At 37.6% G+C, this 60,948-nt stretch overlaps 4 protein-coding genes across 4 annotated transcripts; 2 read left to right on the top strand and 2 right to left on the bottom strand.

The window, feature by feature from the left end:
- Positions 1 to 15,072: 15,072 nt before the first annotated feature.
- LOC110737837 (protein trichome birefringence-like 41) lies at positions 15,073 to 25,134 on the top strand. Its single transcript, XM_021918181.1, has 5 exons — positions 15,073 to 15,598; positions 23,297 to 23,468; positions 23,690 to 23,865; positions 24,022 to 24,180; positions 24,591 to 25,134. Exons 1-5 carry the CDS (start codon positions 15,255 to 15,257, stop codon positions 24,874 to 24,876), a joined length of 1,137 nt encoding a protein of 378 aa, XP_021773873.1. The 5' UTR covers positions 15,073 to 15,254; the 3' UTR covers positions 24,877 to 25,134.
- Positions 25,135 to 37,951: 12,817 nt separating this feature from the next.
- On the bottom strand, positions 37,952 to 39,135 carry LOC110737578. Its single transcript, XM_021917915.1, has 4 exons — positions 39,076 to 39,135; positions 38,842 to 38,985; positions 38,385 to 38,587; positions 37,952 to 38,276 (listed from the first exon to the last, which is right to left on the bottom strand). The coding sequence occupies exons 1-4, from the start codon at positions 39,133 to 39,135 to the stop codon at positions 37,952 to 37,954; spliced, it is 732 nt and encodes a 243-aa protein (XP_021773607.1).
- A 21-nt stretch (positions 39,136 to 39,156) lies between these two features.
- On the bottom strand, positions 39,157 to 39,960 carry LOC110737579. The gene has a single exon (XM_021917917.1). The coding sequence runs from the start codon at positions 39,958 to 39,960 to the stop codon at positions 39,157 to 39,159; it is 804 nt and encodes a 267-aa protein (XP_021773609.1).
- Positions 39,961 to 48,722: 8,762 nt separating this feature from the next.
- LOC110737515 (protein trichome birefringence-like 38) lies at positions 48,723 to 52,442 on the top strand. Its single transcript, XM_021917866.1, has 5 exons — positions 48,723 to 49,097; positions 49,654 to 49,825; positions 50,456 to 50,634; positions 51,638 to 51,796; positions 51,955 to 52,442. Exons 1-5 carry the CDS (start codon positions 48,820 to 48,822, stop codon positions 52,280 to 52,282), a joined length of 1,116 nt encoding a protein of 371 aa, XP_021773558.1. The 5' UTR covers positions 48,723 to 48,819; the 3' UTR covers positions 52,283 to 52,442.
- Positions 52,443 to 60,948: the final 8,506 nt, after the last annotated feature.

The following is a 60,948-nucleotide window of genomic DNA, read 5'->3' on the forward strand; positions in this document are numbered from 1 at the left end:
TGATAACCTGGTCGACTCAACAGCCGGCCATGCCTTGATGAGTTTCATGGACGCCTATTCTGGTTTCCATCAAATTCCCTTATGGAAGAAAGATCAGGAGAAGACGGCCTTCGTCACTGATCAGGGGTTATACTGTTACACGGTCATGCCGTTTGGTCTTAAGAATGCCCCGGCTACCTTCCAACGAATGATAAACACTGTGTTCTTTGATCAGATTTGGAGAAACGTCGAGGCATATATTGATGATATGATTGTCAAGACTAAACTTCAAAAAGATCATCTGACGGACCTCCGAGAAACTTTCGCCACACTCAGGCGGCACCATGTCATGCTCAATCCCAAGAAATGTGTATTTGGAGTTGAGTCTGGGAAATTTCTCGGATTCCTTATCAATCAGAGAGGAATAGAAGCGAACCCTGAGAAGGTGCAGGCGGTCATCGACATGCAGTCGCCTCGTACCATCCGAGAGGTTCAGAAGTTAACAGGTTGTCTGGCGGCCTTGGGATGATTTCTAAGCCGATCAGGCGACAAATGCCTATACTTTTTCCAGGCAATTAAGAAAAAGGCAAGGTTTGAATGGGGGCCGGATGCTGAGGCCGCCTTCCAGAAATTAAAAGTTCACTTGCATTCCTTGCCGAGGCTGGTCAGCCCTTTGCCCAAAGAGGTTCTCTACATGTACCTGGCCGTCTCTGATCATGCGTTAAGCGCTGTTCTCCTTGCTGAAAGGGACGGCTGTCAGCACCCGGTTTACTTTGTCAGCCACGTACTGAAAAATGCCGAGTTGAGGTATCCCCTAGTGGAGAAATTTGGTCTTGCACTCTTCATGGCTGTTAAAAAATTGAAGCCCTACTTTTTGGCACATGTAGTCGTCGTGTATACAGACCAACCTATCAAGCGGCCACTGACCATCATGGAGTCGTCAGGCCGAATGATCAAATGGGCCATAGAAATACAGAGCCTCGAAGTTACTTTCGAGCCTAGAAAAGCAGTGAAGGGGCAAGCCTTTGCTGACTTTATTGTAGAGATGACTCGTCCTCCTGACTCTCAAGTTCCAGACCAAGTATGGAACGTATATGTGGACGGAAGCTCTACTTCAAATGGTTGTGGAGCAGGCGTCGTATGTCAGTCTCCAGAGGGCGACAGGTTCGAGTATGCTCTACGCTTCAGTTTTCAGGCTTCAAACAATGAGGCAGAATATGAAGCTTTACTAGCCGGGATCCGCATGTGCAAGGCGGCAGGGGCAAGAAAAATAGACGCCTGTTCCGATTCACAATTGATAGTGAGTCAGTACAATGGCGAATACGAAGCAACCCATCCGGCCATGATCAAGTATTTACAGGCGGTCCGACAAACAGTCGGCTCCCTTGAGGATTTCCATCTGATCCAAGTGCCGAGATCAGAAAACCACCAGGCGGATGCACTGTCAAAATTAGCATCATCCGCCTCCTCTGATACTCCTCGAACTGTTTTTTGGGAAGTAATGGAGAAGAGAAGCATCGAGGAAAACCCTATTGGAATCCTAGACAGAAGCTCAACCTGGATGGATTCAATCAGGGCATATCTGACAAACGGTACACTACCGGATGATCCTCAACAGGCAGCAGCACTGAAAAAACGAGCCACTTGTTTTGAAATGATTAAGGGAGAACTTCACAAGAGGGGGTACCTTCAACCCTTCTTAAAGTGTGTTACTCCTGAAAAGGGACGAGAGATACTAGATGATCTTCACTCTGGTTACTGTGCTTCTCATATAGGTGGTAGGATGCTTGCTCAAAGGGCAAGGCGGCAGGGCTACTTTTGGCCTACTTTGGAAGCAGATGCAATGGAGATGGTGAAAAAATGTGACAAGTGCCAAAGGTTTGGCAAACTAATTCACCGTCCGGCTACTGACCTCACTACCATTCACAGCCCACTACCGTTTGCTAAGTGGGGCATGGACATTCTGGGTCCATATACGCCTGCTACAGGCGGAAGGAGGTACATACTTGTTGCAGTCGACTACTTCACTAAATGGGTAGAAGCGGAGGCTGTAAAGGGAATCAAGACGAAAGATGTAATTTCATTCATTTGGAAAAATGTCATCACTCGGTTCGGGGTTCCCATGTCTATGGTTTTTGATAATGATCCCCAATTTGAGATGCCTGTTCTCAAAAGCTGGTTGGGAGACCAAGGAATTGCAAACTGCTTTGCATCTGTCGGCCGTCCACAAGCAAACGGCCAGGTAGAAGCCTTTAATAAAATCATCTCAGACGGTCTCAAGAAAAAGATTGAACGAGCAGGCGGCCTATGGGCGGATGAACTACCACATGTTCTCTGGGCCATTAGGACGACTGAAAAAGGGGCGACTGGAGAAACTCCATTCCTCCTAACTTATGGTGCGGAAGCTGTTCTTCCAATAGAACACTACGAGCCGACTCTTCGAGTAATGCTATATGACGAAGAGGCAAACTGGGAAGCCATGCGCCTGACATTAGACTCACTTCCTGAAAAGAGGGGCAATGCTGTTTTGCGCCATGAGATCTATCGCCTGAGAATGACTAGATCATACAACAAAAAAGTACACAGGCGTCCACTCAAAGTAGGGGACTTTGTACTTAGAAAAATGGAAGCAGTTGGTAGGGCTAATGAGTCTGGCAAACTAACTCCCAACTGGGAAGGACCCTACCGAATCTATGAGGAAGTCAGGGACGGTACCTACCGTCTGGAAACACCAGACGGACAACCGTTGCCTCGAACTTGGAATGTAGATAATCTTAAAAAATATTTCTTCTGAATGATGTAAAGTAAAGAGCTACTTAATAAAGTTTGCACTTACTATTCAATTTTGTATTACGAGGGGTATGCCGTCTGTACCTTTACAGTCGGCTACTCTCCATTGAGTTTTTCACTCTATCTTCAGAGGGGCATGCCGTCTGTACCTTTACAGTCGGCTACTCTCCATTGAGTTTTTCACTCTATCTTCAGAGGGGCATGCCGTCTGTACCTTTACAGTCGGCTACTCTCCATTGAGTATTTTACTCACAATACTTAGCTAAAAAGATTAGGGTCTGGCCGACCCTGTGCCTAACAGGCGGCTACCCTTCTTTTACTTAGCACCTACGTTCACCAAGAACTTACCAAGGCTACCGGCCGAATGATCAGACCAGGCGCCAAGCCAACTGATCAAATCTACAAAACTAATACGACCTGTCCCAACATCATAGCAAGCGTCCGACGGCATCCCTCCGGATGAAATTCGTCGCAGAGAGCAGCTCCCTTTTGGGTGGAACATTGTTCTATAAACTAATTACACGGCACCTATACGACTGTCCCCAAGGGCAACCACGTAGCCGTTTTTGAGACAAGGATAACTCTACCACTAACCAAACCAGTGGTAGCAGTTGACATCTGAGTCAGATAACCGCCTGTATTACTTGGGATAAATGCAGGGGGTACCTATTGAGTTAATAGCCAACAAACATTGGCGAATCAAGGGGTCTAGCCGGCCTACGCCGCCTGGTACCTCTACTTCTCAAACAAAAGTGACGGCGACTGAGTAACTCCAACGTTAACTCATAGTCACTCCCTCAAATTTGGTATGGAACCTAAAAGGTTTGAGTCGTCCGCCTGTTTTTAACAAACAAGGGCACTCAAACCCCTATTCCTACTAGGTAACCTATTGAGTTAATAGCCAACAAACATTGGCAAATCAAGAGGATCAGCCGGCCTCCGCCGCCTGGTACCTCTACTACTCAATCTAGAGTGTGACGAAGACTAAGTAACTCCTATGTTAACTTAATAGTCACTCAAACTTAGTATGGAGCCTAAAAGGTATGAGTCGTCCGCCTATTTTTAACAAACAGGGGCTCTCAACCACTACTCTTGCTAGGTTAACAAATTATGAGTTAAAAGCCAACAACATTGGCAATATAGGGAAACAACCGGTACCCGCCGCTTGTTATCTCTACCACTCAATTCCTTGGCGACTAGGTAATATTCTATTTACTTGGTCAGACCACTTTCCTACTTGGTTAAAATTACAAAAAGACAGGCACGCCTGCCTAAAAAGGATCCAGACAAAATAGTTCGAATACCGATTGAATAAATGGCCGACTGATCGTCTATCCTGGAAACAGACAACCAGTCGTCCAGGGGCATAGGCGGCGTACTAACTATCCGTACCTGTCTGCAACGTTCGGCCATGTACAACAGTCGGTCTAGTAAACAATGGGATATTAGATATGGAATACTTGGACAAATTTGAAGAAAAACAAAAATTCATTAAAAATAAGCCGGTCATTAAAGACCAGCAAAATATTCAAAGCCCCGGCCCCCTGGCCGGGTAAATACAAAGCAAACGGCACGCAGGCCGTGGAAAAAATACATTAAGCTTAAGAAGGGGGCAGTTCAGTATTAGCAGCTGCCGCCTGGTCAGCACTCTTCTTGCTGGACTCGGCTTCAGCTGCATCCTCTTTTGATGCCTTACCCCCAAGTGGCACAAGCGCCACAACCGGCTCTTCCTCCTCCTCCAACGCATCTCCCAACGCCTCTTCTTCAGCAGCCGCCAGGATCTCTTGATTATATGTTTCCGAACACTGGCGGTACGTTCTTTCCCAAGAGGCAAAGTCGGCATTGGGGAACAGGCGGCCCCAGGTCATGCGCTGGATTTGAGCGGAGTCTTCCATCATCTCCCGGATGAGCTCTTTCTTCTCTTGCTCGGCCTTTTCCGAGAGCTCTTGGGTAAGACTCTTCTCTTGGCTCACCAGGCGTTCTTTTACGTTGGCCAAGGATTTCTCCATGGCTTCGTAAGAGTACATTTTTTGGCGAAGAGGTTTCAGCTCGGCCTTAAGATTTGTGATGGTCGCCTCCAGCTCGTCATTCTTCTTCTGGGCCGCCTCTAACTGAGCCCGAACAGCGGCGGTAGCCTGCGCCTGATAATAAAGAATATCAATGGTCAGTACTTCATTTTGGGCAATTTGAAACATTGCCTTATCACAGTTAGAGGCGGCCATAGCTTTTGCAGCCTTTACCTCTTTGTTTTTCCGATCAAGCGGCTTGCGAAGGCTGTTAACTCGGAGCAGGGCCTAAGTATAAAAAAAACAGGCGTCAGTTTCCAAACAAAAAAGATAACAGGCGTCCTGGAACTCAAATACTCAAAAAGTATACCTCAGCAAGGACCCCTGCAATCCCATCAAGGTCAAGGGTGCCGGCACCCCTGACCGCCTCCCTTTCAGATGGAGGAACTACTTTGATCATGGACTTGGCTACCTCAACCAAGTCAAGCCCCTGAGGGCCGGCTGCATCAAGCGTAACAAAGCAAGTTAGACCTAGTCAAGAAGGAAGCAAGTGTAAAAGTTTTTACAAGTAATTGTCCATACTTCTAGGCGGCCCCGCCGGGGTTTTAGAAGAAGTGGCCGCCTGCTTCTCAGCCGCCACTGTTTTCCTGGAAGACCCAGGAGAGCTTGCAACAGTCGTCCTCCGGGCCTTGGGGTCCGGCTGTTGCGAGGAAGAAGCTCTTGGAGTGCCCGACTGAAAAAATAAAGAGTCAGTATATGCATAAGACAACTTCTAAAAGAGGAAGAGTTTCGAAGCCTACCAAGGGTGCCCCCTTGTTGGGGGAGTCGTTACAAGACTGTTGCATGAGAGAGGCCCGCAACATGGCCGCCGCAGTCTTGGATGATGTTATTTTACTCATGGCGTCAGCTGCAAAAAATAAACAGCAAAGTTAGTAAAGATCCCAAGTAAACAAAGCGTGAAAAAACAGAGTATTTGACAGGCCGGCTACCTCTAGAGCACCGACTGCTGAGGCCACAGGCGGCCAAAAAGTACTCGTCATAGAGCCACTTGAAGCTCGGGACGCAGTTTAGGGGTACTTGCTCTCGTACCCCTGAAGTAGAGTTCACCCTAGTCTCTACTTTGAAGAGTCCTTTGTCTAGGATCTCTTTTTTAGCCTTTGGGGGAACAGGCGGCATGCTGCGGCCGCCTGCGAGAAGAGGCGGATCCCTATTCCACTTGTTAAAGCGTTTGTTCAGCTCCGTGTCTGAACCCTCGATGATAAGGAAGGTGTTCCGCCAATCCTTCCATTTGTTCGCCTTACCTCTCGTCATGAGGTAGCCCCTATGGCTTGTTAATTGATACCAGCCGGTACCTCCCGACTTAGGGGTCCGGCTGAGATAGTTCATGTGGGCGAAAGCCTCAAAGCTTGGCTCCACCCCGTACATTTCGCACCCGGCCACATAGCCGAGTACGTTTACCCAAGAGTTGGGGGCTAACTGCCATAACCCCAAATCATACCCATCTAAAATCCGCTGAACAGCCGGATGTAATGGGAAGCGCAGTCCAGCTTTGATGGCCGCCACATAGCAGCCAAAGCAGCCGTCATCATAGCTGGTACCAGCCGGCCAGACGACAGTGTCTTCTGGATCCGGCACGAATAGTAAAAATTCGGGGCCCATTCTGTGGTTAGCTATAAAGCTCTCCACTTTGTCTTGCATGGTTGCGATCCGGCCCCGGGGTACCGTGCAGTAGTAGGGGGTGTTTTCCTCTCTGTAAGAGGCGGACGGCTCCGCCCAATTGTCCCCCTTCTCAACTGCATGAGAAAGCCTCGCCTCTTGTAGGCGGCTGTTTCTTTCTTCTGAGCCTGGAGAAGCGTGGCCAGAAGAGCTGGACTCGGACTCGTCCTCTGACGAGTCCGAAGAGGACGACTCCTCCCCTCTCCCAGAGGGGCCCGCCTCCTCTCCCTTAGAAGGAGCAGGAGGAAACTTAGACATGTCAATGGTGAAATGGGAAGGGACCACCTTGACCCCTCCCTCAGAACTGCCGGCTGTCAAGCCGCTTTGCTTCACTTCTACATCTGGCGCCTGGTCAGATGTTTCACTAATGAGCACCCTTTGGGAGGAGCCGTCCGAGTTTGAGATCATAGCAGTCTTTTTCGTTCTGGCCATCACGTTCTGCATAGACACAGATACAGTCGGACTTTGTATAAAGGGCAAAGATGGGTCCAGAAAAGGGCAGGCGGCACTCCTAGTCCTAGATTCAGCCGTCCCCGGTGACCGGCTGATCACTAACTTAGGTCGTGTCGTGTGCTTCCGTGGTGCCATTTCAAAAAATAAAAAGAAAATTAAGAGTAAGAGAACTGAGTTACCTGAACGAGTGACGGTTGATGAAGTTCTGGAAATCCGGTGCAGTCGGCTTGTCAGAACAGGCGGTAGGCAGAAAAGGTCCGAAATGTCAGAGCAAGTTCAGGGGTCCGAATGTTCTCGCAAAGTTCTCAAAAGTGAAAATGACCGAAGTCAGCACTTCCTTATATAGGCAAAGTGAGAAGGCGAAGGGTCGCTTCCAAATTCAAAATTTGGGCGGGAAAATCTCTCGGCCATTTGCAAGGTGACACCTGTAGCAGGCCGTCGCCTGTCACCGTGCGACACCTGTCACAGGTGACACGTGACCAGTCACGTGCCGCCTGTGAGGGGAAAATGATTAGGGGATTTTTATCCACCAATCACCGTCTGACAAGTGGACCAACCAGGTTCCGCCACGTGTCCTTCACGTAGGCCAATAGGAGCCTGGCACGTGTCAGTCACAGATACGTCCTCTACGGACCAATTGAGACACGCCACGTGTCCACCCATGCCAAATGGGAAAACCGGCCAACAAGGCCCAATCCTGTTTAGAGGCCCGGTCAGCCCTAGGTTTACCCAAAACCTAGAGAGTGGCACGCTTCTCAAGACTATAAATACTTAATTAATCCTCATTAAAGGATCAAGCAATTAATCTCACCTGAAGAACGGAACAGAACAGAAACGTTACGGAAGACACTAATAACCGGCTAATCTCGCTAACAAAGCAGATTACCAACATTAAACACTCTCACCTAGAGAGACCTTATTACTTTAATTTTCGTATTAATTACTCCTTAATCAGGTACTAACTTGACCGTTGGAGGCGGAGCTCTCAGGAGTCTCCGTTATTTTGCAGGTACAGGCGTCCGGTTCCAGTCTCGGAATTGTAACTCTCCCGCAGGACATCAGAAAACCCCGAAACAGATCTCAAATGTTGCGGCTCGCTTCTTCAATGCAGCCGCTTCTGAAGGTGTATCCGGTAGAGTGTCGTCTTCTAGATAAGCCTTGATAGCATCCATCTAAGTCAAGCTTCGATCAAGAACTCCAATGAGGTCATGTTCAATGCTTCTTTTTTCCATGACTTCCCAAAAGACTGACCTAGGCGTATCACAAGAGGCGAATGATGCTAACTTAGATAGTGCATCCGCCTGATTATTTTTTGACCTGGGCACCTGACTTAGATGAAATTCGTCAAGTGTCCCGACCTCATCTTTGACCGCCTGCAGATATTTGATCATAGCCGGATGGGTGGCCTCGTAGTCACCATGTTATTGGCTAACGATCAATTGCGAATCAGAGCAGGCACAACTTTTCTTGCCCCTGCCGCCTTATACATGCGGATACAGGCTAGCAAATTCGTACTTGTCCCCTTCCGGAGACTTGCAAATTACGCCTGCATCACAGCCGTTCATAGTAGAGCTCCTGTCTACATATACCTTCCAGACCTGATCAACATTGTCCGACTGAGTTGGACTTGTCATTTCTACAATGAAGTCGGCGAACGCCTAACCCTTCACTGCCTTTCTAGGTTCGAAGATTATTTTTAGACTTTGCGTTTCAATAGCCCATTTGAGCATTCTACCGGGCCGCTTGAAGGGGTTGGTCTGTGTAGACCACCACCGGATGTGCCAAGAAGTATGGTTTCAACTTGTTGATTGCCATGAAAAGAGCAAGGCCAAATTTTTCAACCAAGGGGTACTGCAGCTTAGCATTCCGAAGAACATGGCTAATGAAATGGAGCGGGAGCTGAATGTCGTCTCTATCAGCTAAGAGAACGGCACTGAGGGCATGATCTAAGACGACCAAATACATATAGAGGACCTTTCCTGCTAGAGGGCTTACCAGCCGTGGCAATGAGTGGAGGTGCTCTTTCAATTTCTGGAATGCCGTCTCAGCATTTTTCCCCCATTCAAATCTAGTCTTCTTTTTGATTGCTTAGAAGAAGTAGAGGCACTTGTCACCTGACCGGCTGAGGAATCTCCCCAATGCCGCCAGATAACTGGTAAGTTTTTGAACTTCCTTGACAGTGCGGGGTGACTTCATGTCAATTACCGCTTGTACCTTTTCTGGGTTGGCCTCTATCCCCCTTTAATCAATCAAAAATCCGAGAAACTTCCCAGACTCAACACCAAAGACACACTTCTTGGGATTAAGCATGACCTTGTGTCTCCTAAGGGTGGTGAATGTTTCTTTGAGGTTAGCAAGGTGATCCGTCTATAGCTTAGATTTGACTATCATGTCATCAATATACGCCTCTACATTCCTCTCAATTTCATTAATGAAGACTGTATTAATCATTCGTTGGAAGGTAGCAGGCGCATTCAGCCCAAACGGCATCACCGTATAACAGAATAACCCTTGATCAGTGATGAATGACGTCTTTTCTTGATCTTTTTTCCACAAGGGTATCTGATGGAAGCCTGAATAGGCGTCCATGAAGCTCATCAAGGCATGACCGGCTGTAGAGTCGACCAGACTGTCAATCTTTGGAAGTGGATAGCTATCCTTCGGACATGCCTTGTTCAGATCTGTGTAATCAACACACATCCACCAGGTACCATTCGGCTTTTTAACAAGGACCACATTTGCTACCCAATTCGGGTATTAGCATTGCCGAATGAACCTAGCATCCATCAGCTTCTTGACCTCGGCGGTTGCCGCCTGAGATCTTTCCTCGCCATTATTCCTTTTCTTTTGCTTTGGATCTACGGCGAGTTTGTGGACAACAAGATCTGGGCTGACGCCTGGCATCTCTTCCACTTCAAAGGCAAAAATGTCTTTGAGTTCTTTAAGCAGTTGGTGCAAATCTGCGCCCAGCTTGGCAAAAGCAACCGTCCCCACCAGTACGGTTCGTTCCGGACGGCTGTCATCTAGAACAATGTTAATATTTTCACCAGCCGGCAGGGGACGGAGATCATCTGACCGTTCCCCGATCAGTGATTGCTATTGCTTCTCATTTTTTACGGCCACCAGGTGGTTCGCCTTTCTTTTTTTGCCGGCTGCTTTAGGAGCAGGCGCGGCTTCCTTGAAGTCATCAAGGTCAATAGGCTCCTCGCCTTGGTCGGCTGCGGCCACAGTAATCTTGACGGTCTGAGAAATAGCACTCCGTTGCCGTCTTTTGATCCCCATTCAGGGAACCCACCAACCCATCATCCCTCTCAAATTTGATCAGCATGAGGGATGGGACGATGACTGCCTTGGACTCATTGAGGGTTGGACGGCCCAAAATCAGATTATAGACGGTCAATTCCTCGACCACCAAGAATTTGACGACCATGTTTCGTCCCTCCCCTTTTTCTCCTAGTCGGATGGGTAGGTCAATCCTCCCCACCGGATGCCCTATCCCTCCCACAAAGCCAACTAAGGGATGAGAGACTTTGTGCATGCTGCTAGGCTTGTACTTGAGCTTCGCCAAGCATCGATAGCTGATAAGGTCAGACGAGCTCCCGATATCGATAAGGATCCGACCCACTCGTTGGTTGGCAACCTTGCATTCGATGACTACGGGGTCATCATGAGGCTGCCTGACCTTACCCCGGTGTTTCTCAGAGATGATGACCTTAGGGAAGGTGTCTTTCAATGCCTGGCCCTTATCCATCGAGTTGACCTCTAGCTTTCTAATGTTGTCCTTGGTGCCCCGGATGGTAGGACCCCCACCCGTGAAACCGCCTACTATAGTAAAGATTTGCTCTTCATCAGTGTCAAAGCTTATAGCAAGGTTGTCAGGCTTCTTGGACGGCTGTCCACTGTTTACTTTGGGGTTACCCTTGGACTTTAGTATATAGGACTTCAAAGCCCCCTCACCACCCAGACGGTCCAGTAACCGCCTGAGGCTATAGCAGCCATTGGTGTCATGACCTATATCCTCATGGAAATGACAATACTTGCTCTTGTCCCGGCTTTTAATGGGACTTTTCATTGCAGCTGGTTTTTTAATTGTTAACCGATCTTTAATCTCCATGAGGATGGAGGAGCAGTCCTTGTTGAACTCGTACTTGAGGACGTACGACTTCAACTCTCTCTTTTTCTTCTGGGACGGGTGACTAGAATGGTCCACCACCCAGACTTCTTTTCTTTTCTTGCTCTCTTTTTTTTAGCCGGCTGAGCAGACCGGTTCTCTTTTTTGTCGGACTTTTTAGGGTCCGACGGCTACTTGATGGCACAGAGCTCCGTCGCTTGTATATAGGCTTCGGCTTCCACTAATGCTTCTGGGAGGGTAGCAACCCTCTTTTTGACCAGGTCGAACTTAAAGGTCGACCCATTGTTCAGACCCTTGAAGAAGTCTGTGTAGGCAACTTCTTTAGACAGCCCTTGAATCTGAATTCTCATCAAATTGAACTACCTAACGTAGGACCTCAGCCCTTCTCTATCTCCCTGCTGAATAGCTCCCAAGTCAAGACTTGTCTTTTAGGCGAGGATGTTCATAGAGAAGTTGGACGCGAACAGGTATGCCATCGTCTTGAAGTTATTGATGCAACAGGCTGGCAGATTGCCAAACCATCGTTGGGCTATACCCTTCAAAGTCGTTGGGAAGCATCAGCACCAGGCGGCGTCATCCAACCCTTGTAAGTACATGAGGTTAGTATAAGACATTAGGTGGTCTTATGGGTTAGTGGTACCGTCATAGGTACCAACCAACACGTTCTTAAACTTAGTTGGCTGAGTCGCCTCGGTTATCTCCCTGGAGAACGCCGACGGCTGTTCCCCAAGGTTTAGCAGCCGGACATGTTGTGCCGCCTGACCCCCAAAGAGGGTCGGATGGATGTATGGTGATCCATATGGCATGGGGCTGTTGGAGCACATACGGAGCCGGCTGGATAATCTAAAGGCCAGTACGTGCGGACAAGCCGCGTGACTAAATCTCTCGGTTTATTTCCGAATACTTCATTGAAGTATTCTGGAAACTATCTGGGTAAGTTGATGTTGAGGCCGACTTAGAAAATTGCTGACTTCTCTTTTGTTGGATTAACATCCAGGCATTTGAGTAAGTCCTTTTTGATCCATCCGGCTGAACTTACTGGATGGCCTTCCTTTTTCCTAATTCAGGGAAACGGAGCTTTGAAAGGTCGATCATGGGCCCATCCGCCCCCTTTGGTTTAGGGTGAGGAGTAGGCACATGATCCTTAACATGCTTCTTCCCTAAGGGAGAAGGTTTCTTGGCCGACTTACCCTTGTTGGTGCCAGTTGACTTGTTTATCAAGTCCTTGATCTCTCCTTTGAAACTCGTCATGAATTTCATGAGTTCGTCTCTAGTAACAGGAGCAGCACCCTCCGCCGCCTGGGGTAGCCCAGCCGGCTTGACGATTGGGTTGCTAGGACCAGCTTTGTCTTCGCCCTGTTCCCTGGTTTCCTTGGAACGGGTGCGTCTTGTTCTAAATGACCCGTCTGGGGCCACATAGGTGTCGACCTCAAGGTCGTCACCACTATCTTGGTCCGTGTGGACCTCAGCTTCAGTCGTAGGCCGTTTGCCTTCAGTAGGCGGTACAAACTCTCATGCCATCTCAGAAGTACTCTCCCCACAGACGGCGCAATATGTTTCGGGGTTTTTGGAGTCCCTCGGGAGAGTTAAAATTCCAAGAATGCGCGTCAATCGTCTGTATCTGCAAAACCACGGAAACTCCGGTTGGGTGGGGTTCCGCCTCCGACGACCAAGTTAGAACGTGTCCAGATGTATAAAAGTGCGGAATGTAAAGGTTTTTCTCTCGGATTTCGAGAGAATTCTGCAATTAATATTGCTCGGGTTTTGTGTGTATATTTATGAATATGTAATAAATAAGGATTTTCCTCTATTTATAGTGAGATGGGAACAATTCCCTTTTCATAGGTTAGAGTGCCACGTGTCACTAGAGGATTGGTTCTCTCAAAACCCCTCTGATGCTGACACGTGTCAGCACACGATTGGTCCACGTGGACAGGGGTATTTTTACCCTGAACAACCATCATAAAGAAATTTATCCTAGTTATGACATTAATGATTCTTATTTGGTTAAAAAATTAAACCATGGTTAGATTTATTTATTTATTTTTTAAATAAAGAAAAACCAAATAAAAAAATTTAAACCACCCAGCCACCTTCATCATCACCCTTTCCTAGTCGCCGCCACCACCTACGCCTCCACCTCACCTTCACCCAGTCGTCGCCACCGGCCCCTCACACCAACCCGACACCCCCACCAAACCCACGACCCTCCCTCTCTCTCTCTCTTTCTCTCATTCAACTCACGACCCACACTAGGGTCACTCGCCGTACCTCCCTCTTTCTCCTTTGACGAGCCACCCAAACTTAGAAATCGAAACCACCATCTGACCCCCGAAACCGAATCCCTCCTAATACGAAATCGAAGTCACCACCTACAATCGAAATCGGGCCGGAATTCGAAATGGTGTGGGGTGGTGGGTTTTGGTGTTACACAAGTTTGGAGTTACCATTTCAATATTACACAAGTTGGGGGTTACCATTTTAGTGTTACACAAGTTGGGGGTTACCATTGAGAATTTCCCTTAAATAAATTAAATATATATATATATATATATTTTAGTAACTTCTCTCTATTTTTTTTTAAGAATATTCCCTCTACTTTTTAATAATATTCTTTTTTTTTTAATGGAATAGGGAGGGGTGATTTCATTAAATAATAATAGTCATTCGACACTTACAGATATCCCTTAAGAGATCTAAATTCTCAATACAAGAATTAAACACCCCTAACCTAATGGCATCGCTTCTAAACTTGAATGTCTTTTCATCGTTCTTGACGGAGCTCTATTGATGTATAGTCGCAAAAGTGATAAAACTTGATTGGTCATCAAGATCTGCAAATTTGCAAGACGAATCTTCTAAAACTGCACCCCTATACCAATTTGTAAGACGAATCTTCCAAATTTGTATCTCTGCACACACTAAAAACAAACAAACAAACAATATTAAACCCTACATGGAGGGATTGACTATAATCACCATACTGTTGGTGATCTTTATTAGCTAAAAACATTAAATTAAAGAAGAATTTGGGGCTTACCATCGATAAAAATCGATGGCAGCCCCTAAATTTTCCTATGGTGGCTAGGTTAGAAAAGAGAGAACTGAGAGAATTTTATGTTTTTTTTTTCTTGACCACATATACTTTTTAATAATATTCTAATAACTAATGGTTTTCACAAAACTTCTTACTTTCGTCTCTCTCATCAAACTTATATCCAACTTTCTATTATTTTAATAAATTCAACTAATCTTCCTAATTCTCCGTAAAAGTCAAAAGATTTTATTTATTTAAACACGGAGGGAGTATAAAATATAATCTGAAAATTACTTGCATAAAATACCATTAAAATCCTTTTGACTTTAAATTTCCTTTGTAATTCAAATAATTGCCCCAAAGTTTATATATAAAAATAAAATGTTTCCAAAACCATATAAAAAAATAATTGATGGGCTTTTATTTAAATAAACCTTTAAAATATTAAAAAGTAAAATGAATAATTCATTTCAAATCAATAAAATAAGTTTATAAAATAATAATTTAATGTATAAATCGTATAAAAATATGGGGTATTATAATTTATTCGTTAGAGTAACGATTTATTTCTATTGAACTGAAATTAATTTTATTGAATATTATTTTTATAAGGTGATAAAAAATAGCGTCTAAGACTTAACTTACTGCCTCCATTTCAATTTATTTGTAACATTTATCATAAATGAACACCACAAATAACTTGCAACAAAGGTTGTTTTTACTTATAATTTATATCACTCACAAACAAATTTTATCTAGATTTTACTAATTGTCACATCGTTACAAATAAGTTGAAACGGAGAGTTAAAAAAAAAAAAAAAGTTAAAAAATTTCTTATCGATTAAACGACAAGACTAAACATATGTTGGCCACAATGTAAAAAGGCCACAGTCTACACCAACACAAAGAGAACACAAACACTGTCACACACACCTTATTTAATTTCTACAATAAAAAAAATGTAACAAAAACACTTAAACACACAATTTAAAACCAAACTTCCGAACCTAAGCACTATATATGGAAATACACCCACATCAAATTAAAGATAACAAACTCAAATATAATAGGAGCAAAAATAGAGAGAAATATAAAGGAAAAAAAAAACTCTTTCTCTCTCTAGTTGTTGAGAGAGAAAGAAATGGGATTGTGGGCAAAATGCATAATCTCTCTTCTCTTGATTGGTGGAATAATGATAGCAGAAGCAGGAGGAGGAGCAACAAGTAGCAGAAGAAGAAATAGTAGGAAACACAATACTAGTAAAAGAAATACTATTATTAGTAACAATAATAATAATAGCAACAATATTAATAGAAATAGATGTGATTATTTCAAAGGAAGATGGGTTGCTGATTTCTCTTTTCCTCTTTACAATTTCTCTGCTTGCCCTTTTATTCAGAAGGAATTCAATTGTCTCAAAAATGGTAGAAGAGATCAACTTTATCTTCATTATGGTTGGAAGCCTCTTTCTTGCAATTTAGCCAGGTAATTTTTCTTTCGTCTTTTGGTTTTATTGATGCAATTTCTTGTTAATACTTGCTTTTTTATAGTAAAAAATGGTTTCTGCGAAAAAAAAAAATCAGGTGAAAAGAACACGCGGGTAGCAGTAGTTTTAAGGAATGGTGATAAGATTTGGATATTATTCCAAATTAAATGTGAATGTTGTTGGAAAGCCAAAGTTAGGTTGAACTTTGTTTCATTGTTGAAAGGTTCATTTTGCTAGTTTTTGAAATTCTTTCTTGATCTAGCTAATGAACAAGAAAGTAGATTAAAAGAATTACTTTAATTTATTGGAATATAAAGTTGGTGGGTGTAAGTGTAATTATCAAACTTTATTAATCATGTGAACTTATGTCAATAATTTCATACCAAGATAAATCATTTTCTTTCAATTGGGTTACTAAAATGGGAATACATTAACAATTAGTATTGATTTTTGGCTTTTCAAAAAAAATTAGTACAATGTACTCCGGAATAATAGAAAGTACAAAGTATTTTTAAGCGAGAAATAATGTATGGAGTAGAATAAAAAAATTAGTTAAATGGTATAATATAAACTCGAAAAGAAGATAATTGTGCAAAGTGACAAAGTAATTAACGTGCGCTGTTAAAAACACGTGTGCCAATAAGATTGGCATTGGAGATTGAAATTTTTTATTGGGATAATGAAGGCAAATCTATGTCGTGGTTTTTAGGATTCAACATCTTATGATGAAGGGAAAATTACGCATCAAAATTAAGGAATATTTGTTATTTTATTAATTTAATTTTAACAATTGATCACTTTTGGTAAATTAGAGTGCCGCGATTGGGTGAATATAGCACGGGCTTTTTGTCGGTTGCACCTATTAAAAAAGAAGTAAAACTTTACAGCTAAAATTATTTAATTTTTAATATTAGTACAAAGTGACGTAGAATTTATTAAATGATGAATTATGTGCTAAGTTGATAATATCATAATATTATTTAATAAAATTATTTAATTTTTAATATTAGTAAAAACTGACATAGAATTTATTAAATGATGAATTATGGGCTAAGATGATATAATATGGTTTAATGAAATGAAAAAAGTGATTTTAATTTGACGAGAATTAAATAAAATTGAAGTGGGCACACCAATAGACAGTTAATACAAGCATTGTTGTGTTGTGTTGGTACCCCAATTGAGAAAAAGACTGGCAAATGACGTTATATTCATTCAGCCATTATGGCTTACCATTTACAACAAGCAAGACCCAACTAGAATTGACCCCAATGAATGATTTTAACTATCAATATCGTTTTCTACAAGTCTTTTTTTTAGCCCCTGACTTTCGAACGAGTTCTAACCATAATGCGTTATAACTAGAGATGTTAATGGATTGTTGTGATTGGGTGCGGTTTGAATAATATTGAGGTGATGAGTATGTCAATTGTTTGAGTCAATTGTTTGAGTCAATTTAGATTCGAGTCCATCAATTTAATCCTGTTTTGAAAGTGAAGTTGTACTAGACAAATAAATCAAACCAATTACGAAATAGCTTTGTTTGGCTTATCTGAAGTCATAATTATTAGAAAATATTAATTGAGAATGAAGAATTAGGGACGTGTTTACACTGCCCTTAAAACAATTTTAATCCCTATTATGATTGTTATAAGTTACCGGTTAATATGCTACCAGGATTTCCTTAATTTTCAAGATCAATTAAAGCAATGTAATTGAAACTCCCTAAAAACACTTTAAGAACAGATAAGGAAGAACAAGTTAAAAGTACGTTATAATTTGGAGCAATTAAATATATATAATGACCTTTTTAATCCAAGAGTCACTTTTTTCCAAAATATAATTAATTAAGATAATCTAACTTTTAATGAAAAGTCACAATTGTCATAATCAATTAACCGTAGGAAAGTAACCGCTTACACTCGCCCGATCGAGCAAATAAATGGACAAAACTTTTAACTTGGCTCGCGCCCGATCGGGCAAAGCCCACCTGATCGGGCCATCAACACTTTAGAAAATATGTTTGCTCTCGCGCCCGACCCGGCTAAGTTAGACCTATCGGGCGAGCAAATATTAATTTTCTAAGTTATGTTCGCGCCCGACCTGGCAAAGCCCGCCTAACCGAGCCTGTGGTCATTAACCTTGACTCGCGTTAAAACTTGTTATGCTCCAAATATTTAACTTATATAGTAGCTCCAAGCTAAACTTTTTCTATCAATAACTATATACTAAAAGACACACCAACAATGACACGTGTCATTTTCTAGTGTGTCTCTTAGTCTTTTTTTTTTTTTTTTTAATAAAAAAAAAATCTATTTAGGAAACAAATTTTAAACAAAAATAAAGTATAACAAACCTATGCATAAATAAAAGATTTGATGTATCCTTAACAACTATATAAACTTAAGTAAAAGAAAAAAAATAAAAATCAAACTTCAACATGATTTTTGCCAAACACGGTGTCATGTACTTCACTAATTACATATATTTTTTTGAATATATTTATAAAATAATATAGTGTATTAGAAGTTTTAAGAAAGTAATTAGAATATTAATTATTTAAAATAAAAGATTTGATATGTAACCTTCTATAAAAAAATATTAACAACTACGGAGTATAAATTTAAGAAAAAAAAAATCAGATTCTTAACATGTGACATACTGAGTGTAATGTACTACGTTTATTACAACACCAATTTACTTTCTAAAGAAATTAAAATAGAAATCTATTTACGAGTTGAATACTTAGTATATATAGTTTTAAGAAATTCATTTGGTTAATAAGGAAAAAAAATGATACCAATTTGTTGGTGAAATATACAAAAATATATAGATGTTGTCAAATGCAGATATTAAATTCCTATTTGGCTAACAGGCTCTTTCATAATAAAATCATTACAATATTTTAGACAATTTTTTTTTTACTAATTAAATTTAGTTTTAATTTAAGAATAACTATTTAAAATTACTGTGTATGGCACGGGACCTAACCTAATTTAATCAATGTGGGAGTTTCTTCCCAACATTAAGTTAAAATGTTAAATAGAATAGAGTAAGCTCTTATAGACTAGCTCCAAACTAAACTTTTCTATTTAACCAATGTGGGAGTTTCTTCCCAACATCAAGATAAATAGAATGGAGTAAGCTAATATAACTAATGTGAAATAAGTATTAGCGCATAGCACCTATGCGCTTAGAAAGTGTATAGGATGACACTGATTTTCTAGTGGTACAATTCAAAGTACAAAACGTACGTACCACATTGATTAAATGTACCAATGTGATTTCAGTGGTACATTTTCGGAGTATTAAATGTACCACTAGCACAGTTAAGTGGAATATTCAAGTTTTCTAATGCCTGGTAAATTACGCTTCTGCTCTCACACTTCGTTTGTCAATAGGTACTATATGCTGATATGCACTCACCAATGTAGGACTTTCTTCCCAACAAGTTAAATAGAATTGAACAAGCTAACTTCTTCTATTCTATCAATGTGGGACTTCCATCCCAACATTAGCTATATAGACTAACCTATATAACCAACTTCTATTCTATTAATATGAGACTAATTTCCCATCATTTACAATACCTATTACGAAGACTACTCTAACAATAACCGTAACAATAATATTGACGTAAATACATAAAAAGAATATTTATGTAGTAATCTCTACATCGTATAAATTAAGCACACTAAGGAGCTCCCTAACATGTACTAATGATTGTATTTTTTTGTTGGTTTATTTTTTTTTTTATTTTTTTTTTTGGTTTACCCTTGAATGAAGTGTTCCTGACAATATTCTTTTACGGTAAAAATGAAATAGAAAAGAGGAGCAGCTAGGATTATGACAAATAGCAACAATTTATACGTGACCGATCAATACTGATCACACCTGTGTACTTGCTATTTTTAATTCCTACTCTGCAACCCACTCTTTATTACAGTAAACTTTTTTTTGTAAAAAGAATTTTAATCATTTTTTGAACATGCAACCAAAATTTGTCATTTTAACACTTTTTATTACGGAGTATAAAAATGAAATTTATAATTTTAGTTTAAAGTGTTTTTTTTAGTACTAAATGGGACACATGAAGTCATGAAGTACTAATATCACAATATACGTAGTATTTATTGTCTTATTGATTACAAAATTAAGTCAATTGTTTTAATCGTTCAAAGAGTATTGTAGACTGACATTAAGAACTTATTCACTTCACATAAATAAGCTATTGAATTTGAATTTTAATAAGAATGAGCGATAAGTTAGAGGTGATTATGTAGCGGTGGAATGTTTATGTCCATAGCCTAAACAAAATCACATTGGATCAGGCCAAGTCAGGTCAATAGGCCAAGCCCATCTTGATCATCTCTAAGATAAGTGTATGATATAATTTATTTATTATTTTTTTTTTATAAAAATAATTTAAGGATATAAATGGTCAAATGTATACATTATAAATCATCGAAGTTTTGTATCATCTTTATGCAATTATGGGTGGACTCTTAAAGTCATTAATCTTTCATTCAAAAATGACTGGTTTAGCTTATTTCTTGACTAGTTCGATCTTACCAATGTTTGTTTAACATATACTCTATATTACATGCGTACATATAACATATGTCAAGTAAGGTTTGACTCACTTGGTAAAACTTTTACCTTAAATTATGACGTTTGAATTTTGCTCAGTAAAAGTGTAAGGGTGAGGGTGTTTGGGGTGGAGTACCTTATTTTTTCCTCCCCATACCAAGTACTCTGTAAAGGTTGAGGTATGGGTAGAACTCTCATTATTGTTAAAATATAATGTGCGTATAGAGAGTATGGAGAGTGAGGTGGTATATCATCACAGTGTCACACAACACGTAGAACAACTATCTTATACTTTTATGACTCTTATCGGATTAACATTTTGCACGGATCAATTCAGCCCGAGTTATTGGATTACACTTTAAGGGTAAAGAGTTGATTAAAAAGATTCGCATAGGCGTTAGTAGAACATTTAGGAGCATAAAAGATGAAGACATTTAGTAGAACATATGATATGCACCGACAGATAAAAACTTTACAAGGTTAGAAAATTACATGAATCACACGTTGTTGATGTTAACTGGCACATTGGGCAATGGACCATATCATATGATATTATAGAGTGGATAGGACAGAGATTCTGTAATGCTTTTATGTAATTTAGTCCACCGACGCCCAACATAGATGTGAGCTACATTTTCACGGACTACACGCTGGGAACCGTGTTACTATGTCTTATTTCGTGTCTCCCATTTCATTGGCCTCTTTTTTGTACTTTTATTATGTAACACTATAATCTACCAGTAATCTTTTATGTGTCATACATTAGATGCATACATAATTGTGTTAGGTCGATATAAAAACATAAGTTTTTGTTATCTTCGTCTTAATTAAGTAATAATGAGTTGATTTTATTAATTGATTAAAATTTAGTGTCATTGTATTGTCTTGATTTTTCAGATCTTGTTTAAACTTACTTTATCACGTGCAAGAAGAAGTGTGTATAAGATTTATGTATTACTCGTAGCACTGTCAAAAACCGAACCGAACCGGTGAAACCGAACTGTTTCAACCGATCCGAATGAGAACCGAACCGATTAAAAACCGATTTAATAAAACCGAAAACCGACACGAACCGCATGTTAGTAAAACCGAAATCGAACCGATCTGAGTAAACGTTAAACCGTTTAAGAACCGAACCAAATCTAAACCGAACTGAAAGGAAACCGAACAGAAAATAAACCGAACCGTTTCTAACCCGAAACCGTTTGAACTGACATAAAAACCGTTTACACCGAACCGTTTACAAACCGCAACCCGTTTGCACCGAATCGTTTATAAATCGAACCGTTTATGAACCGAACCACTTATAAATCGAACCGTTTACAAACCGCTTATAAATTAATTACATTTCTCGAATCCCGATAAAACGATATATACCTTCATAATATCAGCTTTTATATATTTTTTTAACACACACATTAACTTATTAAGTTATTTAAATTATAAAATATGAATCGGTTAGCGTGTATATGTCTAGCGTTGCGATTAATAAAAAATCGAATACCGTATAATAATATAATGACGTCATATATTAGAGAGTTAGAAGTACTACGGATTTGTTATAAGATTATATTTATATCAGTTTAGCTATGTCTGTAAGCAATACACTTGTAATCGTGTAAACTTATAAATGATAGAATTGACTGGTAGATTAGTACATAAATACAAATTACTTAATTAGATATGACTACATGAGTGATTGACTAATATGACTATATGAGCAATTGTCAATTTAGCATAGTTGCATAACAGATTAATTAACAGTGTACTAGACCATCCTACTCGGTAATATACTAATAGCATTTCAGTATTTGATCTATTAGACTCAAGTTAAAAGTTACTCTTTCTTATTAACTTGTTAGTCTAATTAAGTAATTAGTAATTACTAATTAATGACTTAAGCCTCAGGGGTAAACCAGTAAAGGATATACAAAAATATAATAATCTGATGATTCTCATCCCTTTATACTAATAAATATTTAACTATTAGAATATGAGATGGTTAGATGTTATGTATATGTATAATCGATTGAAAGAATCAATATTACCTTCTTATTCATTAATGTTTTCTTTCATTATACAAATCAAACTACTTTGTAATATCTTCATATATAACTTTATGCAAATATATAATGATAAACGAGTCTTTGATTAACAGTCTTGTTGACTAATTAAGAACCGAACCAGTAATAAACCGAATTAAAATAAAACTGAACCAAAAAAGAACCGAACCGTTTCTAACCCGAAACTGTTTGAACCGGGATAAAAACCGTTTACACCGAACCGTTAATAAACCGCAACCCGTCTGCACCGAACTGTTTACTACCCGGATCGTTTACAACCCGAACCATTTACAACCCGAACCGAATTTAAACCGGGATAAAAACCGTTTACACCGAACCGTTAACAAACCCGCAACCCGTCTGCACCGAACCGTTTACTACCCGAACCGTTTACAACCCGAACCGAATTTAAACCGTGGTTCGAATAAACCAAAACCGAATCGAACCGATAATTATTTAAACCAAACTGAAACCGACCCGTAAGACTTTTAAACCGATTTCAAACCGACCCGATTTCAAACCGGATCGATTTCAAACCGAACCGAAACCGAACTGTCAAACCGTTTTGACAGTACTAATTACTCGTATTATTAATTCTATGTATGTCAATATGGCGTTGCATCATTTGAGAAGGATGCCAATAGTCAAAAACTCAAAAGTAAGCATTCAATATGCCCACCCTAACCAAACTTGCCTTAGTCTAGCGGTTAAAGCTTATCCTCTAGCTATGATTTTTTTTTTTAGGTCATGGAATCGAGCTCTATTAGGGACACTTTGAGGAAGAGAGATTGTGTTAGGCGTCCTCCACCCTCAAGTGTTATAGTTTTAATTCGGCCAAGACCGCATTGGATTGTAAGAAACCTGTAAATCTTAATAAGATTATATGATGAAAGAAGCATATCAATTTATTATCTAGTTTTAGGATTTAAAGAGAAATGTTTGACTAATCAAATTTTTTAAGTAGTAGATGTTTGCATTAAACAAAGTAACAAAAAATCGAATTTCAAGCTAATCAAGTTTGTGTAAAAATATTTTATGTTGCAGATTCAATGCTCGAGATTTCTTAGAAAGATTAAGAGGGAAGAGCATAATGTTTGTGGGAGATTCACTAAGTCTAAATCAATGGCAATCTCTTGCTTGCCTATTAGTCTCGGGTGTACCTACAGCTAGATATAATCTCACGCGACAAGACATGATTTCTACATTCACTTTTACGGTAAGACACTTATGTCCAATTCAATGTGTTTGTAACACATTTACAACTAATGATTTTGTTATTGTTTTATGGCCATGGTAGTTTGATTTTAATATTAAAAAAAAAAAAAAAAAACAAAACAAAAAACACACTCTTGCCTTATAGGTGAAATCTCTTGCATTTCACACTAAGATGTTAATGTTTGTTTAGGTTATAGTCTATAATATCTAATATTGATACAGGATTATGGAGTTAGAGTGATGATAGACCGAAGTGTGTATTTGGTAGATGTTGTAAGGAGGAGATTTGGCAGAGTTCTAGACTTGGATTCCATTACTGGAGGAAGATTATGGAGAGGCATGGACATGCTCATCTTCAACACTTGGCATTGGTGGGGTCGTCGTGGACCCACACAACCGTTAGTCCCTCCACTCGATCCTAATTTGTTACGTTATTTTTTAAGTTCTAAAGATTTTTCCAAGGCAATATTCACTGCTTATCAGACAAATCAAGGTCACGGCATTTTTTAGTATGAACTTTCTTTCTTATATGTGGAAATGTTTGGGTTGTGTAGATGGGACTTTATCCGAATCGGAAACGTAACGCTTAAAGACATGAATCGCATGGTTGCCTTTGAAAGAGCACTTGGTACATGGGGTCATTGGTTAGATACCAACATCAACCCTTCAAAAACTAAAGTCTTCTTCCAAGGAATTTCTCCCTCTCATTACAAGTAAGCATTTATATTAACCCTCTCTAAATTATTAATTACTTTTTTTAGTTTATGCCCATTTAATTATAACCTAGCACTAGATTAACTAACAAATTTTTTTTATAATATGTTAATCAACTTTTAACCCGTAAAAGCAAACTTTTATTTTATAACAATAATTAGGTGAAGAAAACAATGATCTCTATGTATTTTCTTGTATGTGAAAAGTCTAGAACACGTATATAAGCTTAAATGATTGTCAGTGAATTGCGTATAGGCTGCACACAATTGAAATATACTACGTACTTTGTATACTCATGCCATAGTTTTGCTAATTAAGCATTGTTAATTTCTCATATTCCTTTGAAGAAACTAATGTAATAATATGAAACTGACCATGAATGTTGGAATATGAACTTCGTAAAAACCAGTGGGAGTGACTGGAATGAGCCAGGGGCTATAAACTGTTTAAGACAAACACAACCAGTGATAGGGTACAACTACCCCGGACCAATGCCTGAAGCCATGACAGTGGTGAAGCGAGCTTTAAGCAAGATCAAGACGCCGGTGACATTGCTTGATGTTACACAACTATCCTTGTTACGAAAAGATGCACACCCTTCTATTTATGGGCTCTTTTCAATGGATTGCAGTCATTGGTGTTTGCCTGGAGTTCCTGATGTTTGGAACCAAATTCTTTACAATTACATTCTTTGACAAAACCCCATTTATACCCAACACATTATTCTTGTTATTAGGTGAGGTGATTATCCATCATTTGATTCATACCACTATCATAGACTATATTTACACTCATATTATTACATTTGTATTTCGCATTTTTTGGTTTTGATATCCAGAATATATATACTTTGTAGACATTTTAGTAGTTAAAATCATTGTGATTGAGATATATTCTAGACAGTTCTATTGTCTGGATATCCAAGCAATAAATTGTAGCACATTCTTCTTTTATTTATTACACTATTTTTTATTGCACATGTGTTTGACTAATCAACTAGTATATAATATTGGGTAATACTTTGGGTCATTACATGGTATCAACAATTATACATTTAATTCATTATCCATCTTCTCTAAATTAATTATTAGTTCTATATGCATGCATTTTATACTTGCGTGTGTTAATATATATATTAAAATTTTACTATTTTAAAATCGATAGTGCAACAATGAACTCAGATTTTGTAAATTGACATAATAATTGTAAATAGAAAATCGTTAAAAATTGAAATAAATCATCATGCCAACTAATCAAACATGTAAAAGTAGAGGGAACAAATTTTTATACAAAGTATTATTAGTTACCATCATAAGATGAAAAAGTGAATAAAATAAATAAAAGAGTTTTTTTTTTTTTTTCCCCTTCTTAATTGTATTTCTACCATCCTCCTAGAATACCATGAGCATGGTATTGCAAGAGTAAAAACGACATCATTTAGCCTTCCTATGTTCTCCCACCTTAATAAAAAAAGGTTAAAGGTTTAAACACTTAGAATTTTATACCTTTCACGCCATGGACCATACATGGAGCTTTGAGTATAGTATGAATGTGAAGGGACACTCGAGGGAGGAATTGTGAGGGATTCAGAACGCCGAAAGTTTAGAAAAGAGAGTACGAGAATCAGAAATGGTACGGTGCCTAAGAAAAGATAGAAAAGGCCGTGAAAGCGCCATAAGCGGGGCGCCACAATGCAATGGCAGCGCGTCGCGACGCACAACGCCACGTCATAGCACCAACTGGAATTGTGCAATGTGCCACGATGTTGTGCGGTGCAACAAGACGTAAATTTCCGTGTTGTGGCAAAATTGGCATGACACACTGATTGTGCAGCGCGCAGCATGCCAATTTTGACATGTCACGTTGTATAATCATTTATTGATTTTGTTTCTATCATAACTTTTGATCTCGAATTCAGATTAGGCAAATAATTTACTATTGGAAAGATTTAGAAATCTACTTTCTAGACCGATTTGAATAAGGTGGATAACGTTTCTAAATTTTAGGATATGGTCAAAACAATGCAAGGGTGTCGGTTTTGGATTGAGTTTAGCATTTTGTTCATATCTCCTTCGTGATAAATCGAAATTGGACTTAAGATATACCATTGTAAATCTTAATTAGAGGACTATTTAACCATATAAGATTTGCATATAAATTATGAAGCACAAAATTCAGATTTAACTTGGTTTTGGGATGCGGTTATGAAATGAGGAAATTGAGCTAGGTTTATGGATGTTGGACTAGGAGAAGTGCTTGGGCTATGAAAAAGGCTAAAATGGCATATAAACGAAAGAAAATGAAAATGGCTTGGGTATCTAAGCAACGCCCAAGTGTTTCTTCTACCCAATAAGCAACTCATTAGACCAAATGGCTGAAAAAGTTTATTCATCACCGAGTTTTAGTCAGAGAGACATTTTTAGGTGTTTACAATTACCTTTTATTTTAATTATTAAAAAATTATTCAAAATATTTCAGCTCTTTAACACAATAAACTTTACCAAACACAAAAGTTAATCAACTACCTTCTTATTAGTTTTAACATCTTATCTTTTCAAGTTTTAGTTCCATTTCAGTTTGTGTCGCCAAACATAGCCTAAATTATTATACATCCAATACTTTTGTAGAACTTTATGTACTATAAGCAGAATTTCATGAATCATATTCATACGCACCTAAATCAGGATCACATGCAAAACACACAAGAATCACATAATTATACCTTTGAAGCGTGGATTCCACGTAGCTATTCAATTAGCAAATCAGGGAGAGAATAGAGCCCCAAGCGTGACTCCTCTACTCAGTCCATGGGATTAGAACAAGCGTCCACCAATGCTAGATTGGTCGAGTGAAAGGGAAAACCGCGATCTGACGAGGGTTAAATCGGTCGCTACAATCTAACTCTCAATCAAACAATACTTATACGAACACCCTATAACCAAGTACAATGGCAAATAAAGGTTCGGTCCACGAGGAACGAGAGTAATTGCAAATCAATCTTAAACCTAAGCTAGTTCGAAATCAATGGAAAATGGTGTTCTAAAATACTACTAATAAGATGGAATAAATCAATAAACTAAGACACTAGGGAGAACGGGAATTCACCAAACCATCGGTAACTACGCAACAAGGAATCACAGAGACAAACGGGATATGCAAAGACTATATGTCTGATCAATATCATGTGATAGGAAGACAACGGGAAATACTAAGCTTGGATTTCTCATGCACTTAACATTACTCGATACATAATCAAACCACATTCAATAATGAAATACTCAATTCACAATCTCTTGTTCAAATCAAGGATATCATGCAATCAAATTCAAGATTCTAGGTTAGCTACTCCTATTATAATGAATTAACATGCAATCGCATATAATCAATTTAATCACAATTCGTTTATCAAAATCAATCCTCAATTACATAGATTACCTAGGCCGGGTTTCATCCCGAAACCCTAGCTAGGAGACTACTCACACATATTCATAATCAAAGCAATAATGAATTCCAAAAGCATAATAGATATAAACATGAATTCTGATTAAGGAATAATAAAGCTTGATTAATAAACAAGAATGAATAATACCAATTGTATTGATGCGAATCAATGGAAAAGTTCAGAACTTTGATATCCGTCGTCAATGAATAATACAAAGAATCTTCACAAATCTTGCTTCAAATCAATCCAAGAAAACTAAAATCTCTAGAATAATCTCTAAGAAAACTAATGAATATCTAAAACTAATAACGTTCTCCAATAACTCTCTACCAAGGCTCTCAAAAACTATCTCTAAAAACTCTCTCTTAACCCTTACAATCGGGCTATATATATATATATGTTTTAAATCGGAAAGTAAATCGCAGGCTGCCCTTCGTGAATCGGCACGGCCGTGCTGGAAGTGGCACGGTCGTGCAAGCATGGCAGTAGCTGATCTGCAATATCTTCAATTATGGCACGGCCGTGCTGAATTTGGCACGGCCGTGCTAATGCTTGGCACGGCCGTGCTGAATCTGGCACGGACGTGCTAATGCCTGGCACGGCCGTGCTAAATCTGGCACTGACACGGGCATGGAAATTGGCTTGGCACGGCCGTGCTAATGCCTGGCACGACCGTGCTAAAAGTGGCACGGCCGTGCAGTATAGGCAGGAAGGTTGCAGGCACTTTGGTCTTCTTAAAACAGTCACAACTTCTTATCCAGAGCTCCGTTTGAGGCGTGCAATATATCGTTGGAAGCTCTTCAAGTCTACTTTCCAATGCAATTGGAATCACTCCATTATCATTTGTATACCGAAAGTTGTGAGCAAAATAGTGAACAGGTGTCATATTTGTGAACTGTTCTACCTTGCCTGCTACTTAACTTGCCTTTCAAGGCCTTGAGAACCGCAGCAAAGCCTTAGCTTGGTGGACTAGGATCGATAATAGCCTGATTACGCACCAATGGTTCGGGACTCGACATAACTTGGTCAACTATACCTGTTAACACACCAAAAACAGACCGAAACCCGTGAAGCACGTAATATGAAGAAAGCGAGTGTAACAAGGCAATAAACAACCAAAACGGGCCTAAATACATCCAAAATCACCCATTTATATGCCTTAAAGCGCGCCCTAATGTGCGCTTGTCAAAATCCCCCAAGCTACACTTTTGCTAGTCCTCGATCAAAAGTAAGGGATACACACACACAGGATCAAATAAACTATTGCCATTACATATAAATCCAATTTAGCACGGAATGAAGTCAATGGATCCTACTTAGAACAACCATGCACGGAATGAAAACTCACTCAAACAAGCAACGAGACACACAATCCAAGGTATCGTTGATCAAAATGCAAACAAAACCTAAACCAAGCATAGAGAACAAAGAAGTCATGCTTCCCTCTAAACCCAACCAAACCGGCCACGTCCTCCCCTTTTGCTTCAAATCACCACCCTAATTGGCCCCTCGTGATTCCTCGAAGGAACCGGAAAAAGTGATATTTTGAGGAAATAACAAAGGTATCCCGACATCTCGATTACACATAATCTTTCCATAGGGTTGAAAGGTATCTCCCTCCACCGTTTGAGAACCGAACACCTCTAAAGTCTAAGGGTCTTAAAGGGTTGTAATGTATTGGCAATGGGTAAGGTAGGTGAAAACAATTTAAAAAATGGGGTTAATTCCTAAATGAAGCGCAAGAATCACAATTCTCAACAACAATAGTTCAAAAGATGCAATTCACATTCCACAATAAACATTGATCACACTTTTACACATCCCAAAATCTCTATGTTATACACACTCAAATCACCTTTTTCAAACTTCAAAGCTTTTATTCATATGTCCTCGCCTTTTTCACAATTCGGACGACTTTTCTTCTTTTTTTTTCTTTTTTTTTTTTCAAAAACAAATTTTCATATTACATCTTTACAATTAAGCTCTCTTTCAAACTTGCTCAAACCAACTATCGATCATTATTCTTGATTTATACACAATAAGCTCAAACAAACCTTGTGAGGTAAACGCTTCACAATTAAGGGTTGGTAAAACATCGGCCATCGGGTTTGTAACATGGGTAACCAAGAATAGAATTAAAGGCTCAACATGGTTAGCAAGTAAGATGATGTAAAAAGAAAATTAATTTGTAACAAAACAAAAGGAACAAGAATAAGAAAAATGAAAAAGGTGCCCTCTTCCTCCCTTAAAAGTGTCAAGTCGGTCTTGGGAGCTACAAGTCAACACAAAGATCGAAACATGCGTAATCAAGGATCCAAATATGCCACTCAAGAAGAATGATGAAGGCTAGAACAATAAAACCTCACGGGATTCAAAAACAAAGCAACTACCAATTAAGGGGATCAAATCCACAAATGGGAAGCGACTCCATCTTACCACAGCCCAAAGGCATAGAGTTTCACATGACAAAAGTGTTCTAACCAACTACCTTCGCCTAGACTCGTCTACATTGATCAACAATAGACTCAAACTGTGTATTCATCACTGGCTTAAGTAGAAATAGATATTCCACACACATTCATTCACGTTTCGAATCCAAATATGAGCATTATTCCAAAAGTTTATGCAACTAGACAAGTTTATCACGATCCAAAAATATAGGAAAAGACTATGAGGCAAATCATATAAACTAGACTACACATTCTCATAACAGAAGCTTTTCCTATATTGCACACAAAAACAAAAAAACCTAAGGAAAAAGGGAAAGATTTCACCAAATGCTTCTTGAAAACACACTAAGACAACATGAGATGCGGCGAAGATCCTAATGCTACCTCCATGAGTCTTCATATCTGCACAGGTTAGATAGAAACAAACCAAAACGAAACCAAAAGAAACTCGTTTTTTTTTTATTTTTTTATAGGAATATGAAGAAAAACAAGGGAAAATCAACAAGGAAACCATTCACCCCCCCCCCAAGCTAGTATAGACATTGTCCTCAATGTCAGGCATCGAGAGACTACCTAGAAGGCAAAAAGAGAAAGAGAAAAGTACCTCATTGACTGGGTCTCGGGTTGCCTCCCGGAAGCGCTTCTTTAACGTCATTAGCTTGACGCAACACATGGATTACAGGTTACCCATAATCAATACTTGCCATTGCAGTGGAGATAAGCTCACCATTCTTATTCTTGACAATAGTCACCGCCCCTTTCTTAGGTACTACAAACACAGGGGAAACCCTTCCTTGATGTGTTGGAAGGGGTTTAAGCTTTACCTTTGGTGCTTCATTAGCCTCCTTTGCAGTGGCCACATCTAATGCATCTAGAAATTGCTCCTCCATGTCCCTGTTTTCCTTGTTCTCATTCAACTCAAAATCATGATTAGTATAGAATAATTCGTTACGCATATCAGAGACAATGGAATCAACAGTGTCAACCATCATGCAATTATCAGAATTAGAACAAGGATATTTCATAGTTTTATTTAAATCAAAATCTAAAACCTCCTTTCATACTTTCAATGAAATCTTGGCACCCTTTACATCAATAAGGGCCCCCGAAGTAGCTAGGAAAGGACGTCCTAGAATTATAGGTATATGAACATCCTCATCCATATCTAGGACCACAAAGTCAACAGGTATGACAAACTTCCCCACCCTTAGGGGAACATCTTCCACTTTACCCTTTGGAAATTTGATCGATCGATCGGCTAATTGAAGGGATATGTTAGTGGGAAGAAGTTCTCCTATATTTAATTGTTGATAAACAGAATATGGCATGAGACTAACACTAGCTCCAAGATCACACAAAGCATTATCAATATTCATTTTGTTTATAGCACAAGGGATTGAAAAGATACCCGGATCTCCTAACTTAGGAGGCATTTTGTTCATTATTATAGCACTACAGTGTTCAGTGAGGTTAACAGTTTCTACCCCTTCACAGTTTCTTCTACCACTCAATATATCTTTTAAAAACCTAGCATAGTTAGGCATTTGCTTGATAGCATCAGTGAATGGTATAGAAAGGTGGACTTCTCTCAAGGTCTCTAAAAACTTCCCGAATTGGGCATCTAGCTTATGTCTCACATATTTTTGGGGGTAGGGGAGTCTATGTAATAGGTCGGGTTCATTGGTTTGTGCTCCCACCTGTTCCTTCGGGACCTCATTAATTTTATCTTTTTCTCTGGTCCTCTCATCCTCACTTCCTACAACATTATCAGTGATAGGTGGAGTCACAGGTTGACTCCTAGGGGGTACTACTTCATCGCTCCCCCTCAATGTCTTTCCACTCCTAGTGGTGATAACATTTACAGAGTTTTTAGGGTCAATACCTTGAGGCGGTAGTTTTGAAACTCCAACCCCATCTTTTATAGCACTAGCCAACTGAGAAATCTGGGTTTCAAGCATCTTATTATGTGTCATCACTTCACTAAACTTTTTATCAGTGGTGGACATAAAAGTCTTGAACATTTTGGCCTGGGACTCCATCATTTCCTCCAAGCTAGATCTCTGTGGTGGTCCATGAGCATAATAATTATCATTTGTAGCTCGGGAACCACGCACATTAGATTGTTGGGGATTTTGATTAGAGTACCCCTTATTATTATTCCAGTTTCCCCTGTTATTAATGCCGTTTCCCCCTTGATTGAATTGCCCTTGGGAATTATGATTCATTTGATTACCCTGTTGGTATTGGTTTTGATTTCCAAAACCACCATGTTGATTATAGGGTCCTTGGGAATTTTGGTCCCTTTGGCCCCTATTTCCCCACTGGTTTTGATAATCAAAATCATTACCTCCCTGATTATAATTGTTCCCTCTTTGATTAGGTGGCAGATATCTATTATTGTCATTCCTAGGTCCGTTATCATAAGACATAGCATTGACCTGTTCATTATTATATCTATTACCATCATTATTATTAGGATCATATGAGGGATCAAAATTACAAGCATTAGTATAATGATCATAAGACCCACAGTTTTCACAGAAAATACATCCTACATGCATATTAGAAACGGAAGGATTAGGATTCATACCTCTCCCCTTAGATTGGGAGGGAAGATCTTGCAATGGCACGGATCGAGCTTGGCTTTAATCACTGACATCTCCTTCCCGAGGTTCGTAATTTGTGATGTCAGGTTGCTAATGGCATTGAGGTGGTCCACTGAATAAACCGCTCCTCCACTCTTGTTCACAGCATCTCGCTCACCGTCTTGCCAATCCATGTGGTGTCGTACCACATCTTCGATAATATCTATGACTTGCTCTTCAGTTTTGTTCATTATTGGGCCACCTGCTCCCGCATCCAAACTGGTCTTCCCTTGAGGACTCAATCCTCCATAGAAAATCTGTAAAACTTGATATGTTGGGATTCCGTGGTGTGGGCACTCTCTTTGGTACTCCTTGTACCTTTCCCATGCTTCATAGATCGACTCCCCACTCCTTTGCCGAAACCCTTAAATCAAGGCTCTAGCATCGGCCGTCTTCTTTTGAGAATAGAATCTTCCCAAAAATGCTGTCGTGACATCATCCCAAGTGTGTAGAGAGTTCGACTTCACCTCCTTCTCTAACCATTCGAGAGCTCTCCCAATAAGTGAAAAGGGGAAAAGCTTCAATCTCACGAACTCTTGATTCACCCCATTAACCTTGATGGTATTGCAGTACTTCTCAAATTCGTTCAAATGAGCCAAAGTGCTCTCATGCTTGGCACCACTAAACTGCCTTCTCTCGATGAGGGTGATCATAGCTGGCCGGATCTCGAAATCATTGGCCTCAGTAGTGGGTGGAGCAATCCCACTTGAAGCTCTATACGCCCCAGGAGTTCCCAACTCCTTAAGGGGTCGTGGTGCTGGCCGATTAGGTTGGCGCGTTATGTTTTCCATTGGAACCTGTTGTGTGTTGTGTTCCTTTCCTTGAGAGTTTGATGACGTCAATCGAGATTTACGATTGCTCTTCAAAGTTCTTTCGATTTCTGGATCGAAGGCTATTAATTCTCTCTGTTTAGACCTGCGCATACACACTAACCAAACAATTAAATAGCAGGGCTACAAGTGTAGCCAAAAGGGAAAAATCTTTTTGTGCTTTTTTTTTATGATGAACTAGACTCAAGAAATCAAAAAGCAATTAACAAACACCGCTCCCCGGCAACGGCGCCATTTTGACGAGGGTTAAATCGGTCGCTACAATCTAACTCTCAATCAAACAATACTTATACGAACACCCTATAACCAAGTACAATGGCAAATAAAGGTTCGGTCCACGAGGAACGAGAGTAATTGCAAATCTATCTTAAACCTAAGCTAGTTCGAAATCAATGGAAAATGGTGTTCTAAAATACTACTAATAAGATGGAATAAATCAATAAACTAAGACACTAGGGAGAACGGGAATTCACCAAACCATCGGTAACTACGCAACAAGGAATCACAGAGACAAACGGGATATGCAAAGACTATATGTCTGATCAATATCATGTGATAGGAAGACAACGGGCAATACTAAGCTTGGATTTCTCATGCACTTAACATTACTCGATACATAATCAAACCACATTCAATAATGAAATACTCAATTCACAATCTCTTGTTCAAATCAAGGATATCATGCAATCAAATTCAAGATTCTAGGTTAGCTACTCCTATTATAATGAATTAACATGCAATCGCATATAATCAATTTAATCACAATTCGTTTATCAAAATCAATCCTCAATTACATAGATTACCTAGGCCGGGTTTCATCCCGAAACCCTAGCTAGGAGACTACTCACACATATTCATAATCAAAGCAATAATGAGTTCCAAAAGCATAATAGATATAAACATGAATTCTGATTAAGGAATAATAAAGCTTGATTAATAAACAAGAATGAATAATACCAATTGTATTGATGCGAATCAATGGAAAAGTTCAGAACTTTGATATCCGTCGTCAATGAATAATACAAAGAATCTTCACAAATCTTGCTTCAAATCAATCCAAGAAAACTAAAATCGCTAGAATAATCTCTAAGAAAACTAATGAATATCTAAAACTAAGAAAGTTCTCCAATAACTCTCTACAAAGGCTCTCAAAAACTATCTCTAAAAACTCTCTCTTAACCCTTACAATCAGGCTATATATATATGTTTTAAATCGGAAAGTAAATCGCAGGCTGCCCTTCGTGAATCGGCACGGCCGTGCTGGAAGTGGCACGGCCGTGCAAGCATGGCAGTAGCTGATCCGCAATATCTTCAATTATGGCACGGCCGTGCTGAATTTGGCACGGCCGTGCTAATGCTTGGCACGGCCGTGCTGAATCTGGCACGGCCGTGCTAATGCCTGGCACGGTCGTGCTAAATCTGGCACTGGCACAGGCATGGAAATTGGCTTGGCACGGCCGTGCTAATGCCTGGCACGGCCGTGCTAAAAGTGGCACGGCCGTGCAGCATAGGCAGAAAGGTTGCAGGCACTTTGGTCTTCTTAAAACAGTCACTACTTCTTATCCAGAGCTCCGTTTGAGGCGTGCAATATATCGTTGGAAAGCTCTTTAAGTCTACTTTCCAATGCAATTAGAATCATTCCATTATCATTTGTATACTGAAAGTTGTGAGCAAAATAGTGAACAGGTGTCATATTTGTGAACTGTTCTGCCTTGCTTGCTACTTAACTTGCCTTTAAAGGCCTTGAGAACCGCAGCAAAGCCTTAACTTGGTAGACTAGGATCGATAATAGCCTGATTACGCACCAATGGTTCGGGACTCGACATAACTTGGTCAACTATACCTGTTAACACACCAAAAACAGACCGAAACCCGTGAAGCACGTAATATGAAGGAAACGAGTGTAACAAGGCAATAAACGACCAAAACGGGCCTAAATACATCCAAAATCACCCATTTATATGCCTTAAAGCGCGCTTGTCACGATCACCACCTTCCTTGGACAACCGACCACCACGAACGATCACCACCAGCACCGCACACCATCGGCGCCTAGAGGAGGAGGGAGTCGTGAGAGAGAGGGAGGTTTGAGAGGCTTGGTTTCGTGTTTGCTAATTAGGATTTCAACTTAACAGTAAAACTGTTCTATGAAAAACCTAGGCACCTAGTCTATTTATAATCCTATTATAATTAGACTAGGTTAGGAAGCCCAATAACCCTCCAAACCACCCTCATGGCCGGTCACCTAGAGTGATGAGGCCCATCATGGTTTCGTCCTCTTATGCTTGATCTAGGCCCTTTGTGTGACCTTATACGATCAGTTTAATTGGGCTTTGGCCTATTTTACTAGCACAAAGATCGTTCGTATCTCTAGCTATGATATAATGACGACTCAAATGGACGAACTTAATTATCTCCATAATTTGATCCATTATATATCTAGTAATTGTACTTGTTGAAGACATAAATCCTTCAATCTCCCACTTGTCTGAGATAAGTATGCAATATTCAAATTCTTTAAGTCAATATGTGTCGATTTGATAATATGATTGCATCCCATGTCGAGATCATATTAATCTACAAATCGTTTCTTGAAATCTGAATTAGAATTACAAAACCAAATGATTACTGAGTAGTAATGCATTTTAACACGAGCACGTATTTTTTTAATTCTCCCTCTTCAACCGGCCATGACACATTCCCTAATTAAATAGGTAAACTCAATCCAATCTTAATTGCGGTAACCAAAGCTCCCACTCAACTTTTAAACTAACCAGGAAACATCTTTTATAGTCTCCTTTTACGAAATGACGTTTGGATGTACCACAGTTAAATCAATCATTGAATGAAATCAGTGTCCCCCTCATGTCAAAGGAATCCACTTATATACCCGGAAGTTCTATATTTGAACTTCTAAGTAGGTCAATAGTTCGATCATGCATCATTCATGCATACCCATGTGATTGACCGAGCATCTCTATGCCCCTATAGCCCATGAAACTGCGCTATTCAATCAATCTTACATGATAGTCCATTTATTGAAATCATTTATGTCCAATTTAATGATTTCAAACTAGAAACTTAAATAATATATGAATTTTGTTCACCTGTGGAGTTTCATTCACCAAGTCATCAACTTGATGAATCCATCAATTAAAAATTAATTTGGACATTTTATTTAGGCCAAATTAGAAAATAACACCTGATAAAACACAAAATTTTGATTATTACACCTAAACATTTCAAAGTTTTATTATAACACCTCTCAAAAAATTAAAATTTTGGTTTCACCACCTAAATGGTTACGACGTTAGAAGATCTATTAGTTGGGCCCACTGCAACGGCTATTTTTTTCAAAGTGCTTTATATAGTTACGATATCCTTCACAAACGGTGAACTGTTGATCTGGTCACACAAAATTAGGCTTCACATTTTGCGAATTCAACAATCAAATTGCCGAAATTGTTTGATTTTAGCATCACTGTTCAGGGGAGGAAGATTTGAAATCAGGTAATTGCGTCAATACCACTGCAGAAAAACCTAATTTATCTTTCTTTAATGAGGTGTAAATCAATCTATGTTGTTATATTAAGTGCATAATTCATTTCTCATGTGGTATTAATAATGTAATTCGTACATATTTAGGGTTCATTGTGTGTTAATTGTCCTCTAATTTGCGAAAAAATGAAATTAGGGTCGGAAACATAAATTGGGGTTTTTGATTTGTCAGACTGATTGTTTATTTCCCTTGGTTCATTTATATTGTTTTTCAAAGTAGGAGTGGTTTTGCTTATTGTGGATGGCGTATTGGTGCAGGAGATGTCTTTCATAAGTTCATCTCCTTCAAAGGAGAAGAAGTGCAAGTGTGGTGTTCCCTTTGCGAAGCTTACAAGTTGGACAAGGGAGAACCTTGGTCGGAAGTTCAGAACATGCAAGTTCTATGATCCTCTAACTGAGAGTCGAGGTAGTAAAGCATGAATGGGTGGATGAACAAGATGGGACCACCTGGCAAACAGAGGTGATCAACAATTTGTTGTTACATAAGAAGCTGTTGAAGGGAGAAATTAGTGACTATAAAAGGGAAGTTGATGATCTAGGTGGACAGATGAGGTGTTTTCTCAATGAAGTGGATAGGCTAAAGATGAAATGCAAGGCTTTAAACTCTGTCAGGAAGAAGATGAATAGAGAGATGCATGGAAGAAATGGAAGATCAGAGCACTCTGTTCTTTGTGCTGCTTTCCTGCAGATCTCTGGTTAGTTGGTTTAGGTACATGTGGGACATTGCAAGTCTTGGGATAGTGGCCAAATTCACCACAATTCATGCACTGACTCTTCCTTCTCTTCCTTCCCTGCTCCCCTTTTGTTGCAGATGTTCCCTCACCAGGCTCCAGCTTTCTTTTCTTCTATTTTGGTCTTCCAGGCTGCACTTTGAAGGCTGGTGGCTGAGGCTCTCTCATGTTCACTCTCTCCCAGTGCTTTGGGCCTGACATTGGTTGAATTGCAGGCTCATATGCTGCTCTATAACTGTCCATACTGTAATAAGGGTGGACATACTGCTCAGCATCAATTCTTTGATCCATTATACATACAAAGGCATGAACACATGGGATGCCTGTCAATTGCCAATGACCGCAGGAACAAGTCCCATTTCCTAAGTCAACTAGAGCCTGGTCATCATTAAGCTGCACTTCAAAAGTGTCATCCCTGGCAGCTTGAACAATGCAATTCCTAGACACATAGCTCATCCTTTAAAACAACTTATGCACATATGGAGTCAAGTTTCTTGTGATTTCCTTGGAGTCCTCCCACTTCTCATTGTTTCTCCTCATCATGTACCTCCTCATCCATTCCATTTGGGTGAGGATAGGTTTGTCTCTTACATCTCTAATAATTGAGTTGAAAGTCTCACACATGTTGTTTAGTAACATGTTGGACCTGCAACTGTCACTAAATGCATGTCTACACCAGTGATGAGTGGGGATATTATCCAAGTAACCATAAGCCTCCTCATCAAGCTCCCTAATCTGTTGCATTAGTATCTGATACTCAAGGTACAAACACAACAATACCAGTGTTCACTAAATTTTTTCATAACAATCTAAGCTACACAACTAGAACATTGTTCCATAAATCTGTTCATAACACTCTAAGCTCATTGAATCCAGTGTTCTAGTCAAGCTCTTACACAACAAGAACAATGTTCACTACATTTGTTCATAACAATCTAAGCTCACTGAATCCAATTCAATTTCATAGTTTTATTTGTTCAAAATAATCTAAGCTACAGACTTACAAGTGTTGTTGCTCTTGCAGCACTCCAAAAGAGCTCTTTGAAAATTGATCCAGTGAACTTCAGCTTGAAATTTTCCCAAATGTGCCTAACACAAAACCTTGTCTCTGCATTTGGCACAACTTCAGATAGAGCTTCAACCAGTCCCTGTTTAACGACATACAAAAATAGTTATCACACTTCACAGAATAAAGAATAGGACACAATAAAGACTAGAAAAAAATAAGACACTTTTACCTTCTGCCTATCTGACATGAAGGTGAAGCCTGAACCATTTGCACTCCCAAGGCTATGCATCAGGGATTCTAGAAACCAGACCTAATTCTCCCTGTTTTCAACCTCACATGTTGCCCAAGAAATAGGGAAAATGCTGTTGTTTCCATCTTTGGACACTACAACTAAAATCTGGCCTCGGTAAGCTCCTTTTAAGTGGTAGCCATCCACCCCAATGATTGACCTACAACCCTTCAAGAACCCATATTTTAAAGGCCTTAAACAAACAAACATTCTCATAAACAAGGGAGGCTCAGGGTGGTCAATGCCATCTACCACCACATTACAATAAGACCCTGGGTTGTATTTCATTACAGCCTTACCATAATCCCAGACCCTTGCATATTTCTCTCTTGCTGAACCAAAAATTATCAACTTAGCTCTACATCTTGCCATCCAAGCCCTGTAGTAGGTCACTTCAACCCCCAGGTCTTGCAGCACCCTACCCGTGATATGCTTTACCTTCCATGTTGGGTTAGTTCTGAACTCCTCAAGGTACCTCTCTGCAATGAACTCTGCAGTGACCTTCTTGTTCTCCCTGCTTCTCACACATCTATGCTGTAACTTCATGGTTTTTATTTGCAAAGTCTGCTGTCTAACTAACTTAATAGCATGGATCTTGAAATTGCACTTCACTCCACCCTTGCATGTACACAAAGGCATCCTACTTGTCTTTGTTTGATACTTACATCCACATCTGTTCCTACACTGAATAGTTACCCTACTACTATCATTGTGCAAAAAATAGTGTTCATACCTATTCTCTATGGCATGCACTCTAAGAGCTTTCCTTAAAATAGTGACATTGCTGAACAAGTACAACAGGCTTACTGAAGTCAGTTTTCTCATTAAACTAAGGACTGTTGTCCTCTTCATCTGATGAACCATCCAAGCTCCTTAGGTCATCTGATTCTCCCTCAATTTCTTCTTGCACTTAAACCTCACTTACATCCAAGTTCTTTTTCAACCTTGACTTAGGATCCTTGGCAACCCCCTGATCATGTACATCAAACTGCTTCCCAAGACTTCTTATTACCTTCTCCGAAATCTCTTCATAATTCTGGACAAACCACCTCTCATCCCCACTGTCGTACTCCTCCTCTCCAGGCTCCCAAGTTATGTTAATGTCACTCTCATCAGTAGAAGAATACTCATCCTCACTTCCAGCCTCACTGCCCTCACTATTATCCTCAAAAACCAATCCTTTAGCTACAGATTTATTTTTCCCCTTCCCCTTATCCAACACCTTCCCACTACCAAAAACCCTTTCAAGCTAGCTTTACCTTTCCCTTTACCTAACACCTTCCCTCTACCAAAAACCCCCTCACTCTTAGCAGAAACCCCTTCCCTCTTTCCTATCCCCTTACCCTTATCTTGTCTAGATCCGGGTTTAGAAGAATCTTCCCTTTGACTCACCTTAGGGTCAGTTTTGTTAAGACTTGGGCTCTTCCTAACTGGTATAGTCTTTCCTGTAATTTTCTTCCCCTTTTTCTCAGCCTTTTCAAGAGTGGACTGGGCCTCATGTATGGGCCTTAGGGGTTCTTCTGTAGTCACAAAAACTTCCACAGACCCTTCCCCATTCACTGTATCTAACAGCCCCTTCACTTCCTCTTCATTTACTATTTCCCTTCTCCCTGTGTTAAAGGTCCTCCCTCTTTGTCTATACCACAGTTTGTAGTTTGGAGGGACATGGACATTATAATTCACAAACCCATGCACAGCAGCTTCCCTCAAATAATGTACATCTATCTTATGCACTACCACATCCCTCCTCCAATAACATAACCCACCACACCAGCACAACAAATATTTTGTTTTTGACACACTATTGGGAACAAAAGCACCATCAACTCTGAATACTATATCAATTAATCCTTCTTGGTTGTTGGCAATTTATCTACCCAATAAACAGATGCAAAGCAAGTCAACAAAATCCAACATATCTTACCCCAATTACATAGTCAAACGCACTACTTTAATTAACAAAAGCAAACATATTTTACACCAAAACAAGGACAAACCGGTCAACAGTTCACCAAAATCAATTAATTAAAGTAAAAAATTAACCAATTAAACTATATCATACTTAATTACTCACATATTACTTTAATTTCGCACATTACACACAGTAAATCACACCCAATTTTACATTTTTTAGGGTTCCAAATTTTTTGCCCAATTTACCCTACAATCCTCTTAAAAATGGCATAATTAACATCATCAGTTGCTGAAAATTACTGTAAAAGGTTCTAAAGGTACCTATTTTGGAATCTTACTGTTGTAGTTGTCAGAATCTACGAAAAATCCAAGCTTTTTGGTTGTTGAGAATGGCTGACGAAGTCTCGCTGAGTTGTTTCGCTCCAATACTGACACCTCCCCTTGTAATTGAATATCTCAACCACACAATTCACTCTAGGGTTTGATTCTTGACAGTAATTTTGGTTGTTCAATATTAACAGAGAGAATTTAATGAAGGAGAAGTAGTTGGGTAATTAATGGAAGGAGAGAGAATCGAATTGAAGAGGATGAAATTTGGAGGGTAAACTAATTTGTGGGCCCCACACACATTTTCCGTCACAGATTATGTTATCTAGTGGTGAAACCAAAATTTTAATTTTTTAAGTGGTGTTATAATAAAACTTTGAAATGTTTAGGTGTTATAATCAAAATTTGGTGTTTTTCCAGGTGTTATTTTCTAATTTGGTCTTTTATTTAATTTCGAAAACCGTAATTAAATAATAGAAATGAAAATGTTTGATTAAACATAATTCTGCAAGTTGATGTAATTCTTATGTAATAAGTTTTCTCAAAACATATACAACATAAATTACATAACTTGTTTCAATCCAAGAGCCTTAGTATGACTCTCATACTTTAGTCTATGGAAGGGGTTTAGTAAATAAATAAGTGATGTTCTCACTCATATGAAACTTTGCTGATCTTGGCATCCTGCTAGCCAACGATCTCTTAAATGAGGTGATACTTTAACTTAACATGTTTGGATTTGTAATGTGACCCTGTATCCTTTGATTGGGCAAAGGGGTAATTTTGTCACAAAGTAACTTGATTCAAACTTCCTCCTTAACTGCTTCTACTGCAGCTAAACACTCATATTCTGACATTGAGTCTGTTACAGAGCTCTGCTTTGAACTCTTCAAGCTCACCGTTTCTCCATTCAGACATAAAATGTATCTAGATCCAAATCTAAAGTCATCTTTGTCTGTTTGGAAAATTGCATTCGTATAACCCTTGTTGATAACCAATTTACTTTTGCCACCATAAACTAAAAACATTCCTTTAGTCCTTCTCAAGTACTTAAGGATTTGTTCTTAGCAGTTTTTAGTGTACTTATCCTGAATTTGCTTGAAACCTGCTACACATAATCAAGGCATGTGCAATATCTAGCTTTGTACATATCATGGTATGCCTAATGAACCCTATTGCAAAAGCATGAGGTACATTATATTATTCATACGACTCAACTCTTCTGGATTTTGAAGGCACTGAGTTTTACTGAGCGTAATACCATGAAGCATGGGAGTGAAATTCTCTCTCATAGAGTCTTGCATTCCAAATCTGTCAAGAACCTTATCACCATAAGTCTCTTGATTTAGTTCAGTCATCCTTCGAGACCTTTCTCGATGTATCTTAATTCCCAATATGTACTTGACATCTCACAAGTCTTTCATATAGAAACAACTCTTTAACCATTACTTGACTGACTCAAGCACTGATATGTCGTTTCCTATGAACAAAAGGCATCTACATACAAGACTAGGAAAACCAGATTGCTCCCACTAAACTTCTTGTATACACAAGATTCTTTTCGCTCTTTAAGGAAATCAAACTGTTTGATTGCCTCATCGAAACGAATGTTCCAACTCCTTGATGCTTGCTTCAATCCATGAATGGATTTCTGAAGTTTGCAAAACTTTCTAGGATCTACAAAACCCTGAGGTTGTTTATACACATCCTCCATCAAGAACATATTCAAGAAGACGAATTTGACATCCAACTACCAAATTTCGTAATTATAAATTAACAATCGCTAGAATCCGAATAGACTTAAGCAACCAATGGGTTTGAACCCACTTGCAAGTCAATTAGGACTAACATATCATCTTTCTGACATGGAGTCGATTCTGGATTTTATGGCCTCAAGCCATTTCCTGAGTTGGTGCTTGCCAAAGCTTGCTTGTAGGTTGTGGGTTCCACATATTCCAATAAGAAAATTTTGGAATCCTCAGCTTATCAGAATTTTAACAAACTACTTGTTTTGATTCTGAAATACCTACGACTGGTATGAGCAACAATAGAAATTATACCCTTCAACTCTTTGAAGTTTTTCATTCTAGTGGGACGATAGGAGCTTCGCTAGTTGAATTAGCTTTCTCTGGCACATGTTTTGTCAAATTAACTGACTCATACACCCTCGTCTCCGATATGGTGTTATCCACATCCATTTGTTGCTCGTCTCGAATCTTTTTGAGAGCCACTTTACTCCCACTTGGCTTTGTAGAAAGAGATTTCCTTTCCATAAAGACACCATCGCAAGCAACAAACACTTTGTTATCTGCGCGATTGTAGAAGTAATACCCTCTTGTTTCTATGGGACAAACCACAAAGAAACATTTATCTAATTTTAGGGCCTAATGTGTCACCTTGTAAACGTTTTACATAGGTTTCACAGCCCCAAATCTTGAGAAAAGACAACTTTGGAACATTTCCAGTCCATAACTCATATGGCGTCTTCTTAACTGATTTGGATGGGTTTCTGTTTAATATATTCAATGTGTGTAAATCATTAAAGCTAATCTTGGATCAAATTATGGCAAGCGAGATTTGATTCCTCCTTTCTAACACATTTTTAATTGTTGTGTTCCTTTGATTGTGAAATAATTCCATAATTCCTTAGATGATCATTGTAGTTTTGAGTTAATATTTATCACAACGATCATATCGTAGTGCTTTAAATGTTTATCTCAAGCTGATTTTATACTTCATTCTGGAATTCCTTGAACTTTTTTAGTGATTCCAACTTTTGCTTCATTAAGTAAACATACCCATATTTACTTAGATCGTCAATAAAACTAATAAAATATTTAAATCTATATCTAGTTTTGTACTTATTGGTCCATACACATCCATATGTATGAGCTCCAAAAGGTCATTAGCTCCTTTACCCTTTCAACTAAAAGGTGACTTGGTCATCTTACCTTATCAAGCATGACTTTATAATTCTTAAGTGATTCATATATAATCAAATGAGGATAAGAGTCCATCCAATTGTAACTTTGGATGCGCAATTGGTTTTAGGTGACCTAACCTTACTATGTTATAAGTAAGTTTGTTTTGAATCATCTATTTTGCTTTTGTAATCTACTTATATCAATGTCATAGAACGAAATTAACTCATAGCTAGCAAAATGAAAACAATTTATTACCTTGGTCATGGATCAACACTTGTCCATGCCACGTAAAACCAATTAGTATTCAAACAAAAACTGAAATATTGTCTCATCAAAAACCGGAAATAGTCTAAAATCATCATAAAATTCTAAAATTAAAACTATGAAGCTTCTCTTGGCCACTTGAACACTTCTCGTACACCCTTAAGCTCCATTTCCAATGTTAGCCTCACTTCTTTTCAGTTTCTGCACAACATGAATAATGTTAGCACTGCAACTTGGTATCACATACCTAAGTGAAAGTTAAAATGTTTATAACATATTACCTGAGGTTGATACTCCATTCTTCTTGAGGTAGTCAAGGTATTTTCGGCAGTTGCGCTTCCAATGCCTTTTCTTCTTGCAGTAAAAGAATTCACTTTCACTTGCAGGCTTGGGCTTTGGAGTCGCCTTGGGCTTTTCAGGAGCCTTGGCAACTTTCTTGCCCTTGCTCTTGGCACTTGCCCGTTGCCCCTTCTTCTTAAACCCCTTCCCTTTCTAGACCATAAGAACCTCTTTCTTAACGTCCTTGGAAATCTGCTTCTCTGCACTAACCAGCATAGCATGCAACTCATTCATAGTCTTCTCAGCATCAGACATGTTAAAGTTCATGATAAACTGATTAAAGGAATCTGGAAGTGAGTGGAGAATGATGTCTATAGCCATCTCATTGCTGTATGGGTGCCCCAGTTTCTCCATATTTTGAATAAGGCCAATCATTTTGAAAACATGATCATGAACTGTTGCACCCTTCTCCATCTTATATTCCAAAATCCCTCTCGATGGAGCTCGTACCTCTCAACTCGCGCCTATTTCTTAAACAAGGCTTGGAGTTCTTGCATGATGGTTTATGTATTCTGGTCTTCAAAATGCTTTTGAAGGCCAGGCTCCATAGTAGCAATCAGGTGATTGGCACAACTCTATCAAGAGTCTCCTTATGCCTACACCTCTGAGCTTCAGTTGCGTTTCCTAGCAAAGGTGCAGGCAATGGGGTGTCAATGACATCCTCTCTACCTTCAAATTTCTGAACAAGTCTCAGCATTCTTTCCCAGTTGGAAAAGTTATCTCCTGTCAACCTATCCTTCTCAAGGAATGGTCGAAGGTTGTAAATGTTGTTGTCATTGTTGTTACGGCTACCCATCTATGATAGAATAAGGCAAAGTTTAATAATTATGTTTAATAAAATAAAAGTACCATTAACGAATTAAATAGGTTAGCACTTTATTTTATAATTAAATGATCCTAATTGAATTAATTGATTCCAAGACCTTTTATTTTTGTAATAATTGATCGGACTTTGGCCCTACCATCAACCATTACATTTTCAAGGTGAGTAAACTCTTTACTGATTACAACTCTTGTAACTCTTGGTTGAATAATTAACCATCTCATGTTTAATTATTACCCTTTACTTCAAGGTTCTAAACTCTTTAGGTAACCTTGTTGAGCACAACCAATTAAAAATGTAAAACTTGATTTACCCCAAGTCACTTGAGATATAAAAATGACACCCAGCTTTAACATGACCTATCATTAATTATCGAAGGGTTGTTGGGTTTTCAATTGGAAAAGCAATCTCAATATTGCCGGGACCTAAATTTATTATGTTGTGATTAATTTAGTGAACTCTAGCGCATCATCAATCAACATAAATAAAATCTAACATGCATAATCTACTAATGCATAAAACAAAGCATGACATAGTATGACCCCTTAATCCTAAGAAAATAAGAATTGAAAAGCTCCCAGTTGAACCTTCATGGATCTCCATCTACCTTGCTCCTTTGGGCCTTCACTTCATGGGCTTCTTTGGACTAAATTATTTAAATAACTAAACTATTTACTTTAAATTAAAGTCACAAAAATACTTAACAGTACGCATACCGTATTTAGATTACAAAAATACATCACGATGCGCATATCGTATTTAGAATCTATGGGCCATACTAGTCTATATATAGCAACATAATATCATATATTAAAGAAAAATGTCATATAATAAATCACTCAACATGCTTGTCTAAACTACAACATCGAATGTCCACAATTAAGGCAACACAATTCTTAAAATATCTCATATTTTAATTCAAATTAGATAATATCATATATTATTCATTGCCATCTATAAAATATCATATATTTAAAAAATTTCATGAGATAGAATCAAATCTTATTTTAATATGGAAAGATAAATCATATTTATTTTCTATGATTATCCTAACTAATTTAGGAGATTCTATCCTAATTACTAACCAATCAAATAATTTTAAAATCAATTATTTCCTAATCTAATTATGGGATAATCACATTATTAAAACAATTATTATCCTATTGGAATATGCTCAAAATATCCTAACAAAACTTATCCAAAATAAACCATTTTCATTATGGATAATCACCAAATTTAACAACTTTTGAAAATTTGATTTTATCCCCAAAATAAAATTTGATTTTACTTTGAAAATATTTTTAATTTTTTTTAAAGAAAATCGTGCCACGCCGCTGGCCAAAGTGGTTGGCTAGCCGAAGCTAGCCACGGTGGTTGGCCGCTTTTCAGCAGCCACTGCCGTAAGGGCAGCAGCGTGCAACGCTTGCACAGCTGCTGCCAAGCCACTCTCGGACCGCTTGCCCTCCCTTCCCCTCCCTCTTGGACCAGTAGAGGCAACAGCCACCCAGCCGTGGCTGCCGCCTCTAAATCAACTCAATTTTTTTTTTGATTTTTAATTTAATTAAAACAACATTTGTTAAAATAAATTAAATCAGTCTAATAATTAAATTTAAATCCCTATTCATTTTTTAAAATTAGGGTTCATCATAAAATTAATACCAATTTAATTCTAACTCTTAAAATTAAATTGATGATCATACACAAAAATATTTTTATGCATGAATCAATTCTAATTAAAATTATGAAACATGAAACAAATCGAATTTAACAAAAAACAAGCACGAAATCGAAATTTAGGGCTAGGGTTTTCGAAAAATACGAAATTAGGGTTTAGGGTTCGAAATTTTCGAACATTTTAGGGCAAAATTTTGGTCCTTCTATGGCTATATTGAGCATAATTAAATCACATTTAATCATTCCAAGAGTTAAATCACATTTAATATAATAATTGAGCCATAATTAAATTAATTCTCCCTCTTAATTATGAACATGGACTTCAAATAATCGTATTATTATAATCAAGCGTGTTTATGCAAGAGGCTAACTGATACCACTATAGGACTTTATGTACTATAAGCGGAATTTCATGAATCATATTCATACACACCTAAATCAGGATCACATGCATAATACACAAGAATCACATAATTATACCTTTGAAGTGTGAATTCCACGTAGCTATTCGATCAGCAAATCAGGGAGATAATAGAGCCCCAACCGTGACTCCTCTACTTAGTCCACGGGATTAGAACAAGCGTCCACCAATGCTAGATTGGTCGAGTGAAAGGGAAAACCGCGATCACCACCTTCCTTGGGCAACCGACCACAACGAACGATCACCACCACCACCGCACACCACCGTCGTCTAGAGGAGGAGAGAGTCGTGAGAGAGAGGGAGGTTTGAGAGGCTTGGTTTTGTGTTTGCTAATTAGGGTTTCAACTTAACAGTAAAACTATTCTATGAAAAACCTAGGCACCTAGTCTATTTATAATTCTATTACAATTAGACTAGGTTAGGAAGCCCAATCCTCCAAACCACCCTCATGGCCAGCCACCTAGAGTGATGAGGCCCATCATGGGCCTCGTCCTCTTATGCTTGATCTAGGCCTTTTATATGACCTTATAAGATCCGTCTAATTGGGTTTTGGCCTATTTTACTAGCCCAAACATCGTTAGTACCCAAATGGACGAACTTAATTATCTCCATAATTTGATTTATTATATATCTAGTAATTGTACTTGACGAAGACATAAATCCTTCAATATTAACAAAAGATAATAAAGTACAGAATTGACAGACATGTTTTTGCATTGCTTACTTTGTAACCTTCACTTATTTTAAAAGTATCTTACGGTTCAAGAACAAGCTAGCTATACAAAACAATAATCTATAATATGTAACATTGAATAAATTAATCAAAAAGCTTAGTATATCTATATCATTATCAATCATTGAGCCCACAGTTAATGATTAAAATACAAATAGTGAACGAAAATCTAAGCTATCTAACCCTATCAGATTATAAAAGCTCACATTTTTCTTTCTAGCTCCTACTCACCTAAACACATTCTCTCTTTTTCTCATATACTTTGATGGAGTGCAAATTTGCTTTAGCCATATTTGTTTTACTTTTGCATCAATGTATAGCTAATGTGGAGGATTCAACAACAATAGAAGTTTCGAAATCGAATAAATCTTGTAGTTGTAATCTTTTCCAAGGTAGTTGGGTGTATGACGATGCTTATACTCCATATTATGATTCCTCTACTTGTTCATCTATCATCAAAGAGTTTGATTGCTTAAGCAATGGACGCCCGGATCAACTCTACCTCAAATATAGGTGGAAGCCTAGTGGTTGCGATTTACCAAGGTAATTCCTTAACCATATCGTTTATTGAGAAGCTTTTGCGTGAAACCGGACTCACTGTGAGTCCAATATTTCTAACAATAATATTCTAATATATGACATTAATATTTTAATATATGACATAATATTTGACATTAATAATCTAATATCTAACATGAGAAATCTAATATCCGACATTAATAATCTAATAATCTAATGTCAGATATTAGATTATTAATATCAAATATTAGATTATTAATGTGAAATATTAGAATATTAATGTCATATATTAAAATATTATTATCAAATATTAAATTATTATTGTTAGATAAATTGGACTCACCGTGAGTCCGACTCATCCAATTTTTTTGGTTATGGTATACTCTGATAAATGAACATCACCTGGAGTGGCACATTTACGTCCACCAAGGGTGGTGCCATCTAATATTGCCCATTTAATTTGGCTTTATGTAAGAGTTTGTATAAGAATTTTTGTGCATATACATTTCCAATAGAAGAATTTGCATGCATGGTTTGTTAGTTTTATATTTTCTTAATATATTATTATTTTTAAATCTAGATTCGATGGTGAAGATTTTGTGACAAGGTTCACGGGAAAGAAGATAATGTTCGTGGGAGATTCCTTAAGCCTTGATCAATGGAAATCATTTACATGCATGTTGCAAGCAGCCCTGCCACATTGTAATCACAAGCTTACAGTAAAAGGCGCCCTCTCTACACATGCCATAATGGTACATGCTTATTACTATGATTTATTTCCCAATCATATTATATAAAGTGTTGATTTATTCTATGTTATCATGCAATGTAAGTTGTGCTCCCTTTGATTCTTATATGTGTTTCAGTAATTCGCTTATAAACTCGTTTTTTTAAATAAGGTTTCTCTTTTCTACTATGTTCGTTTTAATGGAGATGAAATGTCTTTCTTTTTCCCTAATTATATGTGAATTTACTTTATTTATTTAATAATACTCATATCTATAAAAACTTTTCTTTTACCTACCCAAAAGTAAGGGGGAAAGTATATAAGGACGCATATATATTTGTTTAGTTGTATTTCCATGTATATGTAAATACAATATATTTATGGATCAAAGGAGGTATATATGTTTTAAAAGTATGTTGTTATAAATTATGAAGTTGTCCTAACCTATCTTATTGAAAAAATTATTTCTATTAAAAAAGTTCTAGAACAATAATATTTTCTTACCCATCACATCTAAAGTTGTTTTTACTATAAGAAATTATGTGACATGTTTTTCTTGAAATGTCCTTTAATTGTCTATTTATGCTATTATTATTTTGAGAAAGAAAGAATAAAAATGATGATCATTTCTTTTATTTGTGTCTATCATATGTAGGAGTACAACATTTCGGTGATGTTATATCGAACTCCATATTTGGTTGATATAGTAAGTGAAAAGATAGGGAACGTGTTAAAGCTTGATTCTATAAACAATGGCAACGCTTGGAAAGGGATGGATGTTCTCATCTTCAACAGTTGGCATTGGTGGGTCCATAAAGGAAGCAAAAGTCAAGGGTATCATACAATACATCTCTTTGACACTACGTCCTTCGTAGTTTTAAATTAACGATTACACTTTAATTTTCATCTAAGTTATAGAATTGATTGAAAATTTATATTCTCTTTATTTCAAAATAAATGTCTTAATTTGATTAGCACCAAGTATATCGTTACAGAACTTTGGCTAATAATATTTCTAATTACCAATAAATAAAAATAATAAATACAAAGTAGTTAATATTCAAAATTTATATATTAAGTCAATTGAGATGATTATAACAAGTACTTACATGCATAAATATGTTTAACATTATATATGTATTAAGTTGGTCAACGTAATATATGTGAATAGTAAAAAAAAAAAAAAAAAAGTTAAAACGTAACATTTATTTTGAAAAAGATAGAGTAAGTAAAAGAAAGCTATTTTAAAAAAAAGGTTAAATCCTGGTAGAAACTTTTTGCATCATTCATATAAGTTTGACCATATTTTTTTTTACTAATTCATAAAATACAAATTTTAATTTATCACAAAAAATATTTTAAATTAATATTAATGTAGTATTATTTTAAAATGTCATTTCATCTATCACAGATTTTATTAATATATATCTCCATTATTAGCTGTTAAATTATTTGTGCAGTGCATTGACAAGTGTAATCAATAATCAAACCGTGTCAATTAGTTTGGAGCAAATGAAACATTAATAGAACAAAGTAATGACCGAAAAAGTATTGTTATGTACATAAAGAGTTTAAAAAAAATTCCTATTATTAAATCAAATAATGTAAACAACATCTCTTTAAATGAAAGTAAGTTAAGGATAACCATGTTTTTTTAATGGCCATAATAAGAAATGGTACTCATTGTTTAAAAACTAACGTAGTATTATTACATGTCTACGTATCTGTTTAATTAAAAAGATTAATTAAATTGATAAATATAAACATTAAGTAGATATAATGCTAGATTTAACTCTCATCACTCATGATTTGATTCTTGATTTCAATATTAAATCAGATGGGATTACATCCAGAAGGGAAGAAAGATATACAAAGACATGGACCGTTTGACTGCTTATAAATATGGATTGACAACTTGGTCTAAGTGGGTTGACCAATATGCTAACAACAACAAGATTCAAGTTTTCTTCCAAGGCATCTCCCCCACCCACTACAGGTTAGTATCGCATGCACGTGTACATCTAATACTACCTCCGCTCCACATTATCTTATCCTATTTTTTGACATGCTTGGTTTGTTAACACACAACTTTAACCATCAGTATTGTTAATTACACTCGGTTCGTGAATTCTTTTCAAATTTATGTTGTACTAGGTCTCAAGAGTGGAACGCGAGTACTGGAGATTGTAAAGGAGAAACAAAACCGATACCAGGATCAACATATCCGGCAGGCTTACCACCAGCAGACGAAGTAGTAAAGCAAATATTGAGTAGCATGTCAACAAAGGTTACGTTACTAGACGTAACAACAATGTCACAATTAAGAAAAGATGGACACCCTTCAATTTATGGTTTGGATGGTAACCAAGGCAATGATTGTTCTCATTGGTGTCTTCCTGGTGTCCCTGATACTTGGAATGAACTCTTGTCAGCTCTTCTTGTTTCTCAAGCTAATAAAACCCTACAATTCAACCAACTTTGATTGCTAGATCTTATTGTATTGTGCTGGACACATTATTATTTGGATCTTGTATTATTTATTATATCCATCTCTGCTGAATTTAACTTTATTTTTTTATATAAAACTTGTACTCCTACTCGCGAACTATATGAAATAATTAATTACTGAGTTATTAGTTAGGTTTAATTTCAATATTAACGCAGTCATCTTTACTATACAAATGAAGGAGGATGGATAAATGTCCAAAAATAAACAAATTAATTGAAGTGATAATATTTTTTTTTTCTCGTCTTAAAAAAAATTTATCCCTTCAATTAATTTGTTTATTTATTAAAAATTAAAAGAAATTTAGGCAACCTGAAGGATTCAATAATTAGTAAGCACTAAATGAAACCCGTGCGATGCACGCTTTATTTGTAATTTTTAAAATAATTTTTTTTTTGTATTTATGTGATGAAATTTGTTATTTTATTTGTCATATGTAGTATATCATTTAATAATTTTATTAAAATAAATTGTAAATTTCTTCATATTCGTGATATATTTAGATAAAAGTATTAATCTCAAAAGATAATATTTATATTTAATTAATTTAAACTTTAGAATCTCATTCGCCAATTTTGCTTATGTGGAATATGAATTTTTTTTAATTCTAAAAGAATTATTTGATTGGCTATCACTAAAATTTATAATCCTACATGGCGCGTTAAGAAAATTTTATCCTATGTGGCTCTCTAAAAGGAGAAAAAACTCCCCTTTATATGTATATATATTAGTTTTTTGCCCGGGCGATTGATAAAATTTTAAGATAACATTTTTACTTGAATGTTAAATACGGTCAAATAATTCGTCCTGATAATGTACGATATTTGGACATATGATATTATATGGAGTGTATTTTGTATAGTTTTGTTTGTAAATAGATATTTATGTTATTATTAACTTGAAATTATTTTTATTGGACTTCAATTATTTTCACTAAATTGAAAGTATTTTTACCAAACTAAAATTATTTTACTGATTAAAACTTATTTTACTGATTCTCTAATTTTTTTTTAAACAAATTAACTAAAATGCATTTTGTATGCGGCTAACCACACTATCTGGCCGAACAAAGTAACCCCTATAAAATTGATCAAGTAACCCATGTAATACTACTGAGTAACCTCTAACGCTAACTAAGTAACCCCTATCTATAACATTGGATGATAATATGAGTAACCACTATAACACTGACCAAGTAACCCCTATAGTACTAACGAAGTAACTCTGATCTTGTAATAGTTGGTGACACGGTTTGGCCAGCTACATATAAAAGTTTGTGATTAAATATATTATAAATGGATCTTATTTTAAAGAACTTTTTAAAATGAATTTGATGATGGAAATAGAATTGACTTATAGAAAATTTATTAAAAGTTATAATTAATATTGTATATATGAATTATTAGAATTTTATCGATAATAAAACTCTATGCAACAATTTTATCTTAAAAAAATCTATCCAAAAAACACTTACTTAGCATCATATGTGTCACAATAATACTTATTATCTCCTACGTGGCGCGACACTTGGCAAAAAAACTAGAATGTCAAGTGTCATTGTCTCGTGACCAGGCTGCGAGACCGGCTTTATTATATATATATATATATATATATATATATATATATATATATATTAGATTGCATTGACAAAATTAAGAATGAACAACATTAATTGAAAAGTTATTGATTATATATTCCACATACTTCTCACTTTTAAATTTTTTTTTATGAAAATTGTGTACTATATAGCTTTTCCTATTAATTATAGGAAAAATGGAATTAAATAATCTCATCTTAGCTTGGTTTTTCGAAAACAATCTCATCACCTTTGATTTATTCCAAAACAATATTTGCAGCTAAAAAAATTAATGACACGTAAATTGATATATCTTTTAACACGCAAAACGAGGCATTTATGTTATTTTGTTTCAATTTTGAGCTCAATTTAAACCCTTAAAACTAAAATGACCCCCCAAAACCTTAATGGAACGTTTTTTGGCACGCAAAACGAGAAAAAATTTACTGTTATATTTGTAGTGTGGGCCCCACTTACTACTTCTTTGACATATTCTATTATTGGGTAACAAAATCTATGATTTAAATTTTTGGTGGTAGTAAATAAAAATAAAATTGTTGATGGGTATCATAAATCAAAATAACTAGAGTTTTACTAGTAGTACCCGTGCGATGTCCGGGATGTTAACTTAGTACATCTATTTCAAAAAAAAGAAGTTAGTGTTAACTTATTCAGATTAGTTGTTATTAGAATATATGAAAAAAAAAACCCTACTTGAATATACTATCGACGAAATATTGTAGTTTTGGTTTGTATAATACAGTAGTATTATTTATAGCATTATATTAAAAATCAAACAACAATAAATATCTTTTAACCGAAAAAATAGGTAGGTGATATTAAGGTAAAAAAAACAACCATAAATATCTAGTGTAGGACACATATAAATGCACAATGATTACTAATATATACATATACATATATATATATATATAAAATGCTTTTTTTTCATGTATCGTTACACTTCATTTTGTCCTTTAATTTTCTTAAAAATATAAGGTTAATTGGTCAATGATGTGCATAGAAGAGCAGTGCTAACTTTCATTTAAAAACCATAGAAAATTTTGCTATTTCGTTAGAATATATAGATTTACTTTATTTGTATGCATAAGAAGAATATAAGATCAATTTATATACTACTCTCTCCAACCTTTTATTAGAAACTTGTATTTCTTTTTGGGGTAACCAAAATTACAAGCCTATTTCTATTTATAGGTAGTACTTTTTGACAATATTACCTTTTTTTTGATGATTTGTCATCCTTTTTCTTTTTTATTTTGTACTTTTGAGATCAATTTTCAACACTTTATCTTTCCATCTTTTCAATAATTCCCAAGCACTTTTTCTTTCTCTCTATCTTTGTAATACCCCGTATTTTTACACAATTTATAAATTAAATTATTATTTTATAAACGTATTTTATTGATTTGAAATGAATTATTCATTTTATTTTAATATTTTAAAAAGTTTATTTAATATAAACCCATCAATTAATTATTTCTATATTTAAAACTTTGAGGCATATTTAAATTATCAAGGAATTTTAAAGTCAATACAATTTTAAATAAAGTCAAAGCCTACTTTGAAAGGGAGAAGGTTTCATTAAGGGTAAAATAGAAAGGACAATGGAAAGAGGGTTTTGGAGAGTTGTATAAATACCCGCCTCAAGAGCAAAATTAGCTTTTTTGCCTCAGGTGGAAAAATACCTAAAGGTAACACACACACACACTTTCTCTCGCTCCTCTTATTTTTTTTCCCCTTTTTCCCCTCTCCCCTCTCCCCTCTCCCCTCTCCCCACGCCACTCACACACACCCCCACAGTACACTCAGTGGTCGACGCCACTACCACCCACCACAGCCGGCCACCGCCACCAGCACAAGGCAAGCAGCAGCAGCCAGCGCGAGGGAGCAGCGGCAACCGACCCTCTTCCCCCTTCTTGTGCGGTTTGTGTAAAAAAAATATTCTTGCTTTGAAAATTAATTTAAACTTGATTAATTATTGATTTTGGGTAGTGTGTGATGAAATTATGATGATTTTAACGGTGTTTTATACAAGTAATTTTCAAATTATGTTTTATGTGAAAAGGGCCCAAATTAAGAAAACCCTAGGTTTTTAAATTGATGATTATTGATGGGAATTGATTGTGGTTGGTTTGTATTATTGAAATTAATGTTTTAAAAGCAATTTGTAGCAAGTTTTAATTGTTTTATATTGCTGTAATATTAATATAGTGGCTAAATTAAGAGTTTCTTGATGGAATTTTAAATAAATTAATTGGGAATAAAATCAAGTAATTATAAATTATTTTCATTATGTTTTGAGAGGTTTAGTGTTTAAAAATGTGTTTATATTGCTAAAAATTTATTTAGAGTGAAAATTAATGCTCCTTGGTATTTTTGGGTTGTAGGAGACTTCTAAGTGAGTGATTTTAAGTAACTATGACGATTTTGAGATAGTGTTCGAGGTACGTAAGCGTACTCGATATTTATTAAGCGTGTAGATGCATGCTAGGATTTATTTTGATTAATTCCAAGTTAGTATCATGCTAGGAATCGGTTAAAATTATTGGATTAGATTGGTTGTATGAAATTGAATTGATTTGGTGAATTGTTTATGAAGCGTGAATATTGACTTATTGTTAGAATTGATGATATATGGAATATTATGTATGGACCACACTTTTATTATTGGCACGATTAAGAGCATGCTTAATTAAACTAAATGTTTAATTGTGTTTGGAATATTGAAATGGAATTTTATTATGGCTCATATAACTTTTATTGATGCTATAAGCATGAGAATTGAGCTATTTAAGTGTCTTAGTACATGATGTTTAAATTATATTTCGGTGCCTACGTGCACTTAAGGTGTTTTAAACACCAAGGGATAGGATTTGTGATGCATTATGCGCTTAAGGTGTTTTTACACCGAGGTAGTTTAAAAAGGGGTTCGACATTAAATAAAATGTGATAACTAATTGTTCAAGAATTAAATTAGAATATTTGTTTGTAGAATGAATTATGTTGATTGAGAGTCATCACCAAGTCTATACTGTAACTAACGTAAAGTGAAAGAAGTTACACACCAAAACTCTTGGAACGTATACACCTAGAGTATGAACATATGGGGGGGGGTAATGTGACTTTATATTTGATCATAACTTCTACTGGAAGTACATGACGATGTATTTTCCTTTTTATTATGCACAAGAATTTCGCCACCTTCGAGTGATTTATTTTATACTAGCACGATTAGCTCCCGTGTTAGTACCCCTTTATTAGGGTAGGTTTGGGGGGAAACCCGTTCGATGCGTAATTAATATAAATAAATGATGAATTGTCTTGTGAATACACGTTGTTGTGTGTATGTTGAACTTTGAGCTATAGGTAAGCTGAATGTTGATAGGATGAATGCATGTTAGTGTGTTGTTTACGCTAATGTACTCAGCATTGCTGATTGTGTGTTTGTAAAGTTGTTTAGTCTTGTCTTTTTCTTGGCCCTACGACGACCCATTTCATATGGCGAATAGTGGCGAAAAAATAAAGATAAATTTTTCAGGTGATGCAGCTTATCCATGTTGGGAAATTGAGTGAAGAGCGAATCTTGTTTAGTTCTTATGAGAATATGATGTGCTTTATTTGCTTTGAATATTATTTATTTGCTTCATGAGACTAACATGTTAGTTTTATTAATGGTTTTGGTTTTGAAAGGGCCTATAATGGTTCTAAGTTGTAGGTTGACTTTGTTTGACTTTGGTTTGAATTTACTTTTGTTTGGTTCTACTATTGAAGTTAGTTCTATTTTGAATGGTTTTTAAAAAGAGTCTTCTGTTGTGTGTCTTTGATAAATGCCTTAGCCGTTATCACGGTGGCGATAATGTCTTAGATATTCCTATTTCGTAATTTAAGGCAAAACATGTATTTTAAATGAAGGGAATTTCTAGGGTGTTATTACAATCTTTCTCTAACCCCACATGTATATTTTTACGCCCAATTAACTTCCTTAATTCCCATGAAAAAAACCCAAAAAAACTTCTAATAAAAGGACAAAGGGAGTACGTATTTATCTTCCCCACTATTATTATAAAAGTTTCTTTTTAACCAAAGGAAAAATTGATGGGCATAATCTGAACTTTCGACGATTTGCTCATAATAACCCCAACTATAATTATTTTCAATATAATCCCTACTTTGATAAAATCTGCTCAATTTGATCTAATTGACTGGATACTTGCTAAGCCGTTTGTAAAATTAAATAATTTCCTTTCTTTTTCCTTTATAAAGATAATTACTATTGTAATTTTGTTACAATACTAGTTTTTTGCTCCCACCCTTTAATTTTCTCTATTCTCATTCCTTCTCCTTCTCATTTTCATCCTTCTTGATCTCTTACTGCTATGCTACTGTCTTACTCCGCCGCCGCGACCATCTTTGTAACACCCCGTTCTTTATGAATTGGAAACGTTAGCGAAAATACGCCTGAACGGGAGGCTACTTAACTTTGATAGACAAAGTCAAGCTTTACTTAGGTTTAAAGGTTAAGTTTAAGTCATTTAAACATTAAAATTAAATTGTTTTAACCTAAGCGCGAACTAAGTGGTGAAATAGAAAAATAACAAGCGAACTTAAACTTAGGCAAATAAATTATTACATTCAAAAGCCAAGGGCAGAACAACCCTTATCAGCCAAACTGTAATTAGACTAAAACAAATTCAAAGTGTTCCGGGGTAGCTTCGGAGCCTGGCTGGGTGTCTGGCCTGAACGTCGGTCGAAAGTCACCTACATAATAACGGTGGTTATGCCCTCGGGGGTGGCTTTGAGGAACCCCCCCCCCCCTCCGATGGTTAAGTTAGTATGGCTATTTTATGAACAATAATGGATAAGTTATGAGATGTACGTGTCTAACCCCTTTCTTATTGCATTTAGGTTACTATTTATAGTTATTCCATTCTTGGTGCTGTAGGCTAAGGCCTACTAAGGTCAGCCACGAGGCTGAGCCCCTGGGAGGTTTTCCCTGACCTTGGACCGGACTGGCTTGAGTGCGCACCTATACAACTAGCCCCTCAAGGGGTGGTCTGAGGTACTCAGGCCAGCTCTTGCTGACTGGAGAAGTTCTTCTGTCATGAGGTTAGGAGCATGGAAAGAGCTCTGCCGGAGCTATCCCATACAACTAGCCCCCAAAGAGGTGGTATGAGGTGCCCATGCCAGCTCTTCCAAGTGTCTGACTTTTGTTAGGTCATTACTTGGCCGAAATTTCTAACTGAAATCTTCCTCATACAACTAGCCCCCTTGAGTCTCACATCCACACTCAGCTGATTTGAGGCTCAGAGAGTTCTTCTAGTGATATTCGTTGTGCTGGATTGTCCATGTGAAGAGTTTCAATTACTCTCGCTGAAGTTATTTCAATGCGACGAGATGAGGCTGAGCGAGGAGCTTTGATTACTCCCGCTGAAGTTATTTCAAAGCAACGAGTTGAGGCTGAGCGAGGAGCTGTGATTACTCCGACTGAAGTTATTTCAAAGCGACGAGCTGAGGCTGAGCGAGGAGCTGTGATTACTCCCTCTGAAGTTATTTCAAAGCGACGAGCTGAGGCTGAGCGAGGAGCTTTGATTTCTCAGAAATTTTTTTTATTTAATTTTTTTGAATGTGGTTGCGCATCGTGGGTGGTTACCTCCCTTAGTTAAATAAGTAACTACCATTTAATGTTCGGTATTCAATTCCCTTTCTTTTCCCTTTGTATTACGCGCTTCTATTATTCCCATTCTCATTTACTCTCTTGTCACATCACAGTTACTTTTCTCCTGTTCGTATTTCTAACTTCTCCTCCCTCTATTTCCTTCACTCTAAATTCTGCAATTTCACTCGAGTGTCACTCGCCGCAAGTTCACCGTGAATTTTGCTCTGGTTGCCTCCCGTTTGTTGCTCATTCATCAAAAAGGTACCATCTTTTACCCCTTCCTTTGCCATTTTCATACTTCCTTCGTTGAATTTAGTTTATTCTTTCTCAAAGATTTTTCCTTTTTTCCTTATGTATTGTTAATTTGTTCTTGTACACTTCCTTTTTGTGCAAAGATCAATTCTTGTCCTGTTGTTGTTGTAATTTCTTTGCCCCTGCACACACTTGTACTGTTCATTTTTTAATTTGCTCTTCTGTTGCTCCTTTTTCTTTTTCTTTTCCTCTTGTTTCGTTTCCTTATTGGAAATTCTTGCTCTTTCCCTGTTTTCCAAGTTCAAATCTTTTTTCGGTCATGTTGGACGCTTCTGATAGTTAGAATTATTCTGCCCTTTCTTACGGTGATGATGGCGAGTCTAAGTCTGCTTCTTCCTCCGAGTCGACTCACTCAGGTGAGCCATCTAGGCTTTCTGACCCTTTTTCTTCTCCCATTTCCTATTCTCCCCTTCAAGTTATCTTTCCTCCTCCCCGTAATACTTCATCGGGGACTGAGTCTGCCGCTCGCGCTTATGCTTCTTTTGCTTAGACCAGCGATGAACGTTCTGGCCCTAGCGCGTTCCGCCCTTATCTTCGTGGTAGGGTGTGTAGCGATACTTTTGACCCTTATTGCGAGAGGGTCTAATGGCTGCCCCTCAGCCTTCCTCTCCTGGTGATGCTGCTCTGAATGTCGGCCTACCTTGGTATGTGGACGAGGTGGTCCCTCCAAGTGACTCTACCTTTTATTAGGATGATAAAGCTGATGGTCCTCGCCTTTGCACCCTAAGCTCTAACTGGCGGATGCTGGCTGCCCGTCTAAAGTTGGCTGAATGTGGTAAAACATTCTATAGGTTGGGAAAGGGCTATGAGTTGGTGCTGCCCAAATCTGTGTCCAGCCTTGCCAATCCTCTAGCGGGTCATTGCTGTCTTTGTTTCTCAGCTGGATGTTGGGCTGAGGTTTCCTTTAGATCCAACCTTGGACAAGTTGTTGCGTGCCTTCAATATTCCTCTCTCTCTCTGGTTTTACCTGTGTCTTTGCACAGTTTGATATGCGTGCTCTAGACAGTGCGCTTCATACGTTTTCCAGAGTCTCTCTCTTTATTTCATCAATTGTTTAGCTTTAAACGGAGTGCTTCT

This window comes from Chenopodium quinoa, unplaced genomic scaffold, assembly GCF_001683475.1.
Source record: "Chenopodium quinoa cultivar QQ74 unplaced genomic scaffold, ASM168347v1, whole genome shotgun sequence".
Classification (NCBI taxonomy): Eukaryota; Viridiplantae; Streptophyta; class Magnoliopsida; order Caryophyllales; family Amaranthaceae; genus Chenopodium; species Chenopodium quinoa.

Excerpts from the sequence above, each read along its gene's own strand:
- LOC110737837 (XM_021918181.1), top strand. The coding sequence starts at position 15,255 with ATGGGATTGTGGGCAAAATGCATAATCTCTCTTCTCTTGATTGGTGGA. Across the intron at positions 15,599-23,296 it reads CTTTCTTGCAATTTAGCCAG|ATTCAATGCTCGAGATTTCT; the intron begins GTAATTTTTCTT and ends TTTATGTTGCAG. Across the intron at positions 23,469-23,689 it reads TTTCTACATTCACTTTTACG|GATTATGGAGTTAGAGTGAT; the intron begins GTAAGACACTTA and ends ATATTGATACAG.
- LOC110737578 (XM_021917915.1), bottom strand. The coding sequence starts at position 39,135 with ATGCATAGCCTTGGGAGTGCAAATGGTTCAGGCTTCACCTTCATGTCA. Across the intron at positions 38,986-39,075 it reads TCATGTCAGATAGGCAGAAG|GGACTGGTTGAAGCTCTATC; the intron begins GTAAAAGTGTCT and ends GTCGTTAAACAG. Across the intron at positions 38,588-38,841 it reads CTGCAAGAGCAACAACACTT|ATACTAATGCAACAGATTAG; the intron begins GTAAGTCTGTAG and ends CTTGAGTATCAG.
- LOC110737579 (XM_021917917.1), bottom strand. The coding sequence starts at position 39,960 with ATGAGAAAACTGACTTCAGTAAGCCTGTTGTACTTGTTCAGCAATGTC.
- LOC110737515 (XM_021917866.1), top strand. The coding sequence starts at position 48,820 with ATGGAGTGCAAATTTGCTTTAGCCATATTTGTTTTACTTTTGCATCAA. Across the intron at positions 49,098-49,653 it reads AGTGGTTGCGATTTACCAAG|ATTCGATGGTGAAGATTTTG; the intron begins GTAATTCCTTAA and ends TTTTAAATCTAG. Across the intron at positions 50,635-51,637 it reads AAAGGAAGCAAAAGTCAAGG|ATGGGATTACATCCAGAAGG; the intron begins GTATCATACAAT and ends ATATTAAATCAG.